Consider the following 72,089-nt stretch of genomic DNA (forward strand, 5'->3'; position numbering starts at 1 on the left):
TCAGTATATGATGGACTTGTACTTGAGGTACAATTTGATAAGGGAGTCACAAATAGAATTCCTACAGTTGTAAAGCACAATCTTGGCAAAGACGGCTAAGTTGTTGAGTTCTGAAGACTTCTTCCCTGTAAATTATATATACTATTTCTAGGGTTTTAGTTGGAGGATACATTTTACTTCTATTAGGATTTGATATTTAAATGGAGCACAAAGGGAATGTATTGATGCATAGGTATGACTTTGGGCGATTGTTAGGCCAGGGGAACTTTGCTAAGGTTTACCATGCAAGGAGCCTTAAAACTGGCCAGAGTGTGGCTATTAAGGTTATTGACAAGGAGAAGATTATGAAAGTGGGGCTAATTAATCAGATCAAGAGAGAGATATCTATTATGAAACTGGTTAAACATCCAAATGTCTTGCAACTTGATGAGGTCATGGCCTCTAAAAGCAAGATTTACTTTGTCATAGAATATGCTAAAGGTGGTGAGCTTTTTAAGAAGGTAACGAAAGGAAGGTTCAAGGAAGATGTTGCAAGGAACTATTTTCAACAATTAATCAGTGCAGTTGATTTTTGTCACAGCAGAGGTGTCTATCACAGGGATTTGAAACCAGAAAACTTACTACTGGATGAGAATGGAGTTCTAAAAGTATCAGATTTTGGATTGAGTGCACTTGTTGAGTCCGAAAGTCAAGATGGTTTGCTCCACACAACTTGTGGAACTCCTGCATATGTTGCTCCTGAAGTTATCAGTAGAAAAGGCTATGATGGGGCAAAAGCTGACATTTGGTCTTGCGGCGTAATCTTATATGTTTTGCTGGCCGGTTATCTTCCATTCCATGATGCAAATTTGATTTCGTTGTATAGGAAAATAAGCAAGGCAGAATATAAATTTCCTAACTGGTTTTCGTCCGAAGTACGCAAGCTGGTATCGAAAATGCTCGACCCTAATCCAAGTAATAGAATTTGCATTGCCAAAATAATGGAAACTCCCTGGTTTAGAAAAGGATTCAATTCAAAAGCCGCTAAAACTAAAGCTGATGCCAAGAAACCGGAACCTGTGGTGGCCGATTCAACTTTGGTTCCTTATGAGGATACTCTCACTTTTTCTGAAGATAAGAAAGAGTTGGGCAAACCTACTAGTTTGAATGCTTTTGATATCATCTCTCTTTCAAACGGGTTAGACTTTTCTGGTTTTTTTGACAAAACTCACCAGGAGAAAGAAACAAAATTCACTTCAATGCACTCTGCCTCAACTATCATAACTAAACTAGAGGACACTGCTAAGAATCTGCAGTTGGAAGTAAAGAAAAAGGATGGAGGGTTGTTGAAATTGGAGGGATCTGAGAAAGGTAGAAAAGGTGCATTGTCCATTGATGCAGAAGTATTTGAGTTTACTCCATCTTTTCATTTGGTAGAGGTGAAAAAATCATCTGGTGATACACTGGAGTACACACAGGTACTAGAACAAGGTTTAAGGCCAGCTCTCAAGGACATTGTCTGGGCATGGCAAGGTGAGAAGCATGAACAACAGGAAGAGCAACAAAATGCGCATTCTTCCTAGTCGGTTTTTGCATCGTAAGCAGTTTTATTGTTCTCTTTGAAATATGAGAATTCATTTCATTACATGCTCATCTTTGTAAGAGACTTCTGATTGTGTGTTTGATTCTTGTTATCCAATTAGTAGATTATATAGTGTATGATCATAGTTTTGGCATGTGTGAATGAGATTCAACATGGCATGCTCTATAGTAAGCAAGCATACAGGAGTTAAGTTGAATCTTCAGTCTGTAAAGACTGTTAAGATGTATTCTGTATAAAAGAATCAGATAAAATCTGAACAAAAGCAGGGAAATAAGTTTGTTTCTGAATTACTATTTCCTAGGAAGTTGCTTCTCAAATTTATTGAAATATCATGTTAAAAAGCAAAAGTTGATGTTGCAGGTAATGCTTAGGGGACCATTGGAAGAAAAAGAAAAAGAAAAAACAAAAGGAGAAATGATTATATATCAGAACTTATTGTATTGTCCTGGCATTGGAATTTTTGGTTCTTGACCATATTCTATGTATGTTAGTGAGCTTAGAGCCTTCACCTTATGTGCTAAGTGGGATAAATCTTTCCAACTCTTTAGTCATTATTTATATCAAACAGCTGTTGATCATAGTGCTAAATTCAGCACAATGGAGACAACATGTCCACCATAGTTTAGTCCAAGCAAACACCAATAAAAAAAGCATGCCTGCTACATTAAAGCCCTGTTTGACATTGAGGTTCTAAGCTGAAAAAGCACTTTTAAGAAAAAGTATAATTTTAAATACTATTAAAAAAAGCAATTTGAAAAAAATTGAAGAGACTTTTTTTTTAATGGATATTTAAAAAAAAAAAATTGTTTAAAGCTATAATCTTTTCATCTTTATTGTTCATGTCTCAACTAAGGCATTAGTATTTTGATATAGAAGCAGTGCATGCATATAATGATATGTCCACATGTTTATATAATGTTTTTTGGTGTATAGAATAATGCACACAAAAGAATTGTTCTTCTGTCCCATTCAAAGGAAGACAAGAGGAATTGAAACTTAACTCACATCCTTAATTGTCAACCCAGAAATGTTGCCACTTGCTAAAGCATTGTTCTCTTGAGGCCTCAAACAAATTCCACATTTTTGACTTAGACCTCACTAATAATCTATCTCCAAATGTATCCACACAGTTGAAATTAGTTATTCCTGTGTTTGACTCGAACCATAAATAAATCGGATTGATATTGAACTAAAATCATTCAGTTTGATTTCAGGTCAAACCAAATTTTTTTAATTTAAAAAAAAAAAACAAATTTTGAAAATAATTTTAGACAATTGGATTTGAACCAGACTGAATTATACCAAAATTGAAATCAAAACTTGAATTGGAACTAGAATCTTAGGGTTTATGGGCCAGTTTAGATTCATCATTTTAATGAACTATGGACTAGTTCAGATTCACGCTTTTAATGAATCATGAACCGATAATTTTAGACCGATTCAAACCGAAATTGTCCCGGCGGCCTGGTCTACTAGAAACTACCAATTCCTATACTCTACTGACTTCTTTCCATGTCCATCCATACCCAAAAGCCTATAAGCAACCATCAAATTTGGCCACCTGTCCTAGAACAAACTAGTGGGCCTGCCTTCTGCAACCTTCTAACTAGTGATATTTGAGAACCACTAACCTAATCCTTCATTTGTTGCCCCTAAAAACTTGATAATATACCTTCAATTGGTACCTTTACAGCAAGCAAACAGATTCCTAATTCAGGTTTCTTGCACATTGTTCATAGTGGTTTAATCTGCAACCTGCTTTTCTGATAAAAGAAAATGACTTTACAATAGCAGATTAGCTAGAATCTTGAGTCAAAAAGGGTATAATTAATGGGAATAACTTATTTACATCTGGAGGATTGCATAGTGAATGAATGATTATTACACATTATGAATGTTTTGTAATTGAGTAATAAATAAAAGACATTCCTTTAAATACTTTACATTATGATATGTAACAATCACTCATTAAGGCACTGATTATGATAAATAATGGAGCCAGGATTTATTTTGGGGACAAAAATTTGATATATATCTATTTATAATACTTTTTTATTTATAAAAATATATGAGTATTTTAGATGAAATACATAAGTTCACTTCTAAATTTTACTAAAAAAAAAAAATTTGTGGTACTTTTAACTTTTAAAAAATTTCATGGTACACCTCAACTCCTGTGAACGTCTTATAATACACCTTAACTCTTATAAAATAGAATTACGACACCTCTTGATCTACTAACATGGTGGTTTGTTTATTAGGATCTAAATGGTATTTTAATTCCATTTTATAAAAGTTGAGGTATATTATAAAACTTTTACAAAAGTTAAGGTGTGTTATGAGATGCTTTAGAAGTTCAGAATGCTACAAAATTTTTTTAGGTGTAAGATGGTATATTGTTTTATTTTGTTTACAAAGCTAGAGGGGCCTGTCTCCCTAACTCCGTTACTGATTATGATTGTCATGGGTAGAATTTTTTTTTTTTTTTTATCTAAACTCGTTAAACCATATATTTAAGATACAAGATATATAGTGAGAATGATATATTAAATATATTAATCTACATATTTATTTTTGAATTTATACAAGAAATTTTTCACATGGATAAATGTTTATTTGGATTAAAATTTTTAATTTTTCAGTAATTGAATTGGCATCTATTAAGTGTTATCTTTAACAATGAAAAGGGAAGCTTAAAAAGGAGAAGGAAAAATTCACATGAATGGTGTCAAGCATTTGTAAGTAAGTGGTGAGGGATCTTAACAAATGTAAAATGAAGATTGCAGGGGGAAAAAAGAAAAAGTTGGGGTCTTTTGGATGCCTTAAACCAACAAATGGGAAAATTGAGAAAGAGATATCAAGCAATTGGAATGGAGGGGGAAATTTGTGTACTTTCACCTAACATCAACTTTCACTAACAAAAAAGGAGGGGGAAATATAATTTATGTTTACTTTTGAATATCTATTTATTTATATGGGTTGGCAAAAAAAAAAAAAAAAAAAAATATATATATATATATATATATATCTTTTACTGCTTCTGGACCATTTCAAGACTCACATAACATGAAATTGCAGGCCAATACAATGACTCAAATTATAATTTGTTTAATCTTATTGTGTCATCATTTTGAACTGCATTTCTTTTCCTTTTTGCCTAATAAAGCAAGATGGGATTTTGTAAAGACACTCGTGCTTAAGGAATAAGAAAAAAAAAAATTAATCGAATTTAGTTTAGTGATATTAAAATTATTTTTAAAATTTTTATATTTTAAATTCAAATCTCAATCGGAAATAAATAAGGTATTGCTGATTACTTGCCGATTAGAGGGCAGTTTGATTATTATTCCTCTATCTTGAAAGTACAAGGAGTGAGGAGATTTTGAGTTTGAGAATTTTCTGCTATCTATTCTGATATTATTTACTGTTATGGTAAGAAATATAAAGAACTACTTTTTATTATGTAACTTGTTAGATATTACTCGATTTATTATGCCTCTATTGAATAAAAAAATAATTAATTATTTAGTTATCATCAAATAAAGTAACCAAATTAAATGATAATGTCACTAAATGAAATTATGATTCAAGTGGGCAAGACATGGGTCCAACTAAGCATGCATATGTGTCAATTATATGAAATTGAACTCCTTCTAATCTCTTACTAGTTCCTATCACTTTCTCTCTTGATTGAAAGAGATATTCACTACTAGAAAAATAAGTCCTTGGAAGGTGGAAACCTACTATATATATATATTGTGATGTCTTGTTTTCCATGTGTGGGAGCAAAGTTCCTTGCTTGTTAAGGTGTTGTTGGCCACTTCTTTTAATTAAAAAATTGATTAACATACCTTTATGCCAAATCCAAATAATTGGGATTTTATTCCTTCACCATGATGATCATGATCATCACTCAAAGAAAAATTTGACATCACCTAAAATAAAATCCCAATAAATGAGTGGTTACGTGATGCTATTAAGGTAGGGAGTCCAGTAAAGGCTTGATGATTGTGATGATAATGCCATTTAAATAATTAATTATATTGATTTTCCATTGCTAATGGAATCCAATTACGATCTATGATTTATATATCTTAATTTTCATCATTATTTATTCTTCTTTTAATAAAACTAATTAAAGAGAGATAACTCCTAACTCCTAATAAAACTAATTGAATTGCCTTCAAAAAAAAAAAAAGCCAAAATGAATGACTCCAAAATAAAAATCTCCCAACTCCTAAATCCTTGTATTGAGAAGCATTTTGCTTTTGACTTTGAGAAAATGATAGGTATAAATAAAGATTGAAAATCTTTCATGGTTTGAAATAAATGTACTAGTAGGTTCATTTAATATAGCTAGAAAATTGAAAATGCAATGGAAAGAAAAATAAAAGGTAAAGGGTTCATAAAGTAAACTACAACCACTCATGTACAAGAGTTGTTCATTGTCTTTATGGTAACCAAAGATTGATTGTATACAAATATATTAAGTTTTTTTTTTTATTTGACACCCATTAATATTCTAATTTGAAATTGTTATCCACATTATTTAAGAGAAAAATTTTGTGCTAAATATAAGATTTGGATAAATTTTTTTTCCTTAAATCAACTTTTGAGATGAAATTAGACTTGATTTATTTTTTTTTTATTGAAATCGGAATTTCTTAATTCCCTTGATAGAGGAAAATCAGCAAAGATTGAGAGTAAAAATATAGCAACTTTCATGACCATATCCTGTCTATGGAGGTGGATATGCAAAGGCATAGTCATTGAATACAAAAAAGTACCATGTCTCTCCAAGAAGAACAAATAGTCTTGTGAAGTTATTACCACCACCCTATTCTTGATTCATACTCAATGTTCTTGGGTTGCACATGTTTGCTGCCTTGGGCCAATCATAAATGCACTACTAAATAAAAAATTTTTTGGTTTTTCTTTAAATTAAACTTGTGAATTACACAAATTGATTAGGAATATCTCTTCTCTTAATATATATGATGATATTTTTTTAGTTAATTTGAAATTTAAATTTAATATTAAATTTGAAAAAAATGTTTTATAAATTATTTATTAATTCATTTTTAATATGAATTAAGTTACTCTTTCATTCTTGTTTACTCCCAACATAAGACTTAGATCCCAACACTTAAAATATCATAACTAAAGTATATTGGTGCTCCAATTAATAGGAAGCATGATCTTCTACATTAAAAATTACAAATTAGTTTCTTATTTGGTCAAAAATATTGTTAATAAATAATTTGTATGCTATTTAAATAATTAGAATTATTTTTAATTAATAGGTATTTTACTTAATTTCCATCTACGATATGAATATATATAGACATGAATGCTATATATAAAAGTATTTTTTGACTTGATAAGGAAAAAAAAAATTGTCATGTGTGCTGGTCCTATAATTAATAAGGAAAACTAGTTTGTGTTGACAATATATTATTAATTATATATAGCATATTGCTATTTCATATATGGTATATTTTGAACACCATAATTTATGAGAATGATTATTATATTTCATGAAATATAATTTTGGGAATTTTTTTTCTTATATTCGGTCAATTATGAACACAAAATATGAGATGTACGATAAAATTTACTTATTAAATATACGAGTCTCATATATTTATATCTTATATCTATGATGGACAAAATATAAGTAGAAATTTTCCTATGATATTGAGGTTTATTAATTTATTATTTTTTAAGAAATATAATATAAAATATAATCATATTCTTAGCTTTCTAGCATAAATGTATAGACTTTATGGGATTATTTTATAATGAGTTAAGTAATTTTTTTTTTATTTTCATTCAAAGTTAAATTTATTAATTTGATAAGATAAAAATTCAATAATTTTCAAGTTCAACTTATGTATATTAAAATTGAATTTTTTAATGATACTTAAATGAAATATATTGATAGATAACTCATTATCGATTTATCGATTCGTAATATTTAATTATCATGTTGATATGAAAAAAGTCAAATTAATGGGGGATGAGACTATCTCAGTTAACCACCAGACTATCCTAACAAACTTGGAATCCTCTCTACAGATCCTTAAATGGTGGCAAATCTTTCTTTTATTTTCATCCTAAACTGCTACTTCCTATAGATACTGGGGGTTAATAGGCTCAACATTTTGAGCACACCAATCACAAGATTCCTTTTCTATATTTAGAAATAGAAAATTTGTGCATATAAATACAATTGTTTGAATTTTTTTAATTATTAGTGTTCAATTTTATTAAAAATATTTTTTAAATTATTTAAGAATTTTAAATGAATATGCTTTTAAAATCATTCATATAGAAAACTCATTCTTAAAATATATAAAGTAAAATATGACATTAACAAGGTTGTTGTATTAATTTTTTTTTTAATTGATTGGATTTTGATGAATTTTGAATTCATAAATTTATAATTATTAAAGATGGCTCTAATATTATAAAATTTACTCTCTAATATTAAATTAATAGTTTATTTTGGTTGTATGTTTTATAATGTGTGAGAAATCAAAGACACAAATATTAATAACTCAATTTCTTTTTAAAAATTATTAATTTATAAAAAAATAAGAAAATTAAGATAAATGTTCATCATACAATTTAAAAATATAAAAATTCATAATTAATTATTAATTTTTAAAATATGAACTTTAAAAACATACAGAGATTCATCCATAACTTACCACAAAATCAAAAACCCATTAGATACTTTCCTCTTATTTAAAAAACAGATCCCATCCTTAGAATCTTTTTCTATATCCTCTTCTCCTCCTCCTTCTTCTTCTTCAACCTACAACAAATCTCCTTCACCTATTTTCTCTCTCTCTTTATCTCTCTTATATTGGTGTAGGGAAGAAACCCATTAACAAAAAGTTACAGTTTTGGATGGTCATGGACATGGAGGCTGGATTTCAACCACCACCACCGAACCAAAAGCCTTTAGCCAGGCTGAACACCTTCGTTGCCAACTCTCGGCTAGGCAAGCGATTCAAACTTGCCGAGCGAAACTCGACCTTCACTACCGAGTTACGTGCTGGAACAGCCACTTTCCTCACCATGGCTTACATCCTCGCCGTCAACGCTTCCATCCTCACTGACAGTGGCGGTACCTGCTCTGTCTCCGACTGTGTCCCTCTCTGCTCTGACCCAACCATCCGCGTTTCCAACTGTACTGGGTCATCCCTTCGAGTCATCCAACCTGACGATTCTTGCAAGTTCGACCCAGTTAATCCAGGCTACGCTTCTTGTTTAGAGAAAATACGTAAAGACCTTATAGTAGCCACTATAGCTTCTTCCCTTATTGGGTGTGTGATAATGGGTGCTTTCGCTAATCTTCCTCTAGGGTTGGCTCCAGGCATGGGCGCAAACGCTTATTTCGCTTACACAGTCGTTGGGTTTCACGGGTCTGGTAATGTTTCATATGGGAGCGCATTAGCTGCAGTTTTCATGGAAGGTTTGATCTTTTTAGCGATATCTGCAATTGGGTTGCGAGCACAACTCGCGAAACTCATCCCAAAACCGGTTCGGATCAGCTCCTCTGCTGGTATCGGTCTTTTCCTCGCATTTATCGGCTTACAAAACAACCAAGGACTCGGATTAGTTGGGTACAGTCCATCGACGCTGGTCACACTCGGAGGCTGCCCGAGATCGTCACGTGCGTTGTTAGCTCCTGTCACAACGTTAGCTAACGGCACTATTGCTTTGATACAAGACGGCACCGTATCAGGGGATATTCTGTGTCTCCGTGACAGAATGGAGAGCCCAACATTATGGCTTGGAATAGTTGGGTTTGTGATTATTGCTTATTGCTTAGTGAAGAATATTAAAGGAGCAATTATATATGGAATTGTTTTAGTAACGGCCGTTTCATGGTTCCGTGACACAAGAGTAACGGCGTTTCCTAACACCGTTGCAGGGAATTCAGCACATGAGTATTTTAAGAAGGTGGTGGATGTACATGTAATAAAAAGTACAGCTGGGGCTCTAAGCTTTAAGAGTATGGGGAAAGGCTATTTTTGGGAGGCTTTGGTTACGTTCTTATATGTAGACATTTTGGACACAACTGGTACTTTGTATTCAATGGCTAAGTTTGCTGGATTTTTAGATCAAAATGGAAATTTTGAGGGTCAATACTTTGCTTTCATGTCAGATGCCACGTCAATTGTTGTGGGATCATTGCTCGGTACATCTCCGGTCACTGCTTATATTGAATCGTCAACAGGTATACGTGAAGGTGGACGAACAGGACTGACTGCATTAACTGTTGCCGGATATTTTTTCTTAGCATTTTTCTTTACGCCGTTATTAGCGTCTATACCCGCTTGGGCGATAGGGCCACCGTTGATTTTAGTGGGGGTGTTGATGATGAGAGCAGTGGTGGATATTGAATGGAATGATATGAGGCAAGCTATACCAGCATTTGTGACGTTGATTTTGATGCCTTTGACCTATTCTATTGCTTATGGGTTGATTGGTGGAATTGGAACTTACATTGTTTTGAATTTGGGAGATTGGGGTGAGGAGCTCTTGGTGAAAGTTGGCGTCATAAAAAGGAGAGATGGGGGTGTTGGTGACAATAGTGGTGATAAAGGGAAAATTAGTGGCAGAGGCAGCTTCAATGGGACAAATGAGTTAGGAATAAGACAAAATGAAAGTGTGAAAGCAACTGAAATTCAAGTTTAGGGAAATGGGGTAAGACATATTATAATTTTGCATTGCCTTTTATCTTAATTACAATATATAAATATCTTCACATTTTTAATATTTTAAGAAATCAGTAAGGGGAATTAGATGGTATTCATAAAAGGGGTAGATGTAAATATATACATATATATTACCCATGTCATGGTTGATTAGAATTTTGTGTTTTTTTTTTTATGTAATTAATTAATGGTCTCTTATTTGTCTTTGTGTTAATTTCCATTTTGAGAAGAACTATTATGAAATGGATCCAATGCATTTGACACAAACTCTTTATTATTCCAAACCTTTTTGATACTACACTCCCTCTCTCTATCTCTCTATGCATAAGTGGATACTTTTCCTTTCATTTTGGTACTTTATGATTAATCATTAACACTTTTTCTATTGCTGAAGATGGAAACTCTTTTCTTTGGTGTTTATGGATAGGCCTACTAAAAGTTCCTTTTACCCCATTTACACTATATTTGTAACTTTGTTCGGGAGAAAAGAAAATAAATGAAGAAAAATAAGAAAGAAACATAAAAATAATTTTAAAGTTTTTTTTCTCCTTGATTGATTATTAGGGAGAAAAAAAAGAAAGAAAAGTTACTTTTCAAATGGTAAAATATTTATTTTGTTATTTTTATTTGAAATTAAAGTAAATAAATTTAAGGATAAAAAAATAATTTTATTTATTTTTCACTTACTTTCTTTAAAATGAAAGAAAATAAATAGTGACATTCATTTGTTATAATTCACCCTTATTTTCTATCGTTCTCAATTTTTCCTCATTCTCAAACAAAAGAGAAGAGAAAATATTTTTTTTTTCATAATTTTTCTTTCTCTCTTATTTTTCTCAAATTCAAACATAATCTTAATATTTAAAGGTTTACTAAAATATATATAGAGAGAGATCCGAGCGCGCGCTCGCGCGCGTACACACACACATATATATATATAAATAAAATTAATAAAAAGTAACTTCAAAATATTGAAATATAAATATGAATACAATTATATTATATTAATGCCTTTTTTCACTTTTATTTATGGTATTTAATTTTTTTTAATTATTTATTATATTTAAAAAAGTAATAATATTATAATTTAGAAATTTTATTTTAAATATAAAAATTTTATTATCAAATAATTTAAAAAATATGCTGATGAGTGGATTAGAAATTTATTAATAAAAAATTTTCATATGTTTAGCAAGAAAAGTGAAAGAAACAATGAAATGGGCACACAATTTTGTTTGTTTTCACACAAAAAAATAGTCAAATACATGGCCATCGATTGATTGATTGATTGATTTTGGACTTGGCATCATAGTTGTTCCTTTGGTAACATCATTTATTTATTTATTTTGATGGGATTATTTTTTTTTTTATTTAATTTACTTGTGTTTTTAGTTTATCCTCTCTTGAGAAAGCATTTATTATTGATTTCTCTTAATTTAATAATAATAATAATAATAATAACTATATATTGATTATTGAATTAGAAAAATGTTTATTCTACTTCACACATGGAAATAGTGAGGAAATGTATGTGACCCATTAACCCCTTTTTCAATAATTATTTATTTTAATAAATATAGTTTATGTATTTATTATATAATATTTTTTAATGATAATGCATTCAATTTAAGATCATTTTTTTTTCTTTTTCCTATTGTCTAATAATGTTTAAATTATTATACAAGAGATTATAAATTTAAATATGCATATTTTTCTATTTAATTAAAAATTTAAAATATATAAAAAAAATTATACTTCATTAAATGAGAAATAAAAGAATAAGCGACAAGAATTCATAAATAAAAATTTTAAGATTTCCTTATTTGGAAAACAAAACTATTTATATTAAAATATAAGTTTTATCTTAATAATATTATATTTTTTTAATAATCATAAAATTTTGAGTCCAAATTTTAATTGGAGCTACGTAAATAAAAAACAATTTATATATTTTATGATTAAGCATGTGTAAATTCATGATAGAGCAAAAATTGTGGTGAAAGAGATGTATGATGGAAGGGCAAATGGGCATAGGGCAATAATGTTGGAAGGTTCTTGATCATTATGCCATTCCTTCCTGTCATAAAGTAATAGTAATTAATTGAGTGGGGAAGGCACCCCAATCAAATTTCCTACTCTATGCATATTTTCATTTATACACATACCATGTGCATTGAAATTTGAGTTTTTAGGAGTTCATCTCTATTTATTTTTATATGTTATAGTTGAATTTTATATAATAATTAAAAAAATAATGAAATAATTTTATTTTAGAAAAAGGTGTACTTATAATTAATTAAATTAAATTTTTTTATCTCATTTAATTGTTTATTAGTTTATTGTATTTGATAAAAATAAATAATAAAATTAAAAAAATAATTAATATTTCTTTATTTTTTAAATGTGATAAATAATTAAAAGAATTTAAATACAATAAAATAAAAATTGATGAAGATAGGATAATGTAAAATTTAAAATTTGGTTGAATAATTAAAATCAAAATCCAACTTCACTTTTCATTTTTATTAGAGAAAAGGGAAATCTTTTATTAATGCTACGTATGGTATATGATACAAATTAAATAAATGAAAAAACTATATAGAACAAATAAATTATAATCTTAGTGCTAAAATATAAGATTCAATATGCTATATATACAAAATCAGATGATAAACTTTAATTGATTGGGGTGATTGGGCTATCCGTAATAAATAAATAAATAAATAGAGAGAAATTAAACTATTTGAACAAGCCTTAGCCCCCTCTTAGCTAGGGGTGAGCATTCGGTTCAAACCGAACTGAACCGAACCGAATTGAACCGAATTAAATTATAAAAATTGAACCGTAAGTTTTACAAACCGAACCGAACCGAAATGGGTAAAAAAGAACTGATAAGTTTTTGCTGCATAATCTGTGCAGGAGCTGCAATCTAGTTCATGCAGAAGCAAAATGAAATTCTGCAGCAAAGAGGGTGTTTGCAGCAGATGGCTTGTGTTTTTGGTGAGGTTGGGTGTGAGACTTTTAAGTATGTGTGATTTTAATCTTAATATGGTGGTAAGTGAGTCATTTTTGCAGTTTTGAGCTTCTTTGGGTTGTAGGATTCAAGGTAAAAATGCTGCATTTTCTTGGCAAAACTTGGAGACTTCATTTCATCATTTGTGGTTAGATGCAACTTCATGCAAATTTTATGAAGTTTTATGTGCTAAATGTTGATTTGCAGAATTTGTCTTAAAATGGCATAGTTCTCAAAGGTCTTTTATGTAGGATCCATTTTTTTTTACATGCTTGTGTGATGCCTTTTTGATATACTTTGTATATATTGATGTGTTTTTGGTGAAAATTCTCATGGTTTATGCTTCATGGAATTATATTTCCTCATTCTAGGGTATTTTTCACACTTGCAATCCATGTTCTATTGCATTCTTGATCTTGTTAAATTGTGCATAAGCAACTGCATAGCTTATGCAATCCTGCATAACCACAATTCTTGCCATTTTCCACCTTTATTGCAAGTGCATAAGGAGAGTGCATAGCTTATGCAACTCTGCATAACCTCATTTTGTCAAATTTCATACCTGTCGAAACTTGCATAAGGTGAGTGCATGACTTATGCACATTTGCACAACTTCAAATTCTGCATTTTCTCTCTCTGCCGAAGTCTGCATAAGCAGAGTGCATAACCTATGCACTTCTGCATAACCAAAAACTCTGAATTTCCAATTCTGCCGAGGGGTGCATAAGCAGAGTGCATAACCTATGCACTTCTGCACGACCGTAAACCGGAAAAATCAAACTTGCCGAGGGGTGCATAAGGAAGGTGCATAAGTTATGCACTTCCGCATAACCAAGAACTCCAAAAATTCAAACTTGCCGAGGGGTGCATAAGCAGAGTGCATAACCTATGCACTTCTGCATGACCAGAAACCCAGAAAAACCAAAGTTGCCGAGACCTGCATAAGCAATGTGCATAGCTTATGCACTTCTGCATAACCAAAGATTCTGAATTTCAAAACCCACCGAAGAGTGCATAAGCAGAGTGCATGACTTATGCACAACTGCATGACCACCAACCCAAAATTCCAAAAATTGCCGAACAGTGCATGAGCAGAGTGCATAACCTATGCACTTCTGCATGACCCGATTTTCTGAACAACCACTTCTGCCGAGAGATGCATAACCTTCGCTCCTCAGCATTTCAAGGGTCACCGAAACTTGCATAAGGAAGCTGCATGACCTATGCACAACTGCATGACCACCAACCCAAGATTTCAATACCTACCGAAACATGCATAAGGACAGTGCATGACTTATGCACTTGTGCATAAGCCATTTCTCTGAAGTTTAAATCATTCTGAAACATGTATAAAAGAGTGCACAGGTTATGCATAAATCATTTTCCCCTTATGCAGTCTCTTACAAACCCGATTCAAATTCATTTTCGGCAAACAAAAATCCCCACCTCCACTTCCCGCCTCTTCACCCCACGACCGTCCTTCAACCTCCATTCCTTTCGGCATTCTCACCGTCTCTATCCCGTCTTCTCCACTAGCACTTTCATCACGTAAACCCTAAATTTCCCCCTACATTTTCATTTCCCCCTTATCTCTTCCATCTTCTCCATCGGCAATGGAGTCCCCTCCCCATTCCCGTCCACCTTCCCCTCTCGAAATCTCTCCATTGTCATCGATACCCCCTAATCCCAATTCTCCTCCACAAGCGACACCCCCACCACCAGCCCCTTAACCACATCCTTGGACAAAGGCAAAACAATAGACATAGATTAGCTTCTGTTTTACTTTTGTTCAATCTTGTAGGACCTTTCCTTTGTAAGTATGTTCAAACATTTATGGTTTGTTTTGGATTTTTTTTGTTAGTTCTGAATTAGTTTGTTTTAAATTCTGTTTTTCTTGAAGTTTTATTGGATAGCTATTACATTAGTCTTCTTTAATTTTTATTGCACTTATTGCCTTTTTGTACATATTTGCCCATACTCTGTATATATTTCAATACTTGTACTGCTGGTTGTACATTTCCCTTGCCAATTCCCATGTAGCAGCTTTTGTATACACTGCACAGGCTATGAATTTCTTTATGCAAATATTTTGCATAGCCTGTGCAACTCTTTCTGCTACTTCTGCAGAACTGCACAGGTTGTATTCCCCTTATGCAACTGTCCTGCATAGCCTATGCAACATATATTGCCTCTTATGCAGCACCGCATGGCTTATGCACCTTACCTATGCACATGCTCTAGACAGCACTTAACTCTGCATAACACATGCGACTTCTTATTCATCCCTGTATCTTGAATTCTCATACCAGGTAACTCTTTCTTTTTGCTCTTAATTTTTACAATTCCTGGTCAATATTATTTGCTTTGAGTTTTGGTTATCTGCTGCTTGCGACATTGAGGACAATGTCCAATTTTGAGTTTGGGGGTGCACATTTTGATTTTTGGCTTTATTTTTCACATTTTGAGTATAGGAGCATTTCATTCCATTCCATTTACATATATTGTAAATATTTTACATATACATCCATACACACACACACATTACACATTTACATACACATTATACATTACATTGCACACAAACATACAAATAGACTCCCTCCATTTAGTTAATGCATTACTCATCTTAGGAATCATACACCATGCATTAAAATCTTTTGCCAAATCCCTTGAGTATTGAAAATGTGCCTATGAGAGTGATTTGACTCACCTTTAGTTGGGTTTGTGGATTGAAAGTTTCCTAAAAGGTGCAAGGTTTTGAAGTGTCTATCCCTTGCCTATATCTTCTTAGCGAAAAAGCCACCCAACTAGTCATTTGGAGATGGAAGTGTTTAGAGGGAATTATTGGATATAAGGTAGTCAAATGATGTCTCACCAATCCTAGAACAAATTTTCTAAACCTTTCAAGGCGAAGTACCAGCCTGTACTTGAAAAGAGAGATGATTAGGCATTCTTTGATTTAAACCTCCTCATTTTAAACCTTTGGCCCTATTTCCTAATTAAAATTGACCCTTGCAAACCCCTTTGAGCCTTTTTATCCCTAATTTTTCTTGAAATCCTTATTACCACCTAGCCAATGAACCAAACACTCCAACCCTTTTCATGAGAATAATTATTCATAATATTAGGTACATAAAAAAATAAAAAAAAATAAAAAAAAATAAAAAAAAATACAATAAAAGGGAGAAGAAATGCTTGTCATCTTGTAAAAGTGCTAGTGTATGTGCTTTTCACTATTGCCATTCAAAATGAAAGAAATCCACCCAAAGTATTAAAAGAAATGAGTTTGGGGGTGGCAAATTCTAGGGACAAGCATCAAAAGAAAATGCAAAATATAAGTCTAAAGTATCAAAATGTCCCTCCATTTTATGTGTCTTGTAAAATATGCTAGCACTTGACAATCCTCATTGTGTATTTCTTTCTCCTATATTAAAAAAAAAGAGAAAAAGATTTAATAAAGTGTACCTTATGTTGTCAAAATTGAAAATATTCTCATGCTTTGAATCCTTTTTACCCATTTTTCTTCTTAGCCTCATTTTGAACCCCATGGCCCCATTACATCCCTAAAAAGACCTTTGATCTCTTGATAGTACTTGCTACATTAGTGGAGATAGGAGTAGGGAATTTGCCTATGGGATTGGAAAACTATTCATCTATTCAATTCTATCATTCCATGTTGAGATACTTTGGTTATCAATTGTCCTAGAATTCTTTTTGAGCATGACTATCTCTTTTGATTTGTTGGTTTGGGGATTTTGAATGATAATTGACTTGATGGCTAAGCGGTGAAAGCTTGGATAAGCATTAGATTCTTTGCATTTTGAAGGATGGGTATATGGATTGCTGGTATGGCTGAAGGTGTGTTAAGTTACTTCAATTGGTAATTTTCATAGCTCTTTGGATAAGGCACCCCGAAAAATTTTGCATCATATTTTAAAGTTTGCTTGAGGACAAGCAAAAGCTTGAGTTTGGGGGTATTTGATGCATACATTTTGCATAGTCATTTAGGACTAATTTCATAATCATTTTTATTTGATTATTAGTCATTTTTAGCTAATTTCATTAGTTAATTAGTTAGTTTTTCATAGTTGTCAATTTTGCATTAATTTGTAATTTTTACTTTGTTTTGTAGGAAAAATGGTGTTTTTGAAGGACTGAAGAGAATTTTGCCATTGAGGAGTGTCTTCTACAGCCAAAGATGTCAAAAATAGGTTTTCAAGTTGAATTATGCATTGACCAAGCGTGCATAACTTGCCGCATAAGCTATGCAGTCTGCATAAGGAGAAAGATCAGTTCGAACCACCGAAATGTGCATAAGGAGACGCATAGCCTATGCACATTCTCGCCTCCCTTATGCACATTCACGAAATTGTGCATAACCTATGCACCAAGTCATGCGACCGCATAAGTGACCCAGAACCAGTAGAAAGCGCATAAGGATTTGCATAACTTATGCAGTCCACTTATGCAGTCCCATAAAGAGTTCATTAATGAGCTGGCAGAAGATTCCCTCAATTAATTCCTCCTAGAACATACTATTTTAGGGCTCCATGTCAGAAAAATGCTATATATAGTCTCATTTTCCCATTTTGAGAAGGGAACAAGGAGAAAAGAAGAAGAGGAGAAGAGAGGCAGAATTTGAGGAGTCATTTTCACCTTCCACACCATTTTTAACCAAGATTTGCAGATTTCTTTCTTTCCTTACACTTTTCTACATTCCTAGTGTTTAATTTCTTACTTCTTAGCTTAGATTAAAGCTTTATTTCCATTTAAACTCATCATATCTTGTAAGCATTATGGATAGTGAGTAGTTTACTTTTGATTCTGGAGTAAGGGTTGTAATATTTGAGATATTTTGTGGATTTTGATTGGGTAATCCATATTTTGTGGTCTTAATGAGTTTTATTCATTTCTTGTATGCTAAATGACATGCTTAGTGTAGGATCCCATTAAGTGATGTTCTTAATCCATGGTTGAAGCACCGAAAGGAGAAGGCCTTGTGATAGATAATCAAGAAATTGGACTTAATTAACTTAGACCTAGAAATAGGCTAAGGATTAAGAGGATTAACAGATTAATTAAAGAACTTAATGGGTCTTAATTAATTCTAACTCCACGAAAGTAGGATTAGTTTGATTAAGGCACTCTTTGTCTCACTCGAAAGGGAATTCAAAGGATTTAAGAATTAATCTCCTTAAAACCCATAAATTTCATAAGATTGGATAACCAATTTAAAATCCCAAAATAGCTCGAATATGAAATCCCATCGCCTTTTTACCATTGTTAATTTCTAATCGAATTTAATTACTTGCCATTTTAAATCTTGCCATATTTGAACTTGCTTATTTCAATTTGATGCAATTTTAGTTTAATTAATACATTAATGCATAGAATATAAATTCTGCACATATAGATTTCACATACTCCAATACCCATCAATTTATTACTTTAATTTCAAAAATAGTCCAAATTAGTTAGCATTTTTTATATCAAGAATTCAATCATTAACACAACTCCTCGTGGGATCGATGTCTTTTCTATACTACTTGTACGACCCGTGCACTTGCGGTTGGGACGCATCAATAATTAATATCACTAAATTAAAATTTAACATAAAATGAAATCTCTTTTCTTTTTAATATAATTTAAAATTTATCTAGTTTAGATATATGAGTTTTATCAAAATATTTTGAGTTTGAAAAATCACATATTTATCTGAAAAATATATTTTAAATGAAATTTAATTAATTTTAAGAATTCAATCTTTAAATACTGTGTGTTCCTTTTATTTATTAAAAAAAAAATCTGCATAAATAAATGGGTTTAATCAAAACCAAATACTTTTGGAGTGAAAGAAGGGGCATTAAGGTAATGTGGCGGGAAAGGGCACTAAGGTAAAATGGCTGATGTCATATAAAATCTGGCACCCCACACAGGATTTAACAGAAAGTTAAGGATTCGGAAGAAAAAAGGAATGGCTATTGGCGGTAACTGCATTTCCCTGTCTTCCGTTTTCTCATGCCCATATGAAAACGAAGTGCTCTTGATAAGAAAGAAACCCACTTGCAAATTCTTGCTTTCCAAGAATTTCTTCAAAATGGGCAGGATCAATTGTAAGCTATCAGATAGTGGAATCCAAAAAAAACCCGCTACAAAAGATGTGTCATTGAGCTCAAGGAACAGGATGGAAGACTACAATATAGCCATGAAAAGGATGATGAGGAACCCATATGAGTACCACCATGATCTTGGTTAGTTTATTCTACCAAAGCTTTGTTCTTGATGGTTATGTTTCATTGCCCCTCGGAATTTTTTTTTTTTTTTTTTTTTTTTACTTTTTCGACTTTTTTTCTTCCTTTGATATGATAACTTTTCTGGAGAAACATTGCCTTGGTTTTAATCATTTCCGATTATAATTTTGGTTGCATTTCTATAGCAATCTGATAGAACTCAATATTTATGGTTTTCAGTCTTAATTATGTGGTAGAGGACGCTGTAATAATAATTGGGCAATGGAAGATCTTATTAGGGCTATTTTAGAATATTTGGTCTGTGTTATAATCCATTTGCATTGGAAGTGCTGAAGGAGCCTCTAGTTTATTTATTTATGCTGGATCTGGATCTAGGTAGAATCCTTTTGAATTTTCTTTTTATTTTATATTATCTGATATGGCTTCCAGATTACAATCCCTAACATGGGTAAAAGGATATACCTTTCTGTGAACTTTTTTCATGTTTTATGCTTTCAATGGATTTGACCCCTTTCTGGAAGGTGGTGCAAGTGTAAACACCAAGTTCTTGTTAAAAAAAAAAAAAGTGAAACTTTTGGTAAGATCACAGGGTTTTACAAGTCAATGGTATTAACTCCCTCTGGATATTTAATTAGGTCTGCTCTATACATAGAAATCTAAACCATTTGGAAAACTTTTTGGATTTGACCATTATCATTCCTGTTTTGCACCCTCTTTATCCAGCTATTGTGTGCATAGAACCCAATTAACTTGTAATGTTTTATTTGTTTTATTAAGATCCTTCAACTTTCCTGGCTTCAGGTATGAACTACACACTGATAACCAATAGTTTGATCGTGGGCTCCCAGCCTCAAAAACCTGAAGACATCGATCATCTGAAACATGAAGAGAATGTGGCGTACATTCTAAATTTGCAGCAGGACAAGGACGTTGAGTATTGGGGCATTGACTTGCAGGCTATAATAAAAAGATGTCAAGAACTTGGAATTCGTCATATGAGGCGGCCTGTAAGGAAACATTAGTCATTCGAAACATATAAAATACTCCAAATTTGGATGAATTCTTATTTCTTGAGCTTTCTTAGTTTTGTGTATATGATTATATTCTATGTTCTGCCAATTATTTTGTTGGTGATAAGTGAATGAATTTGGTTATTTATTTTCTTTATTCAGGCCAAAGATTTTGATCCAGATTCCTTGAGAAGTATGTTACCTAAGGCTGTTTCATCATTGGAGTGGGCCATTTCTGAGGGGAAAGGCAGAGTGTATGTGCACTGTACTGCTGGACTGGGAAGGGCCCCTGCTGTTGCAATTGCTTACTTGTTCTGGTTTCAGGGCATGAATGTCAGTTCTCAACTCTTCTTTCATTACTTTTCTGCTAATTATATCAATGCACTTCTTGTCTTATAAGGAAATTTAAACTGCTGTAAGCTTATTATTCTATTCCCTTGTCATGATTGTTTTCCATTTGTCTAGCTAACTGATTCTCGATCTGCAACATATACTTTCTTATTAACATTTATGGTTATGGAACAGCTGAACACAGCATATGATAAACTAACTTCAAAGCGACCTTGTGGACCCAATAAGAGATCAATACGAGGAGCAACATATGATCTTGCCAAGAATGATCCGTGGAAGGAGCCATTTGATAATCTCCCAGAACATGCTTTTGAAGATATAGCAGATTGGGAGAGGAACTTGATTCATGCGCGTGTTCATTCTCTTCGTGGAACTTGAACATTTAGGTAAGCATTTGTTGATTGTCATCTTGCGTGACACTACAATTGAAAACTTCTTGATTCTTGGATCTGATTTTTCCTGAGGATTTTTCACCTCAAATTAGTAAATATATCGATCAATGAATCAGCATGCTAACTGTTCTCCATTACACCATAGAAGTGGTAAACAATTCCTTTCTGATGATTTAATTTGGTATTTTCATTACTAATCATTGAACTCCAACAGAAAAAAATTTAAGCCAATTATCTTTAACGCCAAGAAAACAAAAGAGTAAACCATGACTATTACACAAAGATACTGCTTAAATCTATTAGTTCTACATTTCAATTCTTATTTATGACCGACTATCACAGTCATGAGCTTTAACATGTTTTATGCTAGTATTTTCTGGACTTTCGCTGCAGCTACAAGTTATCTTAGGCACCAAAATCCTATATAGGAAATACAATGGAAAGCAATTAAATCAAACGTATCGCTTCTTGTACCAACTTCTCCAGCTCATTAGTTCTTATTTCATTTCAATGTTTGGATACTACTTTGTTGTACGCCACCATGCAAGTTATCTCAGGCGCCAAAATCCCACATAGGAAATACAATGGAAAGCAATAAAATCAAACATATAGCTTCTCATACCAACATCTCTAGTTCATTAGTTCTTATTTCATTTCAATGTTTGGATACTACTTTGTTGCCCGTCTCCATGCCGAGGTGTGATGAGAATTTAGAACTTGTTAAACAGGAGATTATCAGCTACAAACATGACAAAGCTGCTATGGGAGCAACATTCTAGAGTGGGGTTTTTGCAATGAGAACAGCTTGGGAAGCAATATCATATATTTACAATAAACTCTTTAAAGAGTCCTTCAAGGAACCTATCACATAATCATTTGGTACAACATTTGTATGCACAATGAGTTCACTCTCACCGTTAATCATGGTGAATCTCATGACAGTCAAAATAAAACCTTTAACGTACAACAGTTGTAATGAAAGTGATACATACATGCATGCACTACAGAGGCGTAATAAATGTGGCACCAAGATGTGCAATCCAACAGTCGGCCTTTTTGTTACTAAATTGTAGTACATAAGGTATCAGTAAATGCTAGTCTAGATGCAATTCATTTGTATGATCTAAATCCAATACAATAGTTCATGTCCGCAGTTTCCTAGTTTACTGTCCACTGAGAATGTGTTTTCAAGCTTACAAGTTGTTAACCGGCAAAAGAGAACAAACCAGTTTTTATTGATTTCAGATCTTATCGTGGGGCTGGAGCGTTTCCTGAACTAAAAGAATATAAACTTTTCTATCTTAGATTTCTGAATCATTGCAACTGACATCTCAATGGGAGCTTAAACTTCAGTGCATGCCAAAACTATGCCAGTGGCTGCAAGGGAAGTACTTATCACAGAACAACCTCATTCCAGCTCAATGAAATCCGAGAGTAGTCTAAACAGCAACGAAAGTGTCTTGGTAATGAAAGTGGTTCTTGATCAAGTCAATGGAAAACGCAGAATAAAACATTTGATGCGGAAACGATGCTCTTCCTATCAATGTCATTAATTAAATGCTTGCGTAATGATAACTGTACTTTTAAAGAAAACTGATTGATTGATCTTTGCGTCTGCCCAAGAAAAACTTTACACGACTGCTGTTCAAAGAAAAATTCCGGAAGTTCAGACATTCTGGAGCTTGGCAAGTTGTGCTTGGCGCTGTCCTAAATGGAATGCTGTAACTATCCACATTAAACAGACCTGGATCGAAAAGAGAAATGGAAATTTCATAATTCTTGGTTGAAATAAAGTCATAAGTATGATATGCATAAATGAGAAAAAATAAAATAAAATAAAATAAGACCATCCAAAGAGTTATATGGCAGAAATAACACCTAAATGAAAATAAAGCTTCATAAACCAAGAAGCCGCCCATTGGATTAATGATCCACTAATCAGAAATACATAAAAATAGTGCTTATACGTACAGGCAAGGCATACAAGGAGACAGTTGAGGCTTTCTCATGAAGAATGCTGAATAGTAGTTTATACATTCCTGCTGCTGTAGCATCTCCCAGCCGTTGGACAATTACATCTATGCACACCTACAGCACCATATAATGGCAAACGCCATGATGTTTTGATGCTCTAAGATGCCTCATGAATTAGGAATATTGTTTAGTGAAGTGACGGATTTGCTATTTAATTAGAGAATATCAGCACAATTCTTAGACGCCTAAAGGAGTTATATGGGATTTCTATGATGATTAACGTCTCAAATAATTTCTCAAACATATTAGATAAAAGGATGCAGTGAAATGGCTCAGGGATGAACATGTAAAATAACAGTATTTTGATTATTAACATAATACCACTCTTCATGATCCAATTCTCAAGAGTCAAGACAGATGCAGAAGTTGACAAACCTTTGCTTTGTATTTCTCTTCCTCCGAAACAACAGTAAATAGGAGTTCTCTTCCTGGCCTGGTCACTACATAAGTAACGACCTGCAAGTAATGCAAAATAACAAATGGTGAGATCTCAGAATAACCTTTAACTTCCTTGACCAACTCACTTCGCCCCTAACAACCATGGAAGTGGAAACGATCAGCTATACACATCATACATGCATGGTCCAATAAACAGACAATAAAAGAATTAAGAAAACGGGCTTTGTGACAACCTTTCTTAAAGTCTCACAGATGGCAAATGCTATCCAAGTCGGCCAAACAGCAACAGCAACCAAATTTAAAAAGGCAACAACTGGAGCAGAGCATATAGCTGTAGTAACCCCAGCTATAGTAAGGATGCGCCCCTGCATTTGACTTGGTAAGTAAAATAAAGTGAAATTATGAAGTGTGTCTCCTAATGAAATGAAATGCTGTGAACAACTGGATAAAGATTCAATAGTGCATTAACTAGTATGAATTTTAACTCTAATTGCATAAAGGTATCTTCATTCTTCCATAAATTTAGCCCCTTCTAAAAATGAACCACACTTTAACCCCCATTGTGTAAAAGGAAAAGTTATAAAACAAGGATTAAGGAAAAAAGCCCCTTTGGGTGTTCTCAACATGCAAGATTTAACTGTTACAGGGAAGTAGAGTAATCAGAAATCATAGGGCAGCAACCACAAATGATCACCATGTTAAAGGAATTTATTTAAATATTAGTATACCGTTAATGTAAGTTGTCCAGCAAGGATAAAAACTGCAATGAAGCTATTTATCTGGGCAAACAATCTTCTTCTGCCAAGAGAACTAGTAACAGTCATAGCGATTACAGTCACCTTCTGTTCTTGCAGACAGAAAGGGAAATCAGCAATAAGAAATACATTGTATGCTACCCATATCAGAAACTTGTAAATGAAATGCCACAACTAATATGAATCTAATTCTAGTGGAATCTCAGCATATAGGCATTTAATTTCTGTGGATTACAGGTCACATCTGCATAGTTGGCATGGGGTTCACAAGCATATCATCTCCCCTGTAATCTCAATCACCTCATGCATAATAAACAAAGCTGCAATATGAACCTTAAAACAAGGGGATTAAAAAATGCTTTCAGTTTTCTTATTTCCTTTCTTTTTTACCAAATTCCTGGTTAAAAAATGATTGAGAAAAGATTGCCAAGCATAATCATTGTATTTCCCTAATCTTGTGCAAATCATATTTCTTCGCTACTCAGTCAAGCCACACAATCTGGATTGAGGGAAATCTATAATTGCAAAATACATATTGACAAACAAAAAAAAAAGTTCATTTTACCTGGAAGTAGAAGAATGAGGAGACAACTGCACTCAGCCACAGGAATAAGGACACATACAATAAATAAGTTGAAGATAAAATAAGCCAAAATCCATCTAAGATGGCCAAAAACTGAGGCTTCACTCTAGATGTAGGTGACTTGGGAGAAAGAACTTTGAAAAATGCTGATGTCTGTTTATCATCCTCACTATGCTGATCAGGATCAGCCTTTCTGTAAACCAGAAGCAAACAATTTACTCATAACGATAAGGACTCAAACAATAAATTTAAAATTTCATTGCTTCTTCATAACAATAAATTTAGAATTCCATTCCTAGACGAATATGCTGAGCCAGCTAAAGCAGTTAATCTAAAGGGCAAAACAACAATGACCTGCACATTTATCATATACACCAAATAAACTAGATCAAGAGCTCATGGATGTCTGGCGATGTTCAAATGTATTCTCCAGGAGAAAATTGAAAAGAAAATGTACTAAATACAAACTACAAGAACAGAAATAAGATTCAAAATAGACCTGTCACTCGTCTTTTTGAAAAGAGAGGTTTTAAATGCATCTAGGATATGGATTATATATGGAGCATGGACAAATAGACAATGACAAATAGTCACCACAAGCAATGAATGGCTATCCACTACATTATAGAGTTTCAGAGTATTAGTCCAACATGCAATTGCAAAGCCACTAAGATCAAATTTCCTAACTGCTAAATCTAAACTTATACATTACATTAGTAAGAGTATTAATCATTGAACACATAATGTGGTATCTATGTAAAACAGTCCTATGCTATGCACCTAATACTCCTTCAATTTCCATCTTACTCCATCCAACTTTAGGACCTTCAGGCTTTTGGCCATGGTACGTTAGTTGCATGCATAAATTTAATATTTTTGCAGTGTTTTTAGTATTACATGTGTAGTCTCATCTGCATATCGGAAGACACTAAGTTTTGGCATTGTTTTTGTACTTAATTAGTCTCAAATGTGAGTACTGATTTCCATGGCAAATCATATAATATATTATTGCTCATAAGTTATAAAAACTCCACCTGTGCCAACCAGCTCAACAACCCCAACTTAAAAACATGATATAACAATAAGAGCATACAAAACAAAACTACATGAAGCAAAGAAAATAAGAAATACAGAAATATAGCTAAACCTTATGGGAGATAATTCTTCAGGAAGTTGGGATATGTCCTTCTTGATCCCTTTTGATGACTGTGCAGCAAGTTCCATCAACAAAGCAGCAAACAAAAGCAGAACTGCAATGAACCAGCCCATGGTTTAAAGCAACAAAAAACTAAATGGAAATTTGGAAGTTTCAAACCTAATCTTTTAAACAGTTAAAAAAGCATACATACATGGTCCCAACCAAGCCATTCTTGTGACAAATAATGACCCAAAAAGCTGGCCAAGTGTAGCACCAGCCCCAATGAATCCAAACAATCTTGAACCTGACTGAATACAATAAACAATGTCAAATGCAGATTAAAAACCACGATTCCTCTTGAAAATGTGATGTTGCATTCATACTAACCTCACTGTCCATCACATCAATTACTCTAGCCCAAGTTGAAGAGATGGTAATAAGATTAAGCAGAGCAACCTTCAAAAGAGGGGGGGAAAAGAAATTCCATTGTTATCTAAACTTGAAGACACTTGGAGGCATGCCGGCAGAGAAATAACAACTAATCAATAATCATACCCAGAGGAACAATGCAATTCTCACAGAAATGTAAAACCATCCGTGGTCATCCCAACTGCCAGAATATGCAGGTGAACCAGCTTCATTGACATCAACTTTTAGATCCTCCTTTAATTCAGTGGATATGGAAACTGTACCCTAGGCATTGAATTTATATTACAGAAAAAATAATATCATTAAAGAATGATAGATTTAAAAACAAAATGAAGAAGAAGAAGAAAGGATGGAGGCGGGATGGAATGTCTCATACTACCTTGGTTTTGAATGGGGAAATTCCACTTGATGAGGAACGCCACAGAAAGAAGAACACAACAAGTGATACACTAAAAAATCTGTGTATCAAAAGCAAAGCCTGGAATTTCAAGAAGCACCTATTACAGGACGATATGCATAAGGACGTTAAAAAATACTAAAAAGTAAGCAACTAATTCATTTTCACTGAGAAAAGAGAGAATCAAATTACTGAAAACTGTTCATTTCAGCTAAAATTGATTATTCCAAAGTCCAATTTCAGCATATACAACAACAATTTTAGGGATTTAACAGCCATAAAATGCAAAGCAAGTACCTTTGCTTTAGAGAAATTAGGCAAGGAGAAAATAAGAGTGGACAAAGGAGCAGCGATCAGCGTGAGAGCCAAGGATCCAACAAACAAACCAGGTAGATTCGATAACCCTAACGAGATCGCGCCCTCGTCCCGCAACGGCAACACCACAAAATACGCGCTCAAAATCTGCAAAAGCAAGAAGAAAAAAATGAATTTACATAGATTTGAAATTAAAAACTCAAAAAATTGAAGAAAAATAAAATTGAAGTGGTATTACGAAGAAGAAACAAGAGGAAGAGTGAAGCACAGATGAGACTTCGTGAGGGTGAACGGAGACGAACGTGGAGAGGATCGAATCCAGACGAGACCTCCTCATTCTGCTTAACAATAAGATCTCAATCTCGATTTCTGGATTTGATTGAAGATGACAATCGAAGGTCAATGCACTTTCTTTCTAAATTCTCGGAGATTTTTCAAATGGAAAATGAAACTTTTTTTATTTACAAAGTAACCCCGTGAATTTTATGCTATCAGCTAAACCCGGCTATGGGCCAAATCAGAACGAGACCGGTTTAAACCAGACTGAAATTGGATCGAACTGGATCAAACTCGTATATGACTCGAACCATGAATAAATTGAACTGAAATTGAATCAACTGAAGTTCATCAACTCAGAATTTGTGCCTCTAGGGCTTCTTTAGGCACAAATTCTGAGGAATCAACTGAAGAAGGCTGGAAGGGCATAATTATATCAGCTGGCAAGGTGTTTGATTTCCCCTCGGACAATATTAGCAATTGGACATCAGCTGGCATCTCCGTCTGTAACAAACATGTTCTAGTTGGGAGACAACTTCATTACTTGCAAGACAGGCGCTGATGAACCTACATTAAACATCACTTTTGAAAACTAAACACCAGAAGATTCTCGGCACTAGATTAAACCTGTAGAATAAATCATGCACAGTATTCACATTCTTGATATAATAGTCAAGCTCTAGTAAAGGTCAGTAAAGGATTATAAACAAAGGAATGGAAGCATGCACATCAAGAAAAAATGAATACCACCTTTTGGAAATCTGTCAAATTTTTTAGCAACCTTGTATTACATTTGACATAAACGTCTAGATCAAGTAATCAAATACAAAAGCTAGGATTTTTATGCATTTACGTACCTGAGAGAGGTGTCATTGGTCGAAGAGAAAGTGGCCGAAGAGGTCGACGGCACCCCAATCTTTGCCATCGAAGGAGGAAGGGTGCCAACCAGACCCTATCGCCTTTTCGAACGTCAATCGGACAACTCCGAGAGGGTTCGCCAGGCAATCGTACGGTGGTCCGACCATTTCTTTGATCTCATTGTGATTCTCTCTGTTATCTTTCTTGGTGACTGCTTCAGTACTGTGATCACGGCTACGCGCGCTAATGGGTACAAAGTAGGGATAATTCTTCTCGCCAAATCTAGTCTTCCCGCCATTTTTAGTGACCCCGGGGCCCTGAGCCCTTCCTTCGGATTCATGGGTTGCTCAAACTGGCCCAAACCACCATGGACATCTATCTTCCAGCAGACAATAACATTTAACAGAAGAAACAAAACGAACCCATCAATTTGATGACCCATCAAGCATCAGCGAACCCATCAAAGTGATGATATTTGGAATCTTGGAAGCAGGAAACGTTGTTTCTACCAAGTAAACCAACTATACTCTGTAGGGCTTCAGCTGTTCCTAAACCCAAATTATTTGAATTGCTAGTTCCTACTTCTCCATGGGCAAAATCTTGAAATACATACATTTAAAGCTTCACCACTAGAAAAGTTAGCATATATCATATTGAGCAGATTGAAATGAATTCTCTCTCCTCTCTGTTTGCTACATGCTTGAATATCCTGATGTGGAACGTTGGCTAGTGAATCATTTTTTCCATTTTCCACCCAGTCCATGATTATGTTCGTTCAACTAATAAAACTGAGATTAAAAAAAATTAATTAATTAAAATGAAATGAAACAAGATGAAATAGACATTGATTGTGTTAGTTTTAAAGACTAAAATGAAATGGAGTAAATAGGCTGAATCGTAATCAGCAAAAAGATATGAAGTCTGCAATTACTGCGATGGACTGATGGTATTTATATCTTAATTAGCATCTCTTTATGATGATGAGGTTGGGGCAAATGAGATGATTCAATTCAATTATATTTAAAATGATATTTTAATATTGTAATTTTGAATTTTGCAGCAACATTAAATTAAGAAAACATTATCAGAACGTTAATTATCAATTTTGAAAATATTCCTTCCAGAAAAGATCATGCCCACCACATTTACATCCCCACAAAAAACACAATTTTGAGCACGTGATGGGCTTTAAAGAATTCAGGGGACCTGTGGATTGACAGAGTAATGGAATCTCAGTTTCTTTTATTATATCATCGTTTCTGAAGATGCCATTAGCACATCCAAGTTTGATACTTTTCCCTGGTTGATGCATTCTTATATAATTTTCATGCAACTTTTCTTCAAGGTGGGGGAATAGCCATTTGAATCAAAGAAGCTTGTTCAGTTGTCCAAAATCATTAGTCTGCTATCTTCATATGTGGGTAAACATCGGAATATCATACGCCTTCCCTTTTCCAACGGAAAAACATAAATAAGCTTTCACTTGCTTATATGCTGTTAAGATTAAAGTATAAGGGAGTAATCAACCTCTTGCTCGCGTCTCTTCCATATGCGACAATAGCCATAAGCTGATAAAGAAAATCAGATCCCTTACTTTGTTCTTGTGTGAACTTTTAATTCCATTATATCTGCCAGCGTATGATAACATTATGGCCTTTTTGAGAAGTTTGCAAAATGGGAGCAAAGAATATATAGGAAGAAAAATTTTTACAAAATTCCATTCTTTTTCTTGTTTGAGAAGAAAGACAAGTGGAGAAGGAAAAATGAAAAAGGAAAATTCTTCTTTGGGTCCACCGACATTTTCCTTCTAAGTTTGGGACGAAAGCGGATTAAATCATCCTTAACACTATTGTCGTCTTCTTTTGCTGTTCAAAGTTTGCTTCAACTCACTACTCTATGTTCTTTGCGATAAAGAAACAATGGCTGACATGATCCTCAGTTTCGTGGTGGATGAAACTCTGTCCAGGGTGCTTTCACTCATTTCCGATGAAATCGACCTTGCTTGGAATGTCAAAAAGGACTTGAAAGAACTTCAGGAATCGCTCAACATGATTCGTGCTGTGCTTCAAGTTGCAGAGGAGCAACAAACCAAAAGAAAGCCTGTGAGGCTTTGGCTGGAGAAGCTCAAAGATTTGGCTTACGAGGCTGAGGATGTCTTTGATGAGTTGGCGTACGAGAATCGTCGATGTAAGGTTGAGATCCAAGACCAACCAAGAAAGGAGGTAAGCAACCTTTTTCCATTCTCCAAATGCAGTCGTTTTGTGAAGAACGTAGCATTTCTTGTCAAAATGGCCCACAAAGTTAAGAGTATAAATGAATCATTGACTAAGATTAAGAATGAAGCTACGGTTTTTGGACTTCAAGTCCTATCTAGAGATAGAATAATGTCTCAAATCAACTTGGATCGAATGACAGACTCGATCCTTGACAATCCAGTTGTGGGGAGGGAAGCTGATGTCTCTAGAATTGTGAACTTGCTGAGTTTCTGTGACCGAGTTCTTACCATTGTTCCCATAATGGGCATGGGACAGCGCTGGCTAAATTAGTGTGTGAACAAGTTATAGAAAGAAAGCTTTTTGATGTCAAAATATGGGTCTGCGTTTCTGATAACTTTAATGAACAAAGAATTTTGGGGGAAATGTTGCAAACTCTCAATGTAAATGCGGGTGGAATGACCAAGAGAGATGCAATGCTTGGAGAGCTTGGAAAGGCGTTGGAGGGGAAAAAAATTCCTTCTTGTTCTTGATGACGTGTGGAATGAGAGGGATGAGGTATCAAATAGGTGGGATGATTTTAAGACTCGTTTGGAAAGAATTAGCAAAAACAATGGCAATGCTATTGTTGTCACAACTCGTAGCGAGGAAGTGGCATTAACAGTGGAGACTTCTACTAATCATAGGCATACACCACATTTGTTGTCTGATGATGAATGTTGGTCCATTATGAAGGAAAGGGCATTTGGAAGTGAAGCAACATCAATCCCCTCAAACCTAGAGGGCACTGGAAAGGAGATTGCAAAAAAATGTAGAGGAGTGTCATTAGCTGCAAAAGTTTTAGGTGGGACAATGGGTTTTAAAAGGGATAAGGAAGCATGGTTGTTAATTCGAAATAATAATGTTTTGATTCATCACATAAGAAGGAAAATATTGAGTCTCTATTAAAATTGAGTTGTGATAACTTGCCTTCAAATTTGAAGCAATGTTTTGCATACTGTTCGATGTTTCCAAAAGATTTTGAATTTGAAAAGGAAGAATTAATTTGGCTTTGGATGGCTGAAGGTTTTGTTGTGCCATCAAGTGAAGATGAGGGCACCAAGTATTTTAATGCCTCACTTAAAAATTCTTTTTTCCAAGATGTGGTAAGGGATGAATACGGGGATATTAAACGGTGCAAAATGCATGATCTTCTGCATGATCTTGCGTTGTCTCTTTCAAAGTATGAAACATTGACTTTGAAAAATTGTTCAACCAGTGATGATTTATCCTCCGCTCGTCGTTTATATGTGAATTGTCAAAATGCAACAACTTCACTAGCATTTCTAAAAGGTGGCTCTAAGAAGCTGCGTAGTTTATGCATGAATGGTATTGTCTTTGGTGGGTCTTGGAAGTTGAAAAGCTTGCGCACTCTAAAATTGAAAGTTTCTAATATTGAGAAGGTGCCATCTTCTATTGGCAAGTTGAAACATTTGAGATATCTTGACGTCTCAGACACTAAAATCAAAGTGTTGCCTGAATCCATCACCAAGCTCTACAATTTGCAAACATTGAGATTCCTTTGGTGCTGGTTACTTCAAGAGCTTCCTAGAAATAAAATATGCAGTCTGATCAGCTTGAGGCATATTGAATTTTCTTTTGATGAGCAGATGCCTAAGGTGGGGCGGTTAACCAGTCTTGAAAGATTATCCTTGTTTGCTGTGGGTGCAGTTAGGGGAGGTAGCATTGAAGAACTATAATGCTTTAACCAACTAAGCGGGAAGTTGGAGATAATGTATCTTGAGAAGGTAAGAAACAAAGAAGAAGCTAAGAAATCAATTCTACGTGGGAAAACGAAATTGAAAGCCCTTAATTTTAGATGGAGTTGTAGAATTGAAGGCAACGACAATGCTGAGGAAGTGCTGGAAGGTCTTGAGCCTCACTCAAACATAGAGATAATAAAGGTAGAGAATTATTTGGGTGAAAAGTTCCCGCCGTGGCTGTATATGATGAAGATTCCGAGTGAAGGTGATTCTTTCACAGTATTCCATAATTTGGTGGAACTTAATTTGCGGTGCTGTAAGTGGTGTAAAGAACTCCCAAGGCTTGGACATCTTCCTCGTCTTAAAACGCTTGTAATATTTGAAATGGATGAGATTTGATGTATAGGGAATGAATTCTATGGCATTGACAGTGGAAGCACAAGCAATGGAGGGAAATCGTTTCCAGCATTAAAAAAATTATACTTCAGTTATATGAAGAGTTTAGTTGAATGGAAGGCACCAGCAGTAGATGAAGGAGGCGAAACATCTGTATTTTCATGCCTTGAAGAATTGACCATTTGGCATTGTCCCTTGTTGGCAAAAATTCCATTAAGTGATAGTTCATCGCTTGTCACATTGGAAATCGTAAATTGTGAAGAATTGATTTACTTATTTGAAGAACTACAAGTACACTCCTTCCCCTCTCTTAAAAGCATTACAATTAGACGGTGTTATAAATTAATTTGTCTTCCAAGTGGACTGAAATCCTTCACTTCTCTGGAATCACTGGTAATAAGTGATTGCCACGGCCTAACATCTGTTCCCGAATATTTAGGAGAATTGCATTCTCTTATTACTTTAGAAATAACAGATTGTAGAAGGTTGAGGCCTCACCCGATTAAGGGAATTAAGAATTGGTGGTTTCTCGGAGGAGTTGGATTCTTTCCCTTATCTGAATTCAATCCAAGAGCTCTCATCCCTTGAATCCTTAACTATATATGGGGATCATGGAGGTACAATAAAGTCTCTGCCAGATCAACTTCAACGCCTCACTGCCCTAAACTCTTTGTGTATATCGCGATTCGATGGAGTGGAAGCTTTGCCGGAGTGGTTGGGCAACCTTTCGTCTCTTCAAACCCTGAAATTACAGTTTTGTATGAATTTGAAGTATCTACCTACAGCTACAGCCATGCAACGCCTCTCCAAATTAAGGAAGCTCGAGATTACATATTGTCCTCTTCTTAGAGAAAATTGTACCAAGGGGAGTGGCTCTGAGTGGTCCAAGATTTCTCATATCCCGGACGTAGAAATAAGTAAGTTTACCAATCATCTGTTTTCCTTTCTCCTCCAGTCTAATTTAAGCTTTTTTTTTTTTTTTTGGGGGGGGTGGGGGGGGGGGTTGAAATAAGTAAGTTTACCAATCATCTGTTTTCCTTTCTCCTCCAGTCTAATTTAAGCTTTTTTTTTTTGGGGTGGGGTTGTGGGCGGATTTTGCTACAAACAAAAGTAATTCTAAATTTCTCGTCACTTTTTCCCCATTGATACATTCTTTCTGTTTTCTTTTTCAGGTTGGTGGTAATTACCATTTCTTTTTCTCCTCTTTGGGCGTGCACGCTGAACTAGTTTTGTTTGTGAATTCTCAGGTATTTCAACTCCTTCCATCTGTTGACATCCATGGTTCCTATCCGTAGTATAAAGAATCATGTATATTAATTAAAAATGTTGATCATTTCAATTCTCAGTCTTTGGACTGAAATTGAGTAAGATTATATGTTGACCATGTTATCTTGAAAAATAGGAACAAATCATTCTGTTCTGTTTTTAACTGAAAGAAAAGAGAAGCAGTTTGGTATTTTTCAGTCTGGCATTGCAAATTTAGCTTAATCTTAAATTTAGCAAAAGGTAAAGAAAGGAGATCCCAATGTCACGATAGCAAATGAGTAGATGCATTTGTAATTAATTATTTTTGGTAGGAATATGCAAAATGTCTCTTATTTCAGTTCAAAGTTATTACGCCAGATGGAAACAAATATAAATTTCTGTCAATCATCCATTCTATTTTCTGATTCTTTTCCTAATTATATCGATTACCTTTTTCCCTTAAAGGGTGCAGACACTGAACCTATTTTTTCTTAGAAATCATGTTTTAGCTAATTCAATTCCTTTCATGTGTAATGTCATTTTTCTTTTTTATAATTTTTGAAAATAATCAGATCTTTTTGTTCTGCTAAATTTTCTCACAGGATGTTGTTTAGTAATAAATGATCATCTTATGGTGTTTGAAGTCTACACAAGGGTCGTTTGCATTGATCTAAAGATTATAAGAGAGAGTTTAGGTGAAAAATACTAATTGTTTTTCATTTTTCTATTCCTCATGGTTTCATTGATTATATTTTGGCGCTCCACCAATTCTTTAATGAGTTTCTGGGATCTCTCTCTTTTCAGTTAGTTCCCAAGAAAATGGACACTTTTGGATTGTAAAGCAATCAAATGGACAATACATAGGCTATCACTCTGCCACCCGTTCACATGTTGCCATCTCCTGCACTTAATGCATTTTTCATTTCCATTGGTACTAAGTAGCTGTGACTTACCTTATTGACTCATACGCTGTGCTTTTTCCGTAATTTTACAATACATTCCCTTTATGTAATTTTGTATTGACTTAGAATTTCACGAACTCCACAGGATAGGTTCATTGAGCAATAGTGATTTCTACAAACTTCCATTTATGTAACCTTTCCCATTGATGGTGGCGTGGCTGATAATTCTTTCTGAAATTCAATGGGGAATGGCTTCGATGTGAGAAAATGCAGGTATCTTTCCTTGGCATGTTTACTTTATCAAATGTTCTGTTCATGTAGATGACCGAGTGTTCCTATATCCTTAGCAGTCAATTACTTGCAAAGGCAGTGTTCAATTTAGGATTAATAGACCTTATGATTATATGATCATTGATAATTTGACATCCAAATCCTCAAATATATGATCATTGATCAAGGAAGTAAGGGTCCCTAATATATTCATTTAATCTTTCATTTGCTGCTTACTGGATAATTTACATTTTCTAGGAAATAGCAGGCTCTTTTTCCCATCCATTTTTTTTTCTCTAAAACTAGTACTTCCCAAAATTGAAGTGTTTTATTTTCCTTTTAGTCCATGGTTCACTGGCTGAAGCTTTAACAAAGGGAATACATGTAGTCCATCAAAAGAACATGTGATCTTTATACCCCCTTTTATTTACTTTGATTTACTAAGAACTATGTGCATGAATGGATTTTCTTTAACCATTTTAAGTTTGTATTTTGCCTTATGCAAGACTTTACAATATTATATAATTTTTTGAGACAAGTAATGGGAAAGATGCAGATACAAAAGGAGATTTTGAGTAAGAATGGGTTTACTACTCCAAGAAAGGAAAAAAACGCAAGCTTCATTTATTTGTTTATGATGGAATGGATAAAGACTTACAACTAAAGAAGACAAGTATGTCTTCATTTGTGGTCAGTATTGAAATAAGTTTGTTTTCTAGATTCTCTATGTTATCTTGGATAGCAGAGGGCAGAAGATCATACTGACTTTTGTGCAGAACTTGCAGAGCTGTTTACAAATATTGATGTTTGTAAGTTTGTGATGAAGTTTCTTATTATATATATGTTGCAGGGAAACGCCTAATTATTTGCAAGTTAATGCACTTGAAGATACTGTTGACTGGTATCATTATTAATACCTATCCATATTGTCCTTACTATCAATTAAACAGTCTTACATGAAAGATCACTTCATGTTTATTTTTGCTGCATTAAATTTGCTAGCTCCAGTTCCACTCATTTTCGTGGTGATTTCTTCACAATGTAGCTTTGTAATTTTAGGAAGAGAAAATGTTGGAAGATAGCTCTCTGCATAATTCATGGGTTCATTTGAGTAGGTGGAGGCCTTCATTGTAATTCCATGTTATAAAATCCCTCATGACATCATCTACGTTGCTGGCTTCAGTTCCAATCACTCCAATTCCATGTAATAGGGACATTTTAAGCATCTAGTTCATATGCACGATTAGGATTACTAATGCGGATATGTTACTAGTTGTTAAGAACTTACTATTTTGAGCAGTTCTGATAATCTTACTAATTGTTAGGGATTGTAGGACGCCAGATAATTTCAGATACACTTCTGCAACATTTTCTCTGGAATTTTCTACTTTCATTTGAGCTACATGGGAAAGGCAAAAAAAATGTTCAACTAAGTAGAAAGGTAATAAGACGTTCTATTTTATTTCCCATAGATACTTGAATTTCAATCATTGGTAAACTCTAATTAGTATTAATTAATTGAGGTTGATTTGTGACATTGATTACGAATCACATGTACATTAAAGAGGTTACATAAGTAACTGTTTCTTTTTGTGCTTTTAGAATGTCTTTGATCCTGTCGACATTGTCCCAAGTGGAAAACAAAAAGCTTTGAAGATTGTTATTGAATCCTCAAGGGATTATGCCTTCTAAATTTTGAGTTTGAGCTAAAAGACTGAACTGAAACAGAGATTTCACATGACCAACTTGAGCTTTGAGCCTTCAGTTCTCCTGACATTGCCAACATCCTTCAGCTAAAATTGACTAGAGGACCAAGCAATATCACTTTTGGGAATCATTAGAAGATGGAAGAGAACTAGTGAGTTCAAGCTGTAAGACCAAACATAATTAGCGATAACTCTTCCACTGATAATTTACTGTTTTACATAATGCATACCTAATGATCATTGATAATTTGATATCTGAGTCTTCAAGTTTCTAAAAATGGCAGTTGACCCCCCAGGATGCTCATTTAATCCTTTCTCTGATGCAAATTAGGCAATTTATTTTCTCACACCAGTTTCCAATCTTGTACTTTGCAAATTGGAGTTTTTTGATATATGCTGACATTTTATTTTGATTGGCTCATGTTGCAGCAGCTGAAAGGCAAAGTGAATGCAGATAGTCTGTCAAACAGGGTTAGGACATGGCTTGTTATTGATGAAGATGCGAGTTTCTTGTACCCCAATTATTTACTTTCTCTGACAATTTTTTCTTTATTCATTTTAACTTATCTACCTTGAGCAGGACTTCACAATACCAGTTACCATGTTAGATATACTTTCTTGTGACAGTGAAGCTCCACTTGACACATTGGATGGCTAGTTTCCATGAATAGAATGGAAATGAGGCAGAAGAATAAAAGAAAAAGGAACTTCGAAAAGTATTTAAACTTTGAAAAATATTTATCAAGTAACATAATAGTTTAGGTGAAGTGAAATTCAAATTCTTATTTACTGGTCTCTTTCTTATGCCTGTTTATTAGCTCTCACGTACTTCGTACTCAATGGTTCATGTTAATTTGATGGGTAATATGTTATGATTGAAATTCTTGTACAGGAGAAGGATGGATTCACTTCAGGAGAGCCTTGATTGTGTAGCAGTTTGGTCAATTAAAGCACATCAAATGCCATATAGTCAGATGAAACTGATCATTGAGATATGAAGATGATTCAATTGCAAATGGATGCTGAGCTTCAGTTATTCCAATAAAGGAAGTAAGGCTTCCAATATGCTCATTTAGTCCTTCATTCGCTCTTTTTCCTATTGAGTATTTTCTGAAACCAGTACTTCAAAAAATTCTAAGTTTTGTATATCCTTTTCGGCACTGGCTAGCAAAGGGAATGCAGAAAGTCCACCAAAATAAGGTGCGGTATTCATGCCTGCCATTTATCAACTTTTATTTACTTAAAACTATGTGCAATTTTCTTTAAGCATTTTTAGTTTGTATCATCTACCCTAAGCAAGAGTTGGCAATATTTCCTACAATAATGAGGCAGATAATGGGAATGTTGATGACTTAGAAAAGAATAAGTTTACTGCACTAGGAAAGGAAAAGAAAAGAAAAGGTGAGCTGCATTTATTTGTGGTCGCTATTGAAAGTGGATATAATTTCTAGATTCTCTACATTGTCTTGCATAGAAGAGGGCAGAAGATCATGCTAACTCATGTGCAGAAGTTGTAGACCTGTCTTGAGAATTGTAAATTTGTGTTAAATCTTCATATGATATATCTGCCACAGGAAAAGATCTCATTTTGGAAGGTTTCAATCAATTGCAAATTCTATCTGTAGCTCATGCACACTTGAAGATGCTATAGACTGGTATACTTATTAATAACTCGCCAAATTGTTTTTACTCTCATTTAAAGAATCCTACTTTGGAAATCAGTTCATGTTTATTGTTGCAGCATTAAATTTGCTGACTCCATTTCCACTTCCTTTTTTTCGGTGGTTTCCTTCACAAGGCAGCTATGGGACTTCAGGAAGAGAAAATGTTGGAAGATGATCCTCCACATAGTACTTCATGAGGTAATTCATATACCGGTAGACCATTGTTATTCCATGATATAAAAATCCTTTTTAACATTTTCTTAATATTTTGAATTTGAAAATCAGTAATCTCTAATGACCAAACCAATATGAGAAAAGAAATTAAAATTACTGCATCCATTCTAGGAGATCAGGATTACTAATGGGATACTTTACGATTCTTGTGTGTAGATCAATTCAGATAATCTCACTATTTATTAGAGATTGCAAGATGCAAGATAATATTAGATCCACAGCTGCATTGTTTTCTCTGCAAAATTATTCAATTGAGTAGAAAGGAAAACGAGGCTTCTATTTTATTTCCCATAATTATTTGAATTTCAGCCATTGTTTCTCTAATCACAGTTACCACAAATGAACTGTTTTTGTTGTGCTTTCAGCATGTCTTGGGAGCTATCAACTTTGCCGCAAGTGAAAGACAAAAAAGAATGCTCTCTGCATAATTCATGAGGTCATTTAAGTAGGTGGAGGCCTTCATTGTAATTCCATGTTATAAAATCCCTCATGACATCATCTACGTTGCTGGCTTTCAGTTCCAGTCACTCCAATTCCATGTAATAGGGACATTTTAAGCTTCTAGTTCATATGCAAGGTTAGGGTTACTAATGCGGATATATTACTATTTGCCAAAAACTTACTATTTTGAGCAGTTCTGATAATCTTACTAATTGTTAGAGATTGCAGGATGCAAGATAATTTCAGATACACTTCTGCAACATTTTCTCTGGAATTTTCTACTTTCATTTGAGCCACATGGGAAGGGCAAAAAAATTGTTCAACTGAGTAGAAAGGTAATGAGACATTCTATTTTATTTCCCATAGATATTTGAATTTCAATCATTGGTAAACTCTAATTAGTATTAATTAATTGTGGTTGATTTGTGACATTGATTACGAAGCACATTTACAATAAAGAGGTTAAATAGGTAACTGTTTGTTGTTGTGCTTTTAGAATGTCTTTTGATGCTGTCAACATTGTCCCAAGTGGAAGACCAAAAAGCTTTGAAGAATGTTATTAAATCCTCAGGGGATTACGCCTGCTAAATTTTGAGTTTGAGCTATGAGACTGAACTGAAACAAAGATTTCACATGACCAACTTGAGCTTTGAGCCTCCAGTTCTCCTGACATTGCCAACATCCTTCAGCTGAAATTGACTAGAGGACCAAGCAATATCACTTTTAGGAATCATTAGAAGATGGAAGAGAATTAGTGAGTTGAAGCTGTAAGACAAAACGTAATTAATGATAACTCTTCCGCTGATAACTGACCATTTTACATAATGCATACCTAATGATCATTGATAATTTGATACCTGAATCTTCAAGTTTCTAACAATGGACGTTGACCCTCCAGGATGCTCATTTAATCTTTTCTCTGATGCAAATTGGGAAATTTATTTTCCCACGCCAGTTTCCTATCTTGTACTTTGCAAATTGGAGTTTGTTGATGTATGCTGACATTTTATTTTGATTGGCTCGTGTTGCAGTAGCGGAAAGGCAAAGTGAATGCAGATAGTCTGTCAAACAGGGTTAGGACATGGCTTGTTATTGATGAAGATGTGAGTTTCTTGTCCTCCAATTATTTACTTTCTCTGACAATTTTTTCTTCATTCATTTTAACTTATCTACCTTGAGCAGGACTTCACAATACCAGTTACCTTGTTAGATATACTTTCTTGTGACAGTGAAGTTCTACTTGACCCATTGGATGGCTAGATTCCATGAATAGAATGGAAATGAGGCAGAAGAAAGAAAGAAAAAGGAACTTTGAAAAGTATTTATCTAGTAAGATAATAGTTGATGTGAAGTGAAATTCAAATTCTTATTTACTGGTCTCTTTCTTATGCCTGTTTACTGGCTCTCACGCATTTTGTACTCTTTGATGGTTCATGTTAATTTGATGGGTATTACATTATGATTGAAATTCTTGTACCAGAGAAAGATGGATTCACTTCAGAAGAGCCTTGATTGTGTAGCAGTTTGGTCAGTTAAAGCACATCAAATGCCATTTAGTCAGACGAAACTGATCATTTATATATGAAGATGAGTCAATTGCAGATGGATGCTGAGCCTCGGTTATTCCAATAAAGGAAGTAAGGCTTCCAATATGCTCCTTTTGTCCTTCATTTGCTCTTTTTCCTATTGAGCATTTTCCGAAACCAGTAGTTCAAAAAATTCTAAGTTTTCTATATCCTTTTTGGCACTGGCTAGCAAAGGGAATGCAGAAAGTCCACCAAAATAAGGTGCGGTATTCATGCCTCTGTGAAAACCCATATACAATTATTATTTATTATTATTTTATTTTAATTAGCTAACAATAATTTAATATATTTATAAAATATATATATATATTTTATTAGATGGTCTGCTTATTTATTTTTAGATATATAAATATATTATTTTTGAAATTAAATATATATCTGCAATATGAACAACTCAATTCAATAATAACTCTTATCCCATTCTACGCCTAATAGAACTCTCGAAATATATATATACCCTAATCATCTCTTCTGCTAAACTTTGCTCTCAAAACCTGTTTGTCACCTCATTTTTCTATCAAATACTCTCAACAGAGAATCCCTAAATTTTTACTTCTCTATTCATCACATTCGATTCTGTTTTCAAGGTAAAAATTCTCATTCTTTATTCAATAATGGGTGAATTTGATTTTATTTTCTTTCATTAATTTGTTACAACTACCCTAGAAATTTATCTTTTTTTCTTTGATCATTAGTATTGAATTGGTTGATCATAATTGCTATTGGACAATAATTAATTATTATATATATATATATATATATATAAAGCCGTACGTCCCTCCCACCATTGCGTCCAGCTCACGTGTATATATATATATATATATATATATATATAAACTTTCATCCCCTGTTCATCCACCATCGTCCCCTGTTCGTCCATCGCCGAATTCGTCCCACCCAACATATATATATATATATATAAAAGTTATTATATTTTATTATTATTTGATATTTTTCTTTAATATTTTGGGTGTGTAGGAGATTTGAATATTCAATCAGTCAGTTGAAATTGTCTCTCTTCTATTGAAATAACTATTGTCTTGGAGGTTCCAGGTGAGTGGTAATTATAGTACATGGCACCGTTTTAGTCCCTTTTAAAATTTCTTAGCATTAAGTTTGTTATTAAATGAAATTTTAAATTAATATTTTAACAATTATTTTATATGTGATTTTCTACAGTTTTATTTTATTATTGAATTTTATTTCGATTTTGATTAAATAATTGATTTTGTCAACTATCTCTGCATTAGACCCATTAGGATTCCGGGAACAGGCCTTTAATGTATTTATATTGATTGATATTTGACTATAAATTTATTGATGTATTACTGAATTGATTTGAGATTGATTTGATTTTACTGAATTGATTTGAGATTGATTTGATTTTATTGAATTGATTTGAGATTGATTTGAGATTGATTTGGTTTTATTGACTCTCTGAAACTATTGAAATACACTATTGGAATTGCACTATCAGTTATTATTTGCTATCTGAAATTTTTTATTGATTTTGATTGATTTGTACAAATTGATTTTCTATTTTGAATTGGTACCTGTGCCCAGTATCTGTTTCTGTTATCTGGCCCCGCCATGTGGACTATCACGGTATTAGGTTGCATTGTCGAGTCATGCATCATTGCAGTTTATGGTTTGCATTAGTATCATATGCATTGATATCTGTGAAGGAGGAGGAAGGTATCTGATATCTGGTAGCGCGCTTACCATCTGGCCTTTGGTGATGTGGGGTATCATCACCCTGGTGCACTGTACCATAAAAAAATTTTATTGAATGAATTTATTTTATATATATGTTTTATGAAATTATTTTATTAATGATTTTGACAGCATGAGCATGATTTTATTGAATAGAAATTTATTGTGAAATTAATCAAGCGTCTGCCTGTTCCTATTCCGTTGTGTGCTATAATTATCATTCACTGAGCATCTAGCTCAAACCACGTTTTCTCGTGCATTATCTATTTGGATCGGTAGAATTCTGCAGCTGATCCAAATATTCAATCCATTCTCTGGAGAGGGACAACTTTGATTTGTTTTCATGGTATGCCCGAATTCATGTTTTCCTGGGCTAATAATTAGTTTAGTTTATTGAACAGTTTAAGTTTTTATTGAAATCTGTAGAGACTCCGCAGTTTACCTATGTGATATTTATGATATTTATTCAGCATTTTGTTTATTTGGATTTTGTCTATTTTTGGGATTAGTAAGTAACAATATATTTATTCAAGATATTCTGATAAGGCTTGCATGATTTAAGAATACTTAAATTATGCGCCGGTCACGGTTCAGAATTTTGGGTCGTGACAAAGTTGGTATCAGAGCTTGGTTAAGGTCTAGTAAACTTGCGGAGCATAGGATCTTTAACGTCTTTTCAGTTTATCATTGCTTCAGATATCTGCGTCCTTCGTACTTTTTTGCTTGTCTTTAATGCTTGTTTATTAAAATAAATAGGTGCCTGGGTCTATTAGACGTAAGAGGAGAACTAAGGCCAAGGGTCTTAATGGTGCAAACCTTGATCCAACAGGGGAGGTACCACCTCAAACTATTAATCAGACATCTGAACAGATGCCTATGGCTAAGATTGGGGCACAACCATTCTTTTGTTTCTCCATTCTTTTGTTTCTCCATGATATTTAGTACACCACCTACTTTGTTAGAGTATCCTTCATCTGTATCAACACCTATGAGGAACGCAATAGACACTAATATGGTATATAGGGGATGTATAGTTCACATTGGAGATAGGGAATTAGTTGCAAATCTTGTTTCTTTGGATATGTTTGAGTTTGATGTGATTTTAGGCATGGATTGGTTAGCCACTTATCACGTTTCATTGGATTATCATAATAAAGTTGTACTCTTTAAATTCCTGGGGAGGCAGAATTTCAATTTCAGAGAGATCGCAGTATAGCCTCTAGTAATCTTATCTCTGTAGTGAGTGCTAGATGATTATTGCGAAAGAGGTGTAAAGGGTATCTAGCTTATGTTAGAGATGTTCAGGTAGAAGGTGCAGGTTTGGAGAATGTTACAGTGGTTAAGGAGTTTCCTGATGTGTTTCCAGAAGATTTATCAGGTTTACCCCCGGAGCGAGAGGTAGAGTTTGGTATAGACTTAGTTCCTGGAACTGAGCCCATATCTATGCCACCTTATCGTATGGCACCCACAGAACTTAAGGAGTTGAAGGAGCAGCTACAGAACCTACTAGATAACGAGTTTATTCACCCTAGTGTTTCTCCATGGGGTGCTCCTATGTTATTTGTACGGAAGAAGGATGGGTTTTTGAGAATGTGCATTGATTATAGGCAATTGAATAAGGTAACTGTGCGTAATAAGTATCCTCTTTCACGCATAGATTACCTGTTTGACCAACTTCAAGGTGCAAAATATTTTTCCAAGATTGATCTTCGATCTGGGTATCATCAATTGAGGGTCAAGAAAGAAGACATACTCAAGACGGCCTTTAGGACTAGGTATGGACACTATGAATCTCTTGTAATGTCTTTTGGTCTTACCAATGCTCCGGCCGCTTTTATGGATCTCATGAATAGAGTTTTCAAGCCTTTCTTAGATCAATTTGTTATAGTGTTCATCGATGACATTCTAGTGTACTCAAAGAGTAAGGAGGAGCATGAGCAGCATTTGAGAATTGTCCTTCAGATCTTACGAGAACACAAACTATATGCCAAGTTCTCAAAATGTGAGTTTTGGTTAGATAGTGTGGCCTTCCTAGGCCATACAGTATCTAAGGATGGGGTGTGCGTTGATAAGAAGAAAGTTGAGGCAGTGCTTTATTGGCCTAGACCCACAACTGTGTCAGAGATTTGTAGTTTCTTGGATTTAGCAGGGTATTATGGACGGTTTGTTCAAGACTTCTCTCGTATTGCAGCACCTTTAACTAAGTTGACACAGAAGAATGTAAAATTTCAGTGGTCTGAGGCTTGTGAAAAAAGTTTTCAGGAGCTTAAGACTCGTTTAACTCTGACAAAGGTGTTAGCCCTTCCATCTGGATCAGGGGGTTATGTAGTATATTGTGATGCTTCTAGGATTGGTTTAGGATGTGTTTTGATGCAGCATGGACGGGTTATTGCATATGCTTCTCGTCAGTTGAAAAGGCACGAGCAGAATTATCCAACTCATGATTTGGAAATGGCTGCAGTAATTTTTGCTTTGAAAATCTGGAGGCACTATCTGTATGGTGAGACTTGTGAAATCTTCACTGACCACAAAAGTCTCAAATACATCTTTGACCAACGTGATCTTAATCTTAGGCAAAGAAGATGGGTAGAATTGCTGAAGGATTATGATTGCAACATACAGTATCACCCTGGAAAAGCTAATGTAGTGGCTGATGCTCTAAGCAGGAAGTCTTCTGGTAGTTTAGCCCATATATCTACCAAGATGAGGCCTTTGATTGGTGAATTACATGAGTTGCTAGATCAGGGAGTAGAGTTTGAAATCATAGCTGGATCACTCTTAGCACATTTTCGAGTTAGGCCTATCTTGATTGATCGAATTAAGGCTGCTCAAAAGAGGGATTCTCAGCTGTGTGAGATTATAGATAATATTCATCAAGGCCAAGCTCAAGGATTCATGTTGAATGATGATGGAGTTCTTCGTTATGGCACTAGACTTTGTGTCCCCAATGTTGATGAGTTGAGAAGAGAAATCATGGAGGAGGCACACCATTCTGCTTACACAGTACACCCAGGTTCAACTAAGATGTACCGTGATTTAAGGGAGCATTATTGGTGGGGTGGCATGAAGAGGGATGTTGCAGACTTTGTTGCTAAATGTTTGACTTGTCGTGAGTTAAGGCAGAACATCAGAGACCATCTGGGTTACTTCAGCCGTTGCCTATCCCTGAGTGGAAGTGGGAGCATATTGCCATGGACTTTGTTGTGGGTTTACCTAGTACACGAGGTGGTTACAATGCAATCTGGGTGATAGTGGACAGATTGACAAAATCTGCTCATTTCCTTCCTGTGAAGACTACATATGACTTTGCTAAACTCGCACAGTTGTATATAAACAAGATTGTTAGTCTTCATGGAGTTCCAGTTTCCATTGTCTCCGATCGTGGTACTCAGTTTACTTGTCGATTTTGGAAGAAATTCCAAGAAGCTTTAGGAACACGAGTAGACTTTAGTACTGCTTTTCACCCTCAGACGGATGGACAGTCAGAAAGGACCATACAGACATTAGAGGATATGCTTCGTGCATGTGTTATGGATTTTGGTGGCTGTTGGGATCATCATTTGCCTTTAGTGGAGTTTGCTTATAATAACAGTTATCAGGCAAGTATAGAGATGGCTCCATATGAGGCATTATATGGTCGAAAGTGTAGGTCACCGGTTTGTTGGGATGAAGTTGGAGAAAGAAGGCTTACTAGACCAGAGTTGATACAATTAACTTCAGAGAAGGTTCGACTAATTCGTGATCGACTTTTGACTGCTCAAAGTCGACAGAGAAGTTATGCTGATCCTAAGCGTAAAGATGTAGAATTTATGATTGGTGATCATGTATTTCTGAGAGTTTCCCCTATGAAAGGAATCATGAGGTTTGGGAAGAAAGGGAAGCTTAGCCCTCGTTTTGTTGGTCCATTTGAAATTTTGGAGAGAATTGGAGCAGTTGCTTACCGTTTAGCTCTTCCACCTGGTTTTGCACATGTACATCCAGTTTTCCATATTTCTATGCTTAGGAAGTATGTACCAGATCCATCTCATGTTTTACAACCTCAAACCATGCAATTTAGGGATGATATGTCATATGAGGAGCAACCAGTAAAGATTTTAGATCGACAAATTAGGAAACTCCGATCTAAGGAAGTGGCTTTGATCAAAGTGTTGCGGCATAATCACTCAAGTAGTGAGGCCACATGGGAGGCAGAATCTGAAATGCGAGCCAAATATCCTCACTTATTTGATTCTTCAGGTTAGAACTTTGTCTATTCAAATTCGGGGACCGAATTTTTTTAAGGAGGGAAGTATGTGAAAACCCATATACAATTATTATTTATTATTATTTTATTTTAATTAGCTAACAATAATTTAATATATTTATAAAAAATATATATATATTTTATTGGATGGTACCTTATTTATTTTTAGATATATAAATATATTATTTTGAAATTAAATATATATCATAATCTGAACAACCCAGTTCAATAATAACTCTTATCCCATTCTACACCTAATAGAACTCTCGAAATATATATATACCCTAATCATTTCTTCTGCTAAACTTTGCTTTCAAAACCTATTTGTCACCTCCTTTTTCTATCAAATACTCTCAACAGAGAATCCCTAAATTTTTACTAATCTATTCATCACATTCGATTCTGTTTTAAAGATAAAAATTCTCATTCTTTATTCACTAATGGGTGAATTTGATTTTATTTTCTTTCATTAATTTGTTACAACTACCCTAGAAATTTATCTTTTTTTCTTTGATCATTAGTATTGAATTGGTTGATCATAATTGCTATTGGACAATAATTATTTATTTTATATATATATATATATATATATATATATATATATATATATATATATATATATATAAACTTTCATCCCCTGTTCATCCACCATCGTCCCCTGTTCGTCCATCGCCGAATTCGTCCCACCCAACATATATATATATATATAAAAGTTATTATATTTTATTATTATTTGATATTTTTCTTTAATATTTTGGGTGTGTAGGAGATTTGAATATTCAATCAGTCAGTTGAAATTGTCTCTCTTCTATTGAAATAGCTATTGTCTTGGAGGTTCCAGGTGAGTGGTAATTATAGTACATGGCACCGTTTTAGTCCCTTTTAAAATTTCTTAGCATTAAGTTTGTTATTAAATAAAATTTTAAATTAATATTTTAACAATTATTTTATATGTGATTTTCTACAGTTTTATTTTATTATTGAATTTTATTTCGATTTTGATTAAATAATTGATTTTGTCAACTATCTCTGCATTAGACCCATTAGGATTCCGGGAACAGGCCTTTAATGTATTTATATTGATTGATATTTGACTATAAATTTATTGATGTATTACTGAATTGATTTGAGATTGATTTGATTTTACTGAATTGATTTGAGATTGATTTGATTTTATTGAATTGATTTGAGATTGATTTGAGATTGATTTGGTTTTATTGACTCTCTGAAACTATTGAAATACACTATTGGAATTGCACTATCAGTTATTATTTGCTATCTGAAATTTTTTATTGATTTTGATTGATTTGTACAAATTGATTTTCTATTTTGAATTGGTACCTGTGCCCAGTATCTGTTTCTGTTATCTGGCCCCGCCGTGTGGACTATCACGGTATTAGGTTGCATTGTCGAGTCATGCATCATTGCAGTTTATGGTTTGCATTAGTATCATATGCATTGATATCTGTGAAGGAGGAGGAATGTATCTGATATCTGGTAGCGCGCTTACCATCTGGCCTTTGGTGATGTGGGGTATCATCACCCTGGTGCACTGTACCATAAAAAAATTTTATTGAATGAATTTATTTTATATATATGTTTTATGAAATTATTTTATTAATGATTTTGACAGCATGAGCATGATTTTATTGAATAGAAATTTATTGTGAAATTAATCAAGCGTCTGCCTGTTCCTATTCCGTTGTGTGCTATAATTATCATTCACTGAGCATCTAGCTCAAACCACGTTTTCTCTGTCTGTTATCTATTTCAGATCAGTAGAATTCTGCAGCTGATCCAAATATTCAGTCCATTCTCTGGAGAGGGACAACTTTGATTTGTTTTCATGGTATGCCCGAATTCATGTTTTCTCGGGCTAATAATTAGTTTAGTTTATTGAACAGTTTAAGTTTTTATTGAAATCTGTAGAGACTCCGCAGTTTACCTATGGGATATTTATGATGTTTATTCAGCATTTTGTTTATTTGGATTTTGTCTATTTTTGGGATTAGTAAGTAACAATATATTTATTCAAGATATTCTGATAAGGCTTGCATGATTTAAGAATACTTAAATTATGCGCCGGTCACAGTTCAGAATTTTGGGTCGTGACAGCCTCCCATTTATCAACTTTTATTTACTTAAAACTATGTGCATGAATGTATTTTCCTTAAGCATTTTAAGTTTGTATTATCTACCTTAAGCAAGACTTGGCAATATTTTCCACAATGATGAGACAGATAATGGGAATGGTGATGACTCAGAAAAGAATAAGTTTACTGCACCAGGAAAGGAAAAGAAAAGAAAAGGTGAGCTGCATTTATTTGTGGTCAGTATTGAAAGTGGATATAATTTCTAGCTTCTCTACATTGTCTTGCATAGCAGAGGGCAGAAGATCATGCTAACGCATGTGCAGAAGTTGTAGAGCTGTTTGCAAATCTTGAGACTTGTAAATTTGTGTTAAATCTTCATATGATATATATGCCACAGGGAAAGATCTCATTTTGGAAGGTTTCAGTCAATTGCAAATTCTATGTGTAGCTCATGCACAGTTGAAGATACTGTAGACTGGTATACTTATTAATAACTAGCCAAATTGTTTTTACTCTCATTTAAACAATCTTACTTGGAAAACCAGTTCTTGTTTATTGTTGCAGCATTAAATTTGCTAGCTCCATTTCCACTTCCTTTTTTTGGGTGATTTCCTTCACAAGGCAGCTAATGTTGGAAGATGATCCTCCACATAGTGCTTCATGAGGTAATTCATATACCTGTAGACCATTGTTATTCCATGATATAAAAATCCTTTTTAACATTTTCTTAATATTTTGAATTTGAAAATCAGTAATCTCTAATGACTAAACCAATATAAGAAAAGATATTAAAATTACTCCATCCATTCTAGGAGATTAGGATTACTAATGGGATACCTTATTATTCTTGTATGTGGATCAATTCAGATAATCTTACTTTTTATTAGAGATTGCAAGATGCAAGACAATATTAGATGCACAGCTGCATTGTTTTCTCTGAAAAATTATTCAATCGAGTAGAAAGGTAAATGAGACGTCTATTTTATTTCCCATAATTATTTGAATTTCAGTCATTGTTTCTCTAATTACAATTATCACAAATGAACTGTTTTTGTTGTGCTTTCAGCATGTCTTGGGAGCAATCAACTTTGCCCCAAGTGAAAGACAAAAAAGAATGCGTTGGAGGTCGATATCATGCCTTTTATTAGCTCCTTATGGGATTATGACTGCTAAATTTTGAGTTCGAGCTGTAAGCCTGAACAGAAATAGAGATAAGTTTACATCACCCACTCGAGCTTTGAGCTTCGAGTTCTCATCATGTTGCCAACATCCTTCAGCTAAAACTGACTAGAGGACCAAGAAATGTCACTTTGCAATTGGAATCATCAAATGATGGAAGAGAATTAGTGAATTCAATCAGTAAGAGTAAACAAAACTAGTGATAACTGTTGCTTGTGAAACTTGAGCTTTGAATTCCCATTTTGAAAGCATCCTTCAATTAAAGATTGATCGAATGAACAATTGAACTAGCTTTGCAATTAGAACCATTAGAAGATGAAACAGGACTTTGTCCATAGTGCACAAGCGGCTTTCCTTGTTAAAGTTGTTGTATATATTGTTAGATATGAGAAGGATTTGAAGTAATTCAATTTTTGCAATATTTCAGGATAATCTTGATTATGGAATTATATGCTATACGTTGCTAAACTTTGTTGCTTCCTACCTAATGATATGAGTCGTAAAATACATATTACACATATTTCTTTCAGTGTGCTACACTGAGATTGTGAAACACTCTGTTCCATGTCCCTTGTATATAGCAAATCTAATTAACTCCTCAACTTGCAAGTTTACATTATTAAATTCGTGAAACGCCTCCATGTTTAGACCAAGCCTATGGACTCTCCAGAGACTGCCAACAAGTAGTTTCAGTACCTGCAAGCCCAACGCCCAAATTGATCCTAGGTATGTTAGGGATGGACAATTGGACAATGTACCATCCTTGTTTAGCAAGTGACTACTGGACCTGACCAGTTGCCCTTCTTTATTTATTTATTTTAAAGAAACAATAAACTGTTTTTTGAAGAAACAATAAACTGTTTTTACTTTTGGTTTTAGAAAATCTAAAAACGCGTGTCTTGTTTCTTATTCTCAATCATTTGTTTTTTTGTCTCTTTCGATAGTTAAATCAACTATAAAATTTTACCCATTTTTTCACAACCAATGCATACTACCAATAATTGAGACCAATTATTAACCTTACCTTTTCAGAAAATGAAAAAACATCTCATCAAATTATCACCCATTTGTACCACCGATAAAGATCAGATCAAATTGATTGTAAACCTCACAAACTACTCTCCCCATACTCCTGTTTACAGGCATGCCTTCAAGATATCCAAACCATATATTGTTTTCTTCATACTAACTAGATTTCATTCCAACCAGATTTCATTATGTACCTCATAGAAGTTGATCTGACTATATCTAGGTCGTTTAGACACGATAAAAAACAATTCATCTATCCAAAGATAAAGAAAAAAATTATATCTAATGAAAAAGTTATCATTAATATTTCAACTACAATTAGAAAGATTGTTCTCTCCGGGGTGGGAGGCATTTTTTTTATTGTGTTTGATCTATATATACATGTCTTTCTATCGGAATACCCAAAAAATCTGATTTGAGGAATTTTGAGTGATATAAAACTTAAGTTATTGAGAATTTTTATAATAGAAATTGAAGTTGAGAGATGATTATCAAATAATCTTAAAAATGAAGAACGGTGGATGAAATTAAACCGTTATTTTGTCATTTAGCTTGAAGTTCATTCACATGGAATTATAAAGTAAATTTTCATACAACTTTGGTTCATCCCTGATAGTACCATCACATCAACCACTTGCTTATGTCTCCATGATGCAGTAACAGTGAGGATCTTACAAAGAGATGCAGATCTTTAGTTTGCCGTTCTGCTTCCATTATATTGAAAATGATAGTTACTGGTCTGAATTTGTCGGTGAATAAAAGTATATCACTCGCTGGATAAGTGTTAAATTTGAATTTCCACTCTTTTAATCTCTTTCATAAAAAAAATTAAAAAAAAATGCTAGTGCCTGTTGGATTTCAATGTCATGCTTAATTATAAAGAACTTACGTCTCAATATGGTAGTGGGTACCTTCACATCAACCACTTGCTTATGTCCCAATATGCCACACTAGCTATAAGCTCATAAAGAACAATATTATTATTATTATTATTATTATTCATTTGCATATATTGAACTAAGACTAATAAGACCATGGCCTTCAATTCTTCATCCGTGTAATATCGTTTTAAAGGCGACAAGTGATATTCTATTATATTTTTTCTATTTGTCAATTTTACTTATATTATATTATTATCACTATTTAATATGTGAATCTGCATTTGGTGATCGAGTTGTGCTCTGGTGGGGAACTCTTCGATCGGATTATAACCAAAGGGAGCTATTCAGAGCGTGAAGCAGCGATGATTACAAGGGAAAATGTGAATGTGGTTCATGCGTGTCATTTTATGAGGATTCAATTCTATCAAAATTAACGATCAGAATACATTCTGAGTGTAAAGTATTTCCTTTTCATTGACAGCTTTCTACCTCTTCATGACTTACACCGCTTATTTATAGAATCCTACGATAACACTTTTCGACTCACTCCTCTCATCTTTGCCAGAAAAGAGGCCATGGCTCACATGATATTCAGTTTCATGGTGGATGCAACTCTCTCCTGGGTTTTTTCACTCATCATATATGAAATCATTCTTGCTTGGAATCTCAATGACGACACGAGATGCCTTCAAGATTCCCTCACCATGATTCGTGCTGTACTTCAAGATGCAGAGGAACAACAGACCAGGAGAGAACCTGTGAGGCCTTGGCTGAAGAAGCTCAGAGATGTAGCTTATGAGGGTGATGCCGTGTTAAATAAGTTACGGATCGACGATATTCGACAAATGGTTGAGATGCTAGACCAATCGGGAACAAAGGTAAGCAACTTTTTTTCATTCTCCAAAGCCATTCGTTTTGTTAAAAGGCTTCCATTTCACGTCAAAATGGCCCACAAGGTTACGAATATAAATGAATCGTTGAATAAGATTAAGAATGAAGCTATATGGGTTTTGTACTTCAATGTTAATGTTCAATGCTGAAATGTTTTATGTTATTAATTCTGAATAATATTTTTGATGTATTTGGCAAGTCTTGAATTAGCCATATGTTAGTTTCCTATTTTTTAGCATTTTTAATAAGGTTGTTTCATGAATATTTTGTTAGTGCTGTAGGTGCAGAAGATACTGTTGCAGACTTGTGTGCAGAAGTTGCAGATCTGTTTTCAACTCTTGGGGCTTGTAAAATTGTCTTAAAGTTTCACGCACACTTGAAGATACTGTGGACTGCTATTATTATATCCAAATTGCTTTTGCACTCGATTAAACCCTCGTATTGGAAAAATCACTTCATGTTTATTGTTTCAGCGTTAAATTTGCTTGCTTCATTTCCACTCACTTTTTTGGTGATTTCCTTCACAAGGTAGCTATGGAGCTTCATGAAGGGCATGTTGGGAGATATTCTTCCATATAATACTTCACGAGGTAATTTGTATAACTGGATAACAAACTAATATGAGAAAAGAAATTAAAATTACTCCATTCATTCAAGGAGATTAGGATTACCAACGCGGATACTTTAAAATTCTTGTATGCTTATCAATTCTGATAATCTTAATATTTATTAGAGACTGCGAGATGCAAGATTATGCCAGATGCACAGCTGCATTATTTTCTCTGCAAATTTTTGCTTTTATTCAAGCCAATTAGGAAAAGAAAAAATTCATTCAACTGTGTAGGAGTAAAAGTGTTTAAACAACTGGAATTTCTAGTTTTAGCAGTAGGCAAGAAAGTTTGCAAGTTAAAAAGTTGGAAGATAGATAAAGCAACTGATCTGATTTTATTTCATTCAAAGTGCAGAATTTATATAAGAAAAAAAAATGACAAATTACCTACTTTTATGGTCTCTTACAACTGAAATCATAACAAATGTAATCTAAAATCCAGCAAAAACCCGCAAATCTTCGTACTTGAGAGATTGCAGCAACAACCTTCAAAGACCAAGTCTTCAGTGATTGGAACTTGGAATGTCAACATCTGAACACTCATCCTTGACATCTAGGTGACAAACACCTATCTTTTGTTTAAGAACTTCAAATCTTTCTTTTGGCAATGGCTTGGTAAACAAATCAGCAAATTGATCTTCAGAAGAACAATGAACAAGCAACACTTCATTGGATTCTTGAACTTCTCTAATAAAATGAAACTTGATCTTTATATGCTTTGTCCAACCATGAAACACTGGAATTTTTGAAATTGAAACTGCAGAAATGTTGTCAACCATAACTTGAATTGCCCCAACTTGTTTTTGCCCCAAATCTTCCAATAATTTTCTTAACCGAATAGCACGATTCTGAGATGCAGTGACAATGTATTACCTGTGGATTGTGCTGTAGTTTCCTATTTTTTTTAGCTCCAAGAGAAAAAACCAGAACCTAGAGAAAATAAGTACCCTGAGGTGCTTCTAGAATCATCAACACAACCTCCCCAATCACTGTCAAAATAGCCTAATAGCTTCAGGTCTCCTTCTGCAGATTTGGAAAATTGAACTCCATGGGAAATAGTTCCCTTGATGTACCTCACTACCCTTTTAGCTGTTGAGAAATGTTTTTCACTTGGAGAATGCATGAACCTGGAAAGCAAACTAATAGCAAAAAGTATGTCAAGTCTAGTAGCTGTGAGATACAAAAGGCTACCAATTAAACTTCTATACAAGCTTTCATCTATTTTCTTGGAGTCATCATCCTTGCTTAGCTTCTCACTTGTTGTCATAGGAGTAGATACAGGTTTGCAGTCCTGCATTTTGAATTTTTTTAGCACATCCATGGCATACTTCTTTTGACATATGAAGATACCTGAACATGATTGCATTCCATCCCTAAAAAATAATTCATAACTCCAAGATCAATCATTTCAAAGACTTTCATCATCTCATCCTTGAACTCTAGAATTAGCTCAAGATGGCTTTCGATTATGAGTATGTCATCTACATAAATGGAGACTATTAGAAGTTGAACTCCACTAGATTTCATATACAAAGTTGCTTCACTTTGGCTTCTGCAAAAACCAAGTTGATGTAAATGACTGTCCACTCTAACATACTAGGCCCTGGGAGCTTGTTTCAAGCCATACAAGGCCTTTTTTAGCAAATACACATTATCTTCTTTGCTTGGAGCTATATACCCATCTGGTTGCTCTACATATATTTCTTCATCAAGAAATCCATTCAAGAAGGCAGATTTGACATTTACTTAATGAATTTGCCAAGAATGTTGAGCAGCAAGAGCAATAAGGAGCTTGATTGTATAGTACCTTGCCACAAGAGCAAAGGTCTCCTGAAAATCCACACCATACTATTAGGCATAGCCTTTCACCACCAATCTGGCTTTGTGTTTGCAAATTGTACCATCAGGATTGAGTTTTGTTTTGAAAACCCATTTAACTCCTATCACCTTGTGATTTTTAGGCCTTTCTACCAATTGTCATGTTTCATTTTTATTGATCATCTCCAGTTCTTCTCGCATTGCTCTCCTCCATTCTTGAAAATCCTTTGCTTCATAATAACTTGAAGGTTCTAATATTGCCAAGCTACAACTTTGATAGATGTCCTGCAAGGATCTTGTGCCTCTTACTGGTATGTCATCAAAGTTTTCTTCATTAATTTGATCACCAATAGAGACATCTGGTTGCATGTTATTCTGATTTTGCCAATCCCAGGTTATTGCCTCATCAACCTTCACATCCCTGCTCAAGATAATTTTGTTAGTTTGAAGGCAATAAATTCTATAACCTTTAGTTGATGAACCATAGCCAATAAGAATTCCCTTTTATGCTCTGCTGTCAATTTTGCTTCTTTTTTGTTCAGGCACTTGATAGTAGCATATGCTCCCAAACACCTTGAAATGATGCACTGAGGGTTTGACACCATTCCAAGCTTCACATGGTGTACGATTCTTCAACGCCTTTGTTGGTAATTTATTCAGCAAATATACAAAGGTATTGACAGCCTCTGCCCATAATTTGTTTGGCATCTTTTTCTCAAACAATAGACACCTAACCATCTCCACTACAGTTCTGTTCTTCCTCTCAGAGACACCGTTCTGCTATGGTGTGTATGGTGTTGTTGATTGATGTTCTATGCCTGTAATGCTACAAAACTCAGCAAATTGAGTGGAAGTATATTCGATGCCATTGTCAGATCTCAAGATTTTAATCTTCATGCCACTTTGATTCTCTACAAGGGCTTTGAATCTTTTGAAAAATGAAAAGACTTCACTTTTGATTTTGATAAAGTACACCCAGCACATTCTCGTATAATCATCAATAAAGAGAGTGAAGTCTTTGTTACCACTCAATGATTCAGTTCTCATCGGGCCACACACATCTGTGTGAATGAGTTGAAGCTTCTCAATGGCTTTCCAGGATTGATTCCTTGGGAATGGCAATTTTGCTTGTTTGCCTTGTTGACAAGTCTCACATATTTGAGCCTCTTCAGAAATTTTAGGCATGTTTTCAACCAGCCCACATTTCTTTAAGTTTGCTAAACTCCTTTGGTTGAAGTGTCCAAAGCTTCTATGCCACAAGTTTGAAACACCTTGAGTGATGCTAGCAAAAGCATGTTCAATAGCTTGCTCCCAATAAATAGTAAAACTCTTATTTTTCATCTTTACACAAATTAATTTTCCTCAAGAAGGATCAAAGATGGTGTATTGATTGTCTTTGAATTGCAAAGAATATTCCTTTCTAAGCATTTGACCTACACTCAATTGATTTTGGCTAATGTCAAGTACAAATAACACATCAGGGATGTATTTGATGCCTGAATTTGTTTTGACCGCTACTGTGCCTCTCCTTTAACTTTCACATATTCTCTATTGCCAATCTTCACTTTAGAGCTGTAGGTTTTATAAAGATTTTTGAACATTGTAGCATTGTGACACATGTGGTGTGTACATCCACTATCAATGAGCCATGTATTGTAAGTAGAATTGCTATGCAAAGATGAAGCAACAAAAAGTTCCTCCTCCTGAGATTCAGCATTTGCTGTCTGTGCTTGTTAATTACTTTGAGGGCCCTTGTTCTTGAACTTGCACACTTTGGTGATGTGTCCAAGTTGCTTACAATTGCCACACATTGCATCAGGCCTTCACCAGCAGTACTTCTCTAGATGAGTATTCTTCTTGCAATGTGTGCAAGGTGGATATTTTGAACCTTCATTACTGCTGCTTCCTTCATTTTTGCCTTTGATCTTCTTATTGAAGCATTTTTTCCTTTGCTAGGCTACTGGTTTTGCACATGAAAGGCACCTTCAATTTGTTTGTCTTATCTCAAGGCCCTCCTTTGCTCTTGTGCCTAAAGAGCATTCATTAATTCTGCAAGAGAAACGATGAAGAGATCCTTGGACTCTTCAAGAGAGGAGATTTTAGACTCAAACCTCTCTGGAAGTGTCACAAGAACCTTTTCAACAATCCTGTTATCAGGAAAATCTTCACCAAGCAACCTGATTTTGTTATAAATCAAGGAAATTCTGTCAGAATATTTGGCAATGGATTCATTTTCTTGCATGCTTAGAGACTCAAAGTCCCTTTTCAGGTTCAAGATTTGCATCTGTCTAGTTTTATCACTTCCCTAGAACTTAACTTTTAGCCTGTCCCATGCTTCTTTAGCAGTTTGGCATGCCATGATCCTAGGGAAGACTGAATCTCCCAAAGAATTTTGAATAAGTGTCTTGGCTTTGAACTTTTTGGTCTTTTCTTCAGAATGGGCCTTGATTTGTGCTAAGGTAGGGTTTGGTGGTAGTGGAGCCACTAACTTATCTTCAACTACAATCTCCCATAGATCAAATGCCTCCAAGTAAGATTGTATCTTCACTGACCAAATTTGATAGTTTTCACTAGTGAAGACTTGCGGAGTTAACAAAGAAAGGTTGCTGGTTGCCATTTCTGGTTGAAAGAGTGAGGGATTTTTTTTTTTTTTTTTTAAGTAAACTCTTGGTTTTCTCTCAAAACTCACAGGTCTTATAAGACCAACTGAGGCTCTGATACTACTTGGAAGAGTAAAAGTGTTTAAACAACTAGAATTTCAAGTTTTAGCAGTAGGAAAGAAAGTTTGCAAGTTAAAAAGTTAAAAGATAGATAAAGCAACTCATCTGATTTTATTTCATTCAAAGTGCAGAATTTATACAAGAAAAAAAATAACAAATTAATCCTACTTTTATGGTCTGTTACAACTAAAATCATAATAAATATAATCTAAAATTCAACAAAAATCAACAAATCTTCAGACTTGAGAGATTGCAGCAACAACCTTCAAAGACCAAGTCTTCAGTTATTGGAATCTAGAATGTCAACATCTGAACAAACTGAGTAGAAAGGTAAGTGAGACATTCTATTTTATTTCCAATAGATATTTGAATTTCAGTCATTAGTAAACTCTAATTACAATGGTCACAAAATATTTGGCCTTTTGTTAGCTCCTTATGGGATTATGACTGCTAAATTTTGAGTTCAAGCAATAAGACTAAATAGAAGTAGAGATAAATTTATATCACCCACTCGAGCTTTGAGTCTCAAGTTCTCATCACGGTGCCAACATCCTTCCGCTAAAATCGACTAGAGAACCTAGAAGCCTCACTTTGCAATTGGAAGCCATTAGAAGATGGAAGATAATTAGTGAGTTCAAGCTGCAAGAGTAAACATAATTGACTAGACAATTGTTGCTTGTTTAACTTTGTTACTTCCTGCATATTGGTATAAGTTGTAAAATACATATTACAGTAGATTTCTTTTGTGTGCTACATTGAAACTGAACTTTGTTTCACAGACTGAAGAAAGAACAAGGAAATGAAACGAAATGAGACTATGAAACACTTTGTTTTTGGGTAACAGCTTAAATTGATCCTGAGTAAGGTAATTGGACTTTACTCTGTGTGAGACCCAGGGTCCAATAGGCCATTCATGTTTAATAAGTGACAATGGAACAGGCCGGGGTAATTGAACCTCGGCCTGTGACAAATGTGAGACCTAAGGCCCAACAAATCTAGGTATGTTTGACAAGTGACAACTGGACCTGACTAGTTTCCCTTCCTCATGGACATTCCAGAGAAGGAAACACTGAAACAAGATTGGTGGCCTGCTTAACAGATTCGGTTAGGAACAAGAACAGAGGAAACAGAGATCAGTAGACTCAGTGGCCTCATAATCGTCATATCATGGCATGCATTATCCTAGAATTGATTTTTTTTTCCTTCACTTGAAGAAATGATTGTCATCTTCAGAAGGGCCAGATTATTTGTCATCAGTGGCAATTCTGAAATGGAGAAACCTCAAAACTTATTTGCTTCCCATCCTTTTTGTTTTTTTTTTTTTTTTTTTTTTTAAATATCTAATCAATCAAACCATTCTTGATATTTAAATATATAAGTCAGTTCTGGTGTTTAGGCCCAAAATGATGGTTTGTGCTTCAATTTCCAGGACTGAATTAAATTTCAAGAATCAAGAAAAACCTTTTAGCGCCATCGCATGTCGTATCTGTAATTCCGTTTCCTTTTCTGGACCTTGGTTGGGACTGATTAGAAATTGAATACATTTCAAGATCATCAACGTCAAACAAATGAAACAGAATTTTTTTAGAAGGAAGATCAACTGTGAGATGATATTTGCTTTCTGAGCAAGATTTATTTATGAAACCACGGTCAGCAAAAGAAAAATGACTTCATTTAAGGGGATTTTGATGAACTTACTCTTTGTTAGCAAATTGCAAGATGCGAGTTACATCTGCAGTACTTTTTCATCAAACAAAACAAGGATTTATTTATATGTCATTAGAGTCCTAAATTTATATGTTTATAGGACTGCTAGTGGATCTATTTTAAGCTTCAGTTATTTAGAATGAGTCTGATGATCTTAACATCCGTTTAAGAAAATGCTAGATAATTTTGGATGCACAGCCATGATATCCTCTGGAGTTTTCTGCATTCATTAGACATAGCTAGGAAAGCCAAAAATATACTCTGTTGTCCTAAAATATGAGGGCTTTAATTGTTTCTAAACCCAAATTATATGAATTACTTAGACCAGTTCCTGATGCTAGACGTTTACAAGGATCAGATCAAGAAGCACGAGCACGTTTCTCTTGCTTTCATCAGGACTCCAAATCACGGCTTGTGCTCTTTGCTATCATGAAGTTTTGATTTTTATTAAAATTTAAACTGAATCCAATTAAGAATTGAAAACTGAACTGAATTAAATCAAACTAAATAATTGAAGTTAAAATTAATTGTATGCACATGTTTTTCAATATTTTCTAAATACATTATACATTTTTAATAAAATTATTCATATATAGTTATATTTATTTTTATTACTCAAGACTTGTGAATGAAAATCTGAAATATATTCTAAACATATCCAATTACAACACCTTTCAAATGTTTTGGTGAAAAACATCTCTCGTTGTTTACCATTCATTCATTCATTTTCTCCCTTAATTGAAGGAAAAGTGTCTGACATTTATTTCTTTTTCCAAAAACAAATTCATTGTGTTTTATTGCAAAATTTTTTGTATAGTTGATTCCTATATGAATTCCGACTGGAGTCCCCTAAAACTCATAGATTTTATTATCTCATAAATTTTCTTTAAGATAATATTTATTTTTTTAAAACAGTCACTTTATTGAAAAATAAATTAATGAACAAATAATGATATTTCCGAAAAATATAAATATAATATTTTTTTTGTAAATTAATATAATCAGACTGTTGGACTTGAAGGAAGAAAAACTAAGAAAAAATAAGAGAGATTTCTGTTAAAAACAAGATTGATTTCTTGCTTTTCTTTCTTACACACTTTCTGCAGTATATGGCTATTTATAGAGTCAAATATTATATAATTTTTACCTAATCAACTAAGAGAGGGATGGAGCACCTTACTTAGAAAATTAGTCTTACAAGTTTGGACATTTCACATCTACTTTTGTAGCTAGATTTCAGGATCTGAATTTAAACAAAATATACAAACTATATCATTGGAACTTGTAGAAAATTTAGAGTTTGAAGTAATAGTATCACATGCTTCGATACTCCTCCTTGATACTTTTGCTGAAGACTGCAAATTAAGTTGTCTTGGAGCTACATCTCTCCAATTTTCTGCTTTGATTAATTGTCTTTGGAGCACATCTCTCCAATTCTTTCTTCATGGAGCACTTCTCTCCATCATTCTTCATTCACTTTTAGTGCACATCTCACGATTGGTTTGATTTTCATTTTCTGGTGCACTTCTCACCGATGAATTTCTTGTTCCTTAGAACAGAAATTCTTTTTCTTCTTTTTCTTGTGCTACATTTGATGTGTTTGATGTGTTCTCTTCCTTGAATCTACAAGCTTTTTGCATATGCCCAAACCTTTTACATTTGAAGCATTGTGGCTTTCCCTTGTGCCAACAATCTTTTTTTTTCATGGCTGGCTTTCTTACATATGCCATAGCAAGGATACTTTCTCGGCTGGAACTTGCTTCCTTTAGAAAATGAATCTTTGAAGTTGTTCCTTGCTAGAAATTCACCTTCAGCAGATTTTTTAGATTTGAGATTGAATCTTTGCTCTTGAGCTTGCAAAGATCCAATGACTTCATTGATAGATAGCTTGCTAAGATCTTTTGATATCTCAATTGCTGCAATTATTGGCTCAAATTTGTTTAGTATATTTACTAATACTTTATCTACAATCATTTAATTTGATTTGAAATATTCTCTCCATAAATTTTCATTTCATTAACATCCTTAACTAGCTTTGAAATATAATATTTAATAATCTCTTCTTCATTCATCATTAATGACTGAAATTTCCTTCTCAAATTTAACAACTTAATAGCTCTTACTTTTTCTAAACCTTGAAACTCCTCCTGAAGAGTATCCTAGGCTGATTTTGCAGTTGTTGCCCCCCATAATTCCTGGAAATATTGAATCATCTACTACTGAATGGAGAAATGAGAGTGCTTTGAAATTCTTTGTTGAATCTTCCTTTTGTTTCTTCATCTCAGCAATAGTAGTGTCACACCTTACCCCTCCGTAAGGCATAACATGATCCCGTAGAATACTTAATGAACTACCGAACTTCACTTACCGATAACTCATTAAGTATCCTACAAGGGAATTTAAAATAATTTTCTTACATTTTGGAAGTGGTGAGCATTTTAGTGAGAATTAAAAACCATTTATTCAAAGCTTAAGGACTAGTAAAAATTTTTGTCCATTTAAATTTTACCGCAAATTTTATAAAAATTTTGACAGAGTTCTCTCTGTATTTTGAGAAACTAGTTTTTTAAAGACCTGTAAAAAGCACTTCCAAAAATATTTCACAACTCCCAACCTCCAATAAAACTCAAATCAACCCAATTCAAATCACTTCAAGGCAATTTCCACAATTTAATCAAATTTGGTCATCACAAAATTTTTAATACTTCATTAACAAGGCATAAAGCAGAAAATTCATATTTACAAATATTAAATTTACAGAAGTAAACCCAAAATAATATTATTACAATTTATTTACAACTGCTCAATTTACATTGATACTTATGACATCACAGTATTTACATCAAAATAACCATAAGGGTATAAAACAATACCCGTACAAAAGGGATTAAGAAGTTCTTGTCAATCCATGACTCACTCGCTTTCTCCTTGCTCTTATCTGCGACAGTAAATTAAACTATCGCTGAGTATAAACATACTCAGTGGTGCACAATAAAAATTTAAAATGCGATACATAAATCATTTATTGATGAAACATAATTTGAATACTTCACAATCACATTTCACAAATATCAAAGCTCATAACAACTCATTTTGTCAAATAATATATTAAACACAGTTTAGTCAAATAATTTCATAAACACAGTATTGTCAAAATCATACACAGCTTAAGCCATGACACAAAATTTTCGATCAATGCCGTGTTGTACACCAAGGCAAAGCAATCTACAACCCCATTAATCGAAATCAATGAGGGAGGTGGCTAGCTAGCTAATGAGTACTCATCTGATCTACAACCTCAACTGGCAAACCAGAGAGGGAGGAAAATAAACGATCTCAACCCCATAAATGAAGGAGGAAATGTGATACTGTCATGCTAAGTGTGAATCCAAAATCAATTTAAACAATTATTTTCAATAATTTATGAGAGATCCCAAACAATTTTCAAAGTCATTTTTGTATTCACAAAGTGGCAACACAATTCATAAATAACACAACGATTTTATAAAGTATAGCAACTCAAATTTTCAATTGGAAAACAATTACATAAATTTATTGTGCACAAACCTGACTAGAGTCGCCTCTAGGCCTTGACTCATTCTCTTCGAGCTTCCAAGTCTTTTTCAGCTGAAACACACAATTTCATAGTGTTTCAGTACCATAACTTAACATAAGTCCAAAAATAAATTTAACTTCACTTTAACTAGCTCTATTGCATTAAATTCGACGTTCTCAAAGTTTTTGTGTTTCGGGTTACTTTTCACTATACTATTTAAGTCAAATTGTTGACTTTTTAAGGATTAATAGGTATGGGAACTCCAACTTCACCCACATACCACATTTTGGTCACCAAACTTGTTGGTTTTTGTCATTTTTTCAAAGCGTAGGTCATTTTGGCAAAATTGCCAATTTTCGGTTTTGGTGCTCTAAAGTTGCACTGTTCCATTGGTCGATCTACTATTGGAATTTGACAAAACTTCCTTCATAGAAAATGTTCCTTATTGTCTTAAGTGTATTCTCATTTTTGGATCACCTCAATCGGAGTTTTGTAGCTCAAGTTATGGCCAAAATAATTTACTGTTCACGTGCACTGTTCATACTGGTATCTTGGGTTCTGACAGATTTTGATCTAAATTTGGTCAGTAATTTGATCAAGTTAAGTTCATAATTTGGTCTAACTTTCTTCATATGAAATGCTCTACTCTGTCTTAGGTTTCCATCGGCTTAAGAATCGCCTAAATCCGAGTTTCCTAGAGAGAGTTATAGCCATCCAAACATTACTGCTCACATGAAAATCTGCAGAGTTGCAGGTTTGGTAACTCAACTTTGCTCAATAATTTGAATGGGTTAATGGCATAATTTGGGGTGATGTTCTTCATGAAAGTTTTAGATCTATATCTCCTCTAACCTCTGGCCAAATTTCAGGTCAATTTGACCTGTCTAACTCGAGTTATGACCAAATGAACAGTTACTGTTCATTTGGTCAGTTTGGTGCAGTGGCAGCCTGCTCTCATTTCACTTTGGTCAATTGTTTCACCAAGTTTTAGTCAGTTTTTGGCCATGGTTCCTTAATGAAAATTGTGCTATTTTATGTCTATTTTCATCCCCAATTAGTGGCATATCAATTGGACTTGTAAAATTTGAGTTTTGGTCCTTCAAAGTGGGTTTGGTCATGCTACCAGTAGCATGACCATTGGACCTACGAATTTGGTTTTCATTCCAACAATTCCCACACAACTTATTTGGTCATAATTGACCATTATTTCATTTCACAATAGGTCAAACATGCCATTTATGCATTTCTCCAAATTTTGGTTCATAAACCCTAGCATTGAAACCCTAATCTCACTAACTCTTGCATTTAACCATTTCAATGCCTTTAACTATCATCACTTAACTCATTAAGGTTCATATTCCTATCCAAGCCAATCAAGCCATGCAAATTACACTCTTCACAATGCTGGCCGAAATTTCCTCTCTTCCTAAACATGCAATATTTTTCAATTTCTCCATATAATCTCATTCATTTCTACCCTAAATCCATCATATATACTAAAAAGAGAAGTTGGATTAGCTTACCTTAAGTGAGCAGAATTTGTCTATCCAATTCTTCAACTTTGCTTGATTTATTTGCTCCCAATCTTCTTATCAAAGTTCAAATACAAGTTTTAGTTATGGGATGTAAAGATTTCATGGAAAGATTTAGGGTTTAAGGGAAGATTTAGATGGCTTCAATGGAGGTTTTAATCATGGTGAGGGAGAGGGAAATGGGAGGCGGCAACCAAAAGAAGGAAGAAGACTTTTTTTTGTTTTTTTTTTTTATTTTCTTTCATCTTTATCACTTAAAGAAGACCAAAAATCTAATTTAATAAATAATTTAATAAATTTGTTTGTGACATCATTAATGATGTCATCAACTTTGACTTTTCCATCTTTTCCTTTTTTTTTCTATTTATTTTTTTCTATTAGTTCTTTAATTTAATTCTCGATTCCGAAATTTTCTTTTCTCCGATTTTATTGGACAGTTAGGTCAGGAGTCAGCTCTCGGGGTCAATTGACCAAATTGCCCCTCGCCGGTTCATCCCGGTTTACAAATAATCTAATATTCCTTCCGGCTCCCTGACCTAATTATTTGACTGGCTTAACAGTTCTTTTTCGTGATTTTCTCTTTTCCACTGTGTTTATAAGGGTCCTAAGGACCGCAGCGTCACTTTTTACAGTTAGAAATTTGAGTTTAAAATGACTTGATGCGTTCAGGAGGTCACTCATCGCTGTGACTCTCGGCTCGTTTAACTTCTTATGTTCTGTTTTTCTTATTTATAGTTAACTAATTAAACATTACTAATTATTTGTGTTTATGGCTTCTTAAATTATCTTAAGTGTGGCCCTAGTCCCATTAATTGTCCGGACCGACACCGGTCACCAGAATAGTGAAATATACCAGGCTATGCAACGGGGGTGTTACAAGTAGGATTGTCTTGAAGTGATGGTTCATAACCCTTCTCAACTGTCTCCCACAGATCATATGCCATGACAAAAGCTTTCATTTTGACAGACCAAAAGTTGTAATTCTCCCCTTTGAATACTGGTGGTGCTGGAAGTGAAGCATTTTCAGCCATATTTCTTCAACAAGAGAAAACTCTGATTTGGTCCCTTAAGATCAATAGAGCTCTGATACCATTTGTTGGATTTGAAGGAAAAAAAAAAAAAAACAAAGAAAAAATAAGAGAGATTTCCGTTGAAAATAAGATTGATTTCTCACTTTTTTTTCTTACACACTTCTGCAGTACATAGCTATTTATAAAGCCAAATATTACATAGCTTCTACCTAATCAACTAAGAGAATGATGGAGCACCTTACTTAGAAAATTAGTCTTATAAGTTTGGACATTTCACATCTACTTTTGTAGCTAAATTTCAGGATCTGAATTTAAAAAAAATACACAAACTATATCATTAGAACTTAGTAGAAAATTTGGAGTTTGAAGCAATAGTATCACATGCTTCAATACAGACATTATATTAAAATAATAAATAACAAAATCAATTTTTATTTTTAATAATAAAAAATATAATTTTATTATATTATTTAAAAAAATTATATGTTTATATTTTTTAAAAGTATCACTGATTCTTTTTATATTTTTATAAAGTTATTATTATTATTTTTGTTAATCTAACAAAAGTAACAATTTAAAGGATCTCATGGAACTGGGAGGCAATCATTTAATAAGAAATACCCTGGCACTATTAACACTGTCTGATGAAATAGGGATTTTGACAAAAAATGTGTAATAAAAAAAATTATATCAAAAAATGTGAGTTTAAAAGTAATTATCAAAAAGAGGTAAATTTTACTGAGGTGGATGAGGTGAGTGCGAGATGCTAACTATAATAGCGTTTTTAAGGTCCGAACGCTATTTATAATAACGTCCGTATAAAAAATTTTAAAGGAAAGCTGGACGAGATTCAAAATAGCGTCCAGCTTTTCTTTAAATAATAAATAATTAATTAAAAAAAAATTTAAAGGTTTTAATTATTTTATTTTAAATTTTAAATAAAATATAAATATTATTTTAATAAAAAATTTATAATATTTAATATTATATATTATAATATTTTTATTAAAAATATTATTTTTTAATTTAAAATTAAATTAAAATTTAATGAAATAAAAAATTAAAATTAAAAAAATTTAAGAAAAGTTAGACGTTATTTATAATAGGGTCTAACTTTTTTTTAAATTTTTAATTATTTTATTTTATATTTTAAATAAATTAAAAATATTATTTTAATAAATAAAATTATAATAATTAATATTATATATTATAATAGCGTCTAACTTTTTTTTTAATTTTTAATTATTTTATTTTATATTTTAAATAAATTAAAAATATTATTTTAATAAATAAAATTATAATATTTAATATTATATATTATAATATTTTTATTATAAATATTATTTTTAATTTAAAATTAAATTAAAATATAATAAAATTAAAAATTAAAATTAAAAAAATAAATAATTAAAAAATTTTAAAAAAATTGAACGCTATTATCTAATTTTTTTTAAATTTTTAATTATTTTATTTTATATTTTAAATAAATTAAAAATATTATTTTAATAAATAAAATTATAATATTATATATTATAATAATTTTATTATAAATTGTCACGACCCAACCTATGACTAGGACAGGCCACCCTAAAGCCCGAGGCGTAGTAAGCCTTATCATTTAAGGCCCATTGGGCCCAAATTAAGAAACCAATAAAATGGACTTTCCAACGGAGTTTTGACTCACCCAAACACAATAAATACTCAATTGGGGAGCTCACCCTCCACATACTCATCAACATAAAATAAATGGGAGCTCGGCTCCTCATCCAATCCATCAAACATACATAACATATTTAAGTTTACGTGTCCAACATGATAAAAATATTAAATTCAAATAAATGCTAACACATGCGAAAATTCTAGGAGTAATTAAAATTACACAAACATGGATAAACAACTGCGAAGGATAAAGCAAAGTTAACCTGCAACAAAATATCCTGTAAAAATTTTTGAGCTGAGAAGAGAGTAAAATATCAATCTTAACTATAATCTCTATAACTATCCAAACTAATGCAACTTGTAGAGTGAAATGCAACATTAACATCATATTCACATCATAGCATCAAAAGGTAATTTGGAGCACTCACACACCTGTAACATCATTCATAGTATATGGGGTGATCACTCTCTTAAATCAAGAACTCGACTTCCACTTAAATACCAAATCGGGGTCGAAGAACTCAAGCGTGTCTACCAAGAACTCAAGCCGTGTCTACGCCCCATCCATAGTCCACACCACATCACACGCACGCCAACGGCTCCAAATTACCACAACAACACTCATGGCACATTTTATCAATGCAACATAATTCGTGCCTAGAGTTTAACTACATAAATATATGCATATAAGTGATGCATGGGCATGAACATATAATAATATCGAAATTACGATTAAAATTAATATTTTACTCACAAACTTGACGACAAAGGCGGAGGAAGAAGGCGACAATTATATTACAATTATTTAATGACTCAATACAAACAAAGAAAAAGATCAAAAAATCGAGTCTCCCTATACCTAGGACCTACCCAACTGAAAAAGGGCTAAAAACGCACTTCTATATTCACAATCCATATATCATTCAATCATATCACACAGCCCCTCACGGGCCCATCAAATCAATCATCCATCACAATACGAAAAATTTCAATTTAGTCCTTATTATTGATCATTTTTGCAAAACGCCCAAACAAGCTCTAAAAATTATAAAACTTTGCCCCACGGTCCTTAGCAATATTACTAAGCTATTGCAAAAAGAATCGTAATTTTCTAAGCTACCACGAATATTTTATGGATTTTTAATCCTATTTAAGCACTAGAAAATTACGAAAAAGCAAGGTTCGGGTTTACCTTTGCCGATTCCGACTTCGGGATGCCCATGACAATGGTGAGGTAGCCAAAACCTCGATCCAATTCGGAGACTTTTCCCACAAAATTCCGCGAATTGAGGATACCTACACGAACCCCAATAATAATATATAAAAATCAGGGTGTTACATTCTTCAAAATTCGTCCTCGAATTTTACACAAGCGAATAAAGCACATGATTATACATTGAGCAGATAAAGCTTGCTACGCATGTCCCGTTCTAACTCCAGTGCACTCTTCCACCGACTCCTCCACAAAACCTTAATCATAGGGATCTGTTTTGATCTCACTGTCTCACTTGGTAGTCCACTATGGCTAAGTTGCTCCTCAAATGTCAAGTTCTCTTTTAGCTCTATCACATCCATGAGAAGGATCGGGAATGTATTTCTGAGCATGGAGATGTGAAACACGGGATGAACGTGAGAAAGGTTGGGTGGTAGCTGCTCCAACTCTATCGGTAACCTCAAAAGGTCCAATATACCGAGGTGCCCACTTGCCCTTCTTTCCAAATCTCATGACTCTTCATTGGAGAAACCTTTAGGAATACATACAAACTCCACATCCATAACTCTTGATTAAAGGAACTACCGTGTCTTGCACTAGGTCTACATCATGCACTTCGCTTCCCCATTTCTGTCCAACATAGAGAGACCTACACTTTCTTCCATATAGTGCCTCATAGGGTGCCATCCTATCTTTGGAGTGATAATCGTTGTTGTAGGCAAACTCCACTAAAGCTAGCTCATCCCATTGACCTCCAAAATCCAAGACACTCATGCGAAGCATGTCTTCGATGTTTGGATTGTCCTTTTGAGGGTGGAAAGTCGAAGTTCAATTGTGTGCCAAGTGCCTCTGCAACTTTCTCCAAAATCGAGAAGTGACCCAGCCGGATATTATGGAGGAACTCCATGCAATCGACTATTTCTCGAATGTAGAGTAGGTAATCTTTAAGGTAAGAAGTGAGCTGATTTGGTCAAGCGGTCCACAATTACCCATATCGAATCATATCCTCGCGTGGTACGAGGCAACCACCACAAAATCCATAGTGATCATTTCCCACTTCCATTCGGGATAGGGAGCTCTTGCAGCTTCCCGACGGTCTCTCGTGTTCAAACTTCACCTTCGACAAGTCAAGCACTTGGACACAAAGTCTGCTATGTCTCTCTTCATGCCATTCCACAGCTATCTTTCACATCATGGTACATCTTGGTGGAACTCGGGTGGATGTGTAGTGTGCCTCTTGCATGATTTCATTCTGAGATTGTCCACATCGGGCACACATATTCTAGAACCTTGCACTAGGGCGCCATCATTGGCAAATCCAAACTCACCACCTTCACCTTACTTTTCTCGATCTTCATCAATTGTTGGTCTGGAAACTCTAACTCTGTCCCTCAAGTCCGGCCTCACGAAAAGTGAGCCAACAATACCCCTCATCTGAAAGATCTAGGATTAAACCTTGATCCATCAACTCATGTACCTCTGAATCGGTGGTCTCTTTAAATGTGCGCCAAACTACTGGAAGATTTTACGCTCAAAGCATCTGCTACAACATTGGCCTTCGGATGGTGCAATCATAGTCTTCGTAAGCTCCATCCATCTCCTCTGTCTCAAATTTAAATCCCTCTGGAAGATGTACTTCAAACTCTTGTGGTCGGTGTATATCTCGCACACTTCACCATTAGTGTCTCCAGTTTTTAGTGCAAAGACTACACGCCATTTCCAAATCATGGGTGGGGTAGTTCATGCCTCTTGCCTTGAAGCATAAGCCACTACCTTTCCATTCTGCATCAAAACACACCCTAGGCCAACTCGGAGGCGTCACAATACAGTATATCCTTCACCACTCATAGTGTCAACAAGTTAGACACTCCTTGAGCCTGAAACTCACCTCAATCTGTCCAAATGAATGGAACATTCTTCGGTCAACTTAGTTAGGGAGCCGCTATCCGGAGAAATCTTGCACAATAAACCTAAAACTAGGCCTAAGCCAATCGCCATTCAATTTTCTTGGGATCCACTTGAATACCGTCACTAGAAACCACGTGTCCCAAGAATGAGATGCTTTCTAGCCAAAATTCACATTTTGAAAATTTGGCATATACGGTGCTCCTCAAAGTCCGCAACACTTTTCTCAAGTGCCACACGTGTTCTTCCTCGGTCGAGAGTATACCGAATGTCATCAATGAATACGATGACAAAGCGGTCCAAAATGGCTTGAACACCTGTTCATCAAGTCCATGAAGTTTTGTCGCCGTGCATTAGTGAGTCCAAAAGACATCACCAAGAACTCATAATGACCATACCTTGTCGCCGTTTTGGACACGTCCTCATCCCCGATTCTCAAGCGATGGTAGCACGATCGCAGTCTATCTTGGAAAAGAATCTAGCCCCTTGGGCGATCAAATAGATCATCGATCCGAGGAAGTGGATACTTGTTCTTCAGATCACTTTGTTCATTGTCTATAGTCAATACACAACCTCAACGACCCATCCTTCTTTCTCACGAATAGAACAGAGCACGGTGAAGTGCTCGGACGTATGAAACCCTTGTCCAAAAGCTCCTGTAGTTGCTCCTTCTTTGGTGCCATCCTGTAAGGTGGCATTGAAATGGGGTTTGTACACAACATCGATGCAAAACTCTATCTCCCTTCCCGGTGGCAACAAGCTCCTGGAAGACATCCATATATTCTCGACAACAGAACATTTTCCTTCGACACCTTCCACAGAGGTATCTCTCACCAATGCCAAATACCCTTGGCATCCACGCCTCAACATTTTCCTAGCACTAATTGCCGACACCAAGTTATATGGAGCCACGCTCTGTCACCATCAAAGCTAAACTCTTCCACACGGTATGTGGAAGTACACCTTTGTTCCTCTAAGGTGGCGTAATGAGTTGCCAACCAATCCATCCCCAAGATTACATCAAAATCCATTACTGGTAAAGGAACCAATTCTTCTGGGAGGATCTTTCCATCCACTACTACATGGCTAACCGGAAAAACCATGTCTACTTCTATGTTGTCACTAAGTGGGGTAGCGACAAAGGGCACTCTAAAGTTGTAGGGTTTCTACCCAATCTCATGGCAAACACGGGAGACAAATGAGTGCGTAGCACCGGATCTATTAAAACACGAGCCTCATAAGGAAGAATAGCATTTGAAGCCCGAGCATCGGTGGGTCGGTGAAACCGAGCTTGACCCCTACGAGTGGCACTTCTACCTCTGACCGCCTCCAAATCCACGTCCCCCTTGTCGCCATGTTGGAAGCACCGGATACAATTGTCGAGGAACATTTGCG

The 72,089-nt window shown here is 34.2% G+C and overlaps 5 protein-coding genes and 1 long non-coding RNA gene across 9 annotated transcripts in view; 5 read left to right on the top strand and 1 right to left on the bottom strand.

Moving 5' to 3' along the window:
* The window catches only part of LOC110645829 (CBL-interacting protein kinase 18-like), a 3,290-nt gene extending 1,550 nt beyond the window's left edge, over positions 1–1,740 (top strand). The window contains exon 2 of the mRNA XM_058133818.1: positions 1–1,740. This exon is cut by the window's left edge and continues 169 nt beyond it. Within this exon, the coding sequence (XP_057989801.1) occupies positions 201–1,562 (1,362 nt within the window). The 5' untranslated portion in view covers positions 1–200 and the 3' untranslated portion in view covers positions 1,563–1,740.
* A 6,728-nt stretch (positions 1,741–8,468) lies between these two features.
* LOC131172604 (adenine/guanine permease AZG1-like) lies at positions 8,469–10,470 on the top strand. The gene has a single exon (XM_058133821.1). The coding sequence runs from the start codon at positions 8,498–8,500 to the stop codon at positions 10,292–10,294; it is 1,797 nt and encodes a 598-aa protein (XP_057989804.1). The 5' UTR covers positions 8,469–8,497; the 3' UTR covers positions 10,295–10,470.
* Positions 10,471–19,251: 8,781 nt separating this feature from the next.
* On the top strand, positions 19,252–21,455 carry LOC131172605 (phosphoglucan phosphatase LSF2, chloroplastic-like). The gene is made up of 4 exons (XM_058133822.1): positions 19,252–19,578; positions 20,380–20,585; positions 20,751–20,921; positions 21,114–21,455. Exons 1-4 carry the CDS (start codon positions 19,302–19,304, stop codon positions 21,315–21,317), a joined length of 858 nt encoding a protein of 285 aa, XP_057989805.1. The 5' UTR covers positions 19,252–19,301; the 3' UTR covers positions 21,318–21,455.
* Positions 21,456–22,365: 910 nt separating this feature from the next.
* Positions 22,366–28,702, bottom strand: LOC110652183 (uncharacterized). Of its 4 annotated transcripts, XM_058133823.1 has the most exons (14): positions 28,515–28,695; positions 27,620–28,284; positions 27,364–27,528; positions 27,049–27,147; positions 26,796–26,933; positions 26,628–26,696; positions 26,452–26,548; positions 26,250–26,352; positions 25,085–25,295; positions 24,493–24,606; positions 23,998–24,129; positions 23,741–23,821; positions 23,303–23,419; positions 22,366–23,075 (listed from the first exon to the last, which is right to left on the bottom strand). In XM_058133823.1, exons 2-14 carry the CDS (start codon positions 27,716–27,718, stop codon positions 22,998–23,000), a joined length of 1,503 nt encoding a protein of 500 aa, XP_057989806.1. In that variant the 5' UTR covers positions 27,719–28,284; positions 28,515–28,695; the 3' UTR covers positions 22,366–22,997. The 4 variants fall into 4 exon arrangements, with proteins under 4 accessions (XP_057989806.1, XP_057989807.1, XP_057989808.1 ...); XM_058133824.1 differs by lacking the exon at positions 24,493–24,606 and having other exon boundaries at positions 28,515–28,702; XM_058133825.1 differs by lacking the exon at positions 23,303–23,419 and having other exon boundaries at positions 28,515–28,698.
* Positions 28,703–40,437: 11,735 nt separating this feature from the next.
* LOC110656919 (uncharacterized) lies at positions 40,438–50,588 on the top strand. Its single transcript, XR_009143152.1, has 8 exons — positions 40,438–40,657; positions 40,809–40,965; positions 41,084–41,115; positions 41,893–41,967; positions 48,645–49,179; positions 49,361–49,628; positions 49,831–49,927; positions 50,030–50,588. It is a non-coding gene; the product is annotated as an uncharacterized LOC110656919 (long non-coding RNA).
* Positions 50,589–52,185: 1,597 nt separating this feature from the next.
* Positions 52,186–54,389, top strand: LOC110656920 (disease resistance protein RGA2-like). Its single transcript, XM_021813909.2, has 3 exons — positions 52,186–52,507; positions 52,618–52,930; positions 53,225–54,389. The coding sequence occupies exons 2-3, from the start codon at positions 52,628–52,630 to the stop codon at positions 53,303–53,305; spliced, it is 384 nt and encodes a 127-aa protein (XP_021669601.1). The 5' UTR covers positions 52,186–52,507; positions 52,618–52,627; the 3' UTR covers positions 53,306–54,389.
* Positions 54,390–72,089: the final 17,700 nt, after the last annotated feature.

Source organism: Hevea brasiliensis, chromosome 14 (genome assembly GCF_030052815.1).
Source record: "Hevea brasiliensis isolate MT/VB/25A 57/8 chromosome 14, ASM3005281v1, whole genome shotgun sequence".
Taxonomy (NCBI): domain Eukaryota; kingdom Viridiplantae; phylum Streptophyta; class Magnoliopsida; order Malpighiales; family Euphorbiaceae; genus Hevea; species Hevea brasiliensis.

Coding starts and splice junctions, on each gene's coding strand:
- LOC110652183 (XM_058133823.1), bottom strand. CDS start 27,718: ATGAGGAGGTCTCGTCTGGATTCGATCCTCTCCACGTTCGTCTCCGTT. Junction 27,529..27,619: donor CTTCCTCTTGTTTCTTCTTC/GTAATACCACTT, acceptor TTGCTTTTGCAG/ATTTTGAGCGCGTATTTTGT. Junction 26,353..26,451: donor AATGGCTTGGTTGGGACCAT/GTATGTATGCTT, acceptor GGTTCATTGCAG/TTCTGCTTTTGTTTGCTGCT.
- LOC131172604 (XM_058133821.1), top strand. CDS start 8,498: ATGGTCATGGACATGGAGGCTGGATTTCAACCACCACCACCGAACCAA.
- LOC110656920 (XM_021813909.2), top strand. CDS start 52,628: ATGGCTCACATGATATTCAGTTTCATGGTGGATGCAACTCTCTCCTGG. Junction 52,931..53,224: donor TAGACCAATCGGGAACAAAG/GTAAGCAACTTT, acceptor TTAGTGCTGTAG/GTGCAGAAGATACTGTTGCA.
- LOC131172605 (XM_058133822.1), top strand. CDS start 19,302: ATGGCTATTGGCGGTAACTGCATTTCCCTGTCTTCCGTTTTCTCATGC. Junction 20,586..20,750: donor TTCGTCATATGAGGCGGCCT/GTAAGGAAACAT, acceptor TTCTTTATTCAG/GCCAAAGATTTTGATCCAGA. Junction 20,922..21,113: donor TCTGGTTTCAGGGCATGAAT/GTCAGTTCTCAA, acceptor GTTATGGAACAG/CTGAACACAGCATATGATAA.